Here is a 72,089-nt window from a genome sequence, read left to right as displayed (position 1 = left end):
GGAATTCTCCTCACGCAGGTCCTTTACCTGCTTCGTCAGACGGTCAATTTCCTGTTTTTGTCCTTCAATCGTTTGTCTTTGAGTTGAACTCATTTGAATTTCAGTTTCCAGCTCTTTTATGTTTTGTTGCTGCTGAAACACAATTTCTTTGTAGTGTGTGAGCTCTTTGTCCACCTTTTCTTTGTCTGCCAAAATCTGGACCAGCCTTTTCTTAACTACCTTGCGCTCCTTGTTGACACAGGCAAGTTGTTTGGCCTGTGCCGTCTGCGCTTCTGCCTGCTTTTGTTTGATGAGCTCCAGTTGATTTTTCACAGCAAAATACCTGGTCTGAGACTTGGATAGCTCTGCTTGAATCACTTCTCGTTCACTATTCTTTTGTTCTGTGTCTTTTGTCAGTGACTCTATGGTGTCCTTAAATTGACTGATCACGGTCTTAGCCTCAGATAACTCCTTATTAAGTTTTTCATTCCAAAACTCGTCGTGCGTCATCTGTATTTTTAGTCTGTGTTCTGTTTCTTTCAGAGCATTTCTCAGACTGACGATCTCATGATCTTGGGATGTCATTTTCTTGAAGGATTCCCGCCTCTCACTTTCAAGTTTGGCTATTTGTTCATTTTTCATCTGCAGGACTTTCTCCAGGTGTTGCGTGTTAGAAAGCTGCTTTGAGGCTTCCTTTGTCTGACTTTCTATTTCCTCTCGTTTTCCTTTTAACTCTTTTACTAGTTTGTTATTGTCCAAGTCCTTTCCCAAAAGCAAATCTGACAGTTCATTATTTTTCATTATCAATGCGCTTTTCTCCATAATGACCCTGTCCTTTTGCTCTTCAAAATCCTCTGCTTTTTTTTGCCATGTTTTAATTTCAGCTTTTAATTTCTCTTCTAGTGCCTCCACTGTTTTAAGTCTGTCTCTACATTGAAACAGCGTGCTAGCCTCTACAAGATATTCTGATGTCCTTTTTTCAAAGTTGACCCTCTCTTCTTTGAGCTGGTCCTGGACTCTAAGCTCATTTTTTATCTGTTTTTCTTTTTCCTTCAGTTCTTTTACTTTTAGGTTTTTTTCAGTGGTCACTTGCTTTAATTCTTGCTTCAAGGCCTCATTTTCTTTGCTCAGTCTATTGACTTTGCCTTGAAGACGAGACAGAAATTCCACATCTTTTTCTTTCTGCTCCCGTCTCTTTTTTTCAGTGGCATGTTTCCTTTCCAAGTCTTTGCATTTCTTTTGAAGGTCCAGGATTTTTTTCTCATATTTCTCTGATCCTGCAGCCTTCATCTCACATTGAGCCATACGTTTTCTTAGTTGGTCTACTTGTGAGAGATGGGCGCGGGCTTCCTGTTTAAGGCTCGAAATATCATCCACACGTTCTCTACACACCTTAACAAATTTTGATATTGTCTTCTGCTGTTCCTTGTTTAAAGCCATGAGGTGTTTTTCTCTTCTCCTTAATTTTTCAATTTTTTTATGCTGTAATTCTAGTGTGGCAGCTATTTTTAAATGAATGTATTTAATTTGTATTTATATTGTTTGCGCAAAGTTATCAAGTGCAACCAGTTATCTACTCAACTAGGTAATGTGGGTTCCAAATGGAAACTCAAACTTACAGTTTCTGTCAACATGGGGTGTATTTATAGGTTTTCTTGGAACCTGACTCCGCCCCCTACAGCTATCTTCAAAGGCAATTCTGTGATGTCACAAATGGCTTTGTGACACACACAAACACACATACACACATACACACACACACACACACACACATACACACACACATACACACACACACACACACACACACACACACACACATACACACACACAGGCAAGGTACTCTTTGTGTGTATGTAGACGTCATATGTTAATGAACCGATGCATATTCATGTAACCTCAATAAAAGAACAGTGTTACGGGAGAACGAAGAGAGCAACTGGGGTCAAGCGAAGGAACGGCGCCTGTCCGGTTCTCTCCCGTGCACGAGAAACACGAAGAACTTTGCCTACTTGTGTCTTGCTTTGCTGTGTAATTATATTGTCTTCAACGTTCCAGCGAATAGGTTCAAGCTACAAACCTATCACTCTGCTCTCTGCTAAGGTTTTAGAATCACAGTGGAAAGTTTAGAATTATTACTTCGTTTCAAGGAATGAATACAATGTATAGAAGTAGATCAAAAGTGCTAAAACACAACCACTCAGACTTAATAAACAAAAGGAAAATCAGTTCAGTCCAATAATTTTTTATTTGCATAGTGCCAGTTCACAAGAAGATGCTTCAAGGCACTTGATATTGTAAGGTAAAGACCCTACAATATTACAGAAACCCCAACAATCCGAGGACCCCCTATGAGCAAGCACTTGGCGACAGTGGGGAGGAAAAACTGCCTATTAACAGGCAGAGACCTCCGGCAGAACCAGGCTCAGAAAGGGGCAGTCATCTGCCACGACTGGTTGGGGGTGAGGTAGTGACACAGATGGAACCTGTTCATGTCACTTCCTCACAGCAAACAGATGTTATTATTTAGTGTTGTCTACTATTTTTGGTGTTAAGGGAAATACAGGTCCTCCTGGGTTAGAGAGGTAATTGCCTCAGTGTATTTTTAGCATTGTTTTTAACCATATCTCTTAGTGATTGAGTTTTAATTTTTTAAAAAGTCAGTTTGTGTTTGTTGACCAGTCTAAAAACTGATTATTTCTTTCAATGTATGAATGGGAATTATTGTTTAAAATTGTTCTTTCTGGTGTGGGAACAGGGCAGCAGGGTTCTTACTGGTGTGATGACCCGGCTGATGGGGTCTGTTACTTAATTATGGGGGTGTGTTGGTTAATCTGGAGGGTCTACTGCTTACATTCTGCAATGCCAACGTTTTGCCTACGAGAGGAGGGAGGAAATAAACCTTTTTTTCTGTCTTTTGAGGAATGCTTGAGATGAATCTGGTTGAGCGCCCAACCTCAGACTGCTGATATGATTTCGCCATAGAGTTTGACTTGGCCTTGGTGGAAATCTGAGGTAGCGGGGCGTGCTTTGCGCTGACCTCAAGTGTCAGTTGTTTATTTTCTTCTACAAGGCTGCTGTTCTTAGCCTCATATACAGAAAGGATTCGCTGTGTTGTTACTAACTGCTTTTTGAGGTCGCGATTTTCCCACTCACATCTGTGGAGTTTCTGTATGGCATCTTTGTTTTGAAGTGCAGCCTCCTGATTCAGCGTTGACCGCAGTTCTTTAATTTCTTTGTCCTTTTCTGTGACCAGTTGTTTATATTTGCATAACAGGCGGTCCCGGCGGCGCTGTTCAAATACTAATGCGTGACTGGACATGTGCATTTTTCTTTTAGCGTTAAGTCTGTTTGTTCGCCACTGCGAGAAGATTTTTTCCTGTGTTTTTGCAGCGTATTTGTGCAGCTCAATGGCAACCTTTAAGGAATTCTCCTCACGCAGGTCCTTTACCTGCTTCGTCAGACGGTCAATTTCCTGTTTTTGTCCTTCAATCGTTTGTCTTTGAGTTGAACTCATTTGAATTTCAGTTTCCAGCTCTTTTATGTTTTGTTGCTGCTGAAACACAATTTCTTTGTAGTGTGTGAGCTCTTTGTCCACCTTTTCTTTGTCTGCCAAAATCTGGACCAGCCTTTTCTTAACTACCTTGCGCTCCTTGTTGACACAGGCAAGTTGTTTGGCCTGTGCCGTCTGCGCTTCTGCCTGCTTTTGTTTGATGAGCTCCAGTTGATTTTTCACAGCAAAATACCTGGTCTGAGACTTGGATAGCTCTGCTTGAATCACTTCTCGTTCACTATTCTTTTGTTCTGTGTCTTTTGTCAGTGACTCTATGGTGTCCTTAAATTGACTGATCACGGTCTTAGCCTCAGATAACTCCTTATTAAGTTTTTCATTCCAAAACTCGTCGTGCGTCATCTGTATTTTTAGTCTGTGTTCTGTTTCTTTCAGAGCATTTCTCAGACTGACGATCTCATGATCTTGGGATGTCATTTTCTTGAAGGATTCCCGCCTCTCACTTTCAAGTTTGGCTATTTGTTCATTTTTCATCTGCAGGACTTTCTCCAGGTGTTGCGTGTTAGAAAGCTGCTTTGAGGCTTCCTTTGTCTGACTTTCTATTTCCTCTCGTTTTCCTTTTAACTCTTTTACTAGTTTGTTATTGTCCAAGTCCTTTCCCAAAAGCAAATCTGACAGTTCATTATTTTTCATTATCAATGCGCTTTTCTCCATAATGACCCTGTCCTTTTGCTCTTCAAAATCCTCTGCTTTTTTTTGCCATGTTTTAATTTCAGCTTTTAATTTCTCTTCTAGTGCCTCCACTGTTTTAAGTCTGTCTCTACATTGAAACAGCGTGCTAGCCTCTACAAGATATTCTGATGTCCTTCTTTCAAAGTTGACCCTCTCTTCTTTGAGCTGGTCCTGGACTCTAAGCTCATTTTTTATCTGTTTTTCTTTTTCCTTCAGTTCTTTTACTTTTAGGTTTTTTTCAGTGGTCACTTGCTTTAATTCTTGCTTCAAGGCCTCATTTTCTTTGCTCAGTCTATTGACTTTGCCTTGAAGACGAGACAGAAATTCCACATCTTTTTCTTTCTGCTCCCGTCTCTTTTTTTCAGTGGCATGTTTCCTTTCCAAGTCTTTGCATTTCTTTTGAAGGTCCAGGATTTTTTTCTCATATTTCTCTGATCCTGCAGCCTTCATCTCACATTGAGCCATACGTTTTCTTAGTTGGTCTACTTGTGAGAGATGGGCGCGGGCTTCCTGTTTAAGGCTCGAAATATCATCCACACGTTCTCTACACACCTTAACAAATTTTGATATTGTCTTCTGCTGTTCCTTGTTTAAAGCCATGAGGTGTTTTTCTCTTCTCCTTAATTTTTCAATTTTTTTATGCTGTAATTCTAGTGTGGCAGCTATTTTTAAATGAATGTATTTAATTTGTATTTATATTGTTTGCGCAAAGTTATCAAGTGCAACCAGTTATCTACTCAACTAGGTAATGTGGGTTCCAAATGGAAACTCAAACTTACAGTTTCTGTCAACATGGGGTGTATTTATAGGTTTTCTTGGAACCTGACTCCGCCCCCTACAGCTATCTTCAAAGGCAATTCTGTGATGTCACAAATGGCTTTGTGACACACACAAACACACATACATACACACACACACACACACACATACACACACACACACACACACACACACACACACACACACACACACACACACACACACACACACAGGCAAGGTACTCTTTGTGTGTATGTAGACGTCATATGTTAATGAACCGATGCATATTCATGTAACCTCAATAAAAGAACAGTGTTACGGGAGAACGAAGAGAGCAACTGGGGTCAAGCGAAGGAACGGCGCCTGTCCGGTTCTCTCCCGTGCACGAGAAACATGAAGAACTTTGCCTACTTGTGTCTTGCTTTGCTGTGTAATTATATTGTCTTCAACGTTCCAGCGAATAGGTTCAAGCTACAAACCTATCACTCTGCTCTCTGCTAAGGTTTTAGAATCACAGTGGAAAGTTTAGAATTATTACTTCGTTTCAAGGAATGAATACAATGTATAGAAGTAGATCAAAAGTGCTAAAACACAACCACTCAGACTTAATAAACAAAAGGAAAATCAGTTCAGTCCAATAATTTTTTATTTGCATAGTGCCAGTTCACAAGAAGATGCTTCAAGGCACTTGATATTGTAAGGTAAAGACCCTACAATATTACAGAAACCCCAACAATCCGAGGACCCCCTATGAGCAAGCACTTGGCGACAGTGGGGAGGAAAAACTGCCTATTAACAGGCAGAGACCTCCGGCAGAACCAGGCTCAGAAAGGGGCAGTCATCTGCCGCGACTGGTTGGGGGTGAGGTAGTGACACAGATGGAACGTGTTCATGTCACTTCCTCACAGCAAACAGATGTTATTATTTAGTGTTGTCTACTATTTTTGGTGTTAAGGGAAATACAGGTCCTCCTGGGTTAGAGAGGTAATTGCCTCAGTGTATTTTTAGCATTGTTTTTAACCATATCTCTTAGTGATTGAGTTTTAATTTTTTAAAAAGTCAGTTTGTGTTTGTTGACCAGTCTAAAAACTGATTATTTCTTTCAATGTATGAATGGGAATTATTGTTTAAAATTGTTCTTTCTGGTGTGGGAACAGGGCAGCAGGGTTCTTACTGGTGTGATGACCCGGCTGATGGGGTCTGTTACTTAATTATGGGGGTGTGTTGGTTAATCTGGAGGGTCTACTGCTTACATTCTGCAATGCCAACGTTTTGCCTACGAGAGGAGGGAGGAAATAAACCTTTTTTTCTGTCTTTTGAGGAATGCTTGAGATGAATCTGGTTGAGCGCCCAACCTCAGACTGCTGATATGATTTCGCCATAGAGTTTGACTTGGCCTTGGTGGAAATCTGAGGTAGCGGGGCGTGCTTTGCGCTGACCTCAAGTGTCAGTTGTTTATTTTCTTCTACAAGGCTGCTGTTCTTAGCCTCATATACAGAAAGGATTCGCTGTGTTGTTACTAACTGCTTTTTGAGGTCGCGATTTTCCCACTCACATCTGTGGAGTTTCTGTATGGCATCTTTGTTTTGAAGTGCAGCCTCCTGATTCAGCGTTGACCGCAGTTCTTTAATTTCTTTGTCCTTTTCTGTGACCAGTTGTTTATATTTGCATAACAGGCGGTCCCGGCGGCGCTGTTCAAATACTAATGCGTGACTGGACATGTGCATTTTTCTTTTAGCGTTAAGTCTGTTTGTTCGCCACTGCGAGAAGATTTTTTCCTGTGTTTTTGCAGCGTATTTGTGCAGCTCAATGGCAACCTTTAAGGAATTCTCCTCACGCAGGTCCTTTACCTGCTTCGTCAGACGGTCAATTTCCTGTTTTTGTCCTTCAATCGTTTGTCTTTGAGTTGAACTCATTTGAATTTCAGTTTCCAGCTCTTTTATGTTTTGTTGCTGCTGAAACACAATTTCTTTGTAGTGTGTGAGCTCTTTGTCCACCTTTTCTTTGTCTGCCAAAATCTGGACCAGCCTTTTCTTAACTACCTTGCGCTCCTTGTTGACACAGGCAAGTTGTTTGGCCTGTGCCGTCTGCGCTTCTGCCTGCTTTTGTTTGATGAGCTCCAGTTGATTTTTCACAGCAAAATACCTGGTCTGAGACTTGGATAGCTCTGCTTGAATCACTTCTCGTTCACTATTCTTTTGTTCTGTGTCTTTTGTCAGTGACTCTATGGTGTCCTTAAATTGACTGATCACGGTCTTAGCCTCAGATAACTCCTTATTAAGTTTTTCATTCCAAAACTCGTCGTGCGTCATCTGTATTTTTAGTCTGTGTTCTGTTTCTTTCAGAGCATTTCTCAGACTGACGATCTCATGATCTTGGGATGTCATTTTCTTGAAGGATTCCCGCCTCTCACTTTCAAGTTTGGCTATTTGTTCATTTTTCATCTGCAGGACTTTCTCCAGGTGTTGCGTGTTAGAAAGCTGCTTTGAGGCTTCCTTTGTCTGACTTTCTATTTCCTCTCGTTTTCCTTTTAACTCTTTTACTAGTTTGTTATTGTCCAAGTCCTTTCCCAAAAGCAAATCTGACAGTTCATTATTTTTCATTATCAATGCGCTTTTCTCCATAATGACCCTGTCCTTTTGCTCTTCAAAATCCTCTGCTTTTTTTTGCCATGTTTTAATTTCAGCTTTTAATTTCTCTTCTAGTGCCTCCACTGTTTTAAGTCTGTCTCTACATTGAAACAGCGTGCTAGCCTCTACAAGATATTCTGATGTCCTTTTTTCAAAGTTGACCCTCTCTTCTTTGAGCTGGTCCTGGACTCTAAGCTCATTTTTTATCTGTTTTTCTTTTTCCTTCAGTTCTTTTACTTTTAGGTTTTTTTCAGTGGTCACTTGCTTTAATTCTTGCTTCAAGGCCTCATTTTCTTTGCTCAGTCTATTGACTTTGCCTTGAAGACGAGACAGAAATTCCACATCTTTTTCTTTCTGCTCCCGTCTCTTTTTTTCAGTGGCATGTTTCCTTTCCAAGTCTTTGCATTTCTTTTGAAGGTCCAGGATTTTTTTCTCATATTTCTCTGATCCTGCAGCCTTCATCTCACATTGAGCCATATGTTTTCTTAGTTGGTCTACTTGTGAGAGATGGGCGCGGGCTTCCTGCACTCAAAAAAGTCAACTAAGGCAGTTGTTTGATTAATTCAATAGACATTTGTCTATTTAACATGAACATATTGAGTTTAGGTTTTTAAATCATTATCAGTTGTTGGTTTAACATAAAATAACAAAAAGTTTAATGAACTAGATTTGCATTCTTCAGTTCAATTAAATGTAATTATTTTAAATCAACAACTCTAAAACCGATGCCTAGTGCGCATGCTCAAACTTCCCAGACGTGAAGAGGCGGGAACGCGGACAAAGTTATATCTGTTCAGTGAACTGCCGTTTCTCTCTGCGGAATCTTCCACAATACAGGTAAGTGATAAATAACTGAAAATATCTTAGTCAAACGAAGTTGTTCCGTCCGTTAATTGTTTAACAATGTTTTTAATTCCAAATGTGTAAGTTGTCATTAGACAGCGGGAGTGGAGCAAATACTGTGAAAATCGGGTATTAGACGGTGCCAATCGGTACTGTCTAATACCTGATTTCTAATCCGCTCCGGCTATATTTATATTATTATTAGCATTTCCACTTAATTGCTTTTTTTTTGTTACCCGTTTTTGCAGTTTTATAGTGTTTTTAGCGGTTATTGATATGTTTAGTTCAATATTTAACACGTTTGTAATTCACTTTCAAAGTAAACGAAGTTAGCTAAAGCTAGGTAAAAGTTCAACGGTTGTCTCATTGAACTTTTACCTAGCTCTGTTAGCATTCACTTTGGTTTTAAATGACGGTTTAGAAGACATGGTCTTTCTTCACTTTTTTTTATTATTTGCATTTCTTCTTTCTTTCTCTCTCCTTTTTTTAAGCATTCGGCCTCTTGCGGTAATGCAAGTTAAACTAGCGCGGGAGTTGCTAAATATTAGCTGTGTCCAAATTCAGGGGCTGCATCCTTCGAATTGACTTGAATACTAGTGCATGGGAAAAAGAGCATGAACACGAGGTCAAAGGAAAAGGCAATGGCGGATAGTTATGAAAATTGCCTGTCGAACCTTTACCGCAACTACCAGCATCTTTATTGCATAGTGTGAAACACTGCTATTACATTTGGCAACAGATTGGATATTTATCTGTGAATTTTATATTGCAAGAGGTATTTATATGTATTTGTATTTTTTTTATACATTTCCAACAAAGTTAAAAAAAAAATCCACTGTGGAATTTTTATAAAATAATTGTATGTTTTCTTTACCATAGTAACACCACAAAGAAAGCTGCCCCCTTTTTCTGATTGTTTGTGCCTCCTCTTTAATACATGGTAAGTTTTTACCATCATACATTTTTTATGATACTTTTATGATTTAATCAAAGTAAATGTAAATGGTCTGTATTTATATAGCGCTTTACTAGTCCCTAAGGACCCCAAAGCGCTTTACATATCCAGTCATCCACCCATTCACACACTGGTGATGGCAAGCTACATTGTAGCCACAGCCACCCTGGGGCGCACTGACAGAGGCGAGGCTGCCGGACACTGGCGCCACCGGGCCCTCTGACCACCACCAGTAGGCAACAGGTGAAGTGTCTTGCCCAAGGACACAACGACCGAGACTGTCCGAGCCGGGGCTCGAACCGGCAACCTTCCAATTACAAGGCGAACTCCCAACTCTTGAGCCACAATCGCCCCACAGCCACAATCGCCCCAGTGAAAAAAAAGGTGACAATAAAACCATCCTTAAAACTGCTTCTCTTTTTTTCTTTCAGTGACTTGTATGTGGCAGTGCAAGCGTTGTTCCATCAGGGAGAGTAGTAGGTACAAATTATTGAAACACTGTAGATTACATCACCATTATGGACCCAGCCAGCGTTATCTTTGTATATATGTAAATTGTCCATGCACATTTAAGACTTGGTGTGGACTAAAAACACATGTTTACAGATGTCATTCTTCTCATTTTAAACAGACAGCTGTTAGTTCAGTCACTTTTAGGTGTGAGTTATGTGACTGCGGTGACCTTACCACAGAGAGAGATTATTTTAGACATATTGGATCACATTTACGAAATAGTGAGACAGTAACTTGTGTATTTTCAGGCTGCTCTTTCAAGACAAATATCTTTGGTACATTTTATTCACACAAAAAGAGGAAGCATCATTCAGATTCACTTAAAGATTTCAAGGTAGGTTTAGTGGTGTGTTTTGACCTAGCACAACATTCTGATGACCCTGAAGGTGTAGGTGCTAGTTGCTCTGATTTTTTAGATCCTGAAGTTGGAACTGAGTTTGTGTCAGGAAGTAATCATTCCACTGAAAATTTGACAGATCTTGTTGAACAGAAAATAGCTGGGATATTGTTAAAATTGGAACATATATTTCAAATTCCAGCTACAGCAGTAGATGGCTTGGTGGAGGAGTTGAGTTTTTTGTTAAGTTCTGCTTGTACTTCAATCACAAAACGAACTGTTGAAGAGGTATTCAAGAGCCATAACCTTCATATTGGTCAGGCTGTTGTTGAGGAGCTTGCCAATACAGTGTGCATTTCTAACCCTGTATCAAAAATTTTAGCTAAGTGTGGTCCTCTTGGAACTTCATTTAAAAGAAAACAATACTATAAGCATAACTTTAGGGTCGTAGAGCCTGTTGAGTACATTTTATCTGTTGATCAACGAAAGTCATTTCAGTACATTCCTTTATTAAAGTTATTGCAAGAATTATTGAGTCATAATCACATACTTGATAGAGTGATTGAGCAACATATAGGACAAGAAAAAAGTGAGGATTTGGCTAATGGTCTGAGTGTTTACAGGTCTTTCCGAGATGGCAAGCACTTTAGAACCAATAGTTTTTTAGCTGTTGACGTGTTGAGAATCTCCATTACACTTTACATTGATGATTTTGAGGTTTGCAATCCTCTTGGAACCTCACGCAAAAAACACAAGCTTTGTGGTATTTATTGGGTCTTGGATAATTTGCCTCCAGGCTCTCATTCAGCACTCTCCTCCATTTACCTAGCTGTTCTTTGTAAAAGTGACGATTTAAAGACATTTGGGTTTGAAAAGGTGTTGGAACCCCTGTTAAAAGATCTTGTGATCTTGGAACAACACGGTGTGTTTATTGCTCAGTTAAATGAGTTCGTTAAAGGCACTGTAAATTGTGTAATAGCTGATAACCTAGCTGCTCACGGGCTTGCAGGTTTTGTTGAAAATTTTTCTGGGGAACACATATGTAGATTCTGTGTCGCAAAGAAAACTGAAATTCAGTTTTTGACTGCAGACGTTTTTGAGTGTAGAACACGTGAACTCCATTTGGCTCACTTAAAATCTGCATTGGAAACCTCAAGCTTGTGTTGTGGGGTTAAACGTGACTGTGTTTTGACTAAAAGTCTCTCTCATTTTGATGTTATTTCAGGCTTTCCCCCGGATATAGTACATGATTTTTTTGAGGGCATTATACCTGTAGAACTAGCGGAATGCTTGGCTGTTTTGATCTCCAAAAAGTATTTCACCTTAGAAAAACTTAACAGTTCAATCCAAAGTTTTGACTACAAATGGGGTGATAAGACAAATCGTCCTCACGTCATACCACATACCTACTCAAGGAAAAAACATATAGGGGGGAATGCACACGAAAATTGGGCTCTGCTTCGCTTGTTGCCTTTTATTATTGGTCCCCTTGTTCCTGAAGATGAACAGGCCTGGCATGTTCTTTTGGATCTCAAGGATATAGTGGAACTTGTTGTTGCCCCTATCCACTGTGATGAGTCAATATCATATCTTGAGTTCAAAATCAGAGAGCATCGGCAGAGATACAAAGAACTTTTTCCAAACAGCCATATTCTTCCTAAACACCATTTTGTAGAGCACTATCCTGTCATGATACGTCTCTTTGGACCTCTCGTTCATAAGTGGACAATGAGGTTTGAGGCCAAGCATAGTTTTTTTAAACAGGTTGCTCGCCACACCAACTGTTTTAAAAACATACCTCTCACACTTGCCAGGAAACACCAGCTTGTCATTGCTCACCATTTGCATATGTCTGATGAGAAAAAACAGTTGGTGGTAACTAATGTTTCATCAGTGCCTATTGATGTGCTCCAAAGTGACATTGCAGCTGCTTTTAACCAAAGGCTTCCAGATGAAACTGATGTTCACATTGCGAAGAATGTGTCATACAATGGTATGAACTACAGCAAAGGAATGATTGTTATCCATGGAGAGTCATTTGGTCTGCCTGAGTTTGCTGAAATTTTGCAGCTCTGTGTTTTGGAAGGGAAGTTGCATTTTTTGGTGAGAAAGATATCTGCTTGGTATAGGGAGCACTTTAGAGCTTTTGAACTGAGCACGTCACATGTGAGGGAGGTGGCTGTCATTGCACATGAGGAACTGGTTGATGACTATCCCTTAGCTGCCTACTCTGGAAACTCCAGCAGAACAGCATGAGAGAGGTGTGGAGGGGCATGAAGACCATCACTGGATTCAGGCCAACCAACAGCAGGGGAGCTGAGGGAGGTGAGAATAGAGCCGACGAGTTGAATCTGTTTTTCAATAGATTCGACACCACAGTGTCTGCTCCCACCCCCACAACCTCACCTGCAGTCAGCCTGGAATCCAGAGCCACACCACTGTGCCAGCCTCTCTCTTCACATGTTTCCTCCTGTGAGATTCCTGACACCCCTCCCGCACCCATCACCTTCACTCAATACCAGGTTGAGATGCAAATGAGGAGACTTCACTCAGGCAAGTCTGCTGGACCAGACGGAGTGAGTCCCCTTGTCCTCAAGGCCTGTGCCCCCCAGCTGTGTGGAGTCTTTCATAAACTGTTTATGCTGAGTCTGAGTCTGCAGAGGGTCCCGGTGATGTGGAAGACATCATGCCTCGTCCCTGTACCAAAGACGCCTCGTCCCAGTGGCCCCCAGGATTACAGGCCCGTGGCACTGACCTCCCACATCATGAAGACCCTGGAAAAGCTCATCCTGGACCAGCTGCGACCCATAGTAAGACCACATCTGGATCCCCTTCAGTTCGCTTATCAGCCTCGTCTCGGAACAGAGGACGCCATCATCTACCTGCTCAATCGTGTCTACACCCATCTGGACCAGCCGGCGAGCACTGTGAGGGTCATGTTTTTTGACTTTTCCAGTGCTTTCAACACCATCAGGCCGACCCTCCTGGGTGATAAGTTAGCAGCGATGCAGGTGGATGCTTCTCTGGTGTCCTGGATTGTTGATTACCTGACAGGAAGACCACAATATGTACGTCTCCCACAGTGTGTGTCTGACAAGGTGATTAGCAACACAGGGGCACCACAGGGGACTGTCCTCTCCCCCTTCCTCTTCACCCTCTACACCACAGACTTCAGCCACTGCACAGAGACCTGCCATCTTCAGAAGTTTTCTGATGACTCTGCGGTGGTTGGATGCATCAGCAGGGATGATGAGACAGAGTACCGGGCTGTGGTCGACTCCTTTGTCACGTGGTGTGAGCAGAATCATCTGCAGCTCAACGTGGCAAAGACCAAGGAACTGATCGTGGACTTCAGGAAGACCAGGAAACACTTGACCCCTGTTTCAATCCAGGGGGTCAGTGTTGACATTGTGGAGGACTATAAATACCTTGGAGTACACATTGACAATAAACTGGACTGGGCTAAAAACACCACAGCACTTTACAGGAAGGGCCAGAGTCGTCTCTATTTTTTGAGGCGACTGAGGTCCTTCAACATCTGCCAGAAAATGCTGAGGATTTTCTATGAGTCTGTTGTGGCCAGTGCGATCCTCTATGCTGTTGCATGCTGGGGGAGCAGGCTGAGGGTCGCAGATGCCAACAGACTTAATAAACTGATCCGTAAGGCCAGCAATGTTGTGGGGATGGAGCTGGACTCCCTCAAGGTGGTGTCGGAGAGGCGGATGCTGTCCAAGATAAAGACAATGTTGGATAACACCTCCCACCCACTCCATGACATGTTGGTCAGTCACAGGAGCTCGTTCAGTGAGAGACTGAGATTACCGAAAAGCACCACTGAACGACACAGGAAATCATTCCTGCCTGTGGCCATCTCCCTGTACAACGCATCCACTTAACACACTGTTTGCTGCTACAACTACACATGTTTCTTTTCCAAATATTTATTTATAAGTGACTTATGTATGTATGTATGTATATATATGTATATATTGTACTATTCTTAGTTAGCGTATTGTCTGTCTTGTCTTAATGTTGGTTTAAAATGGAGCACTGTAACAAAAAATAATTTCCCCCAGGGATCAATAAAGTATTCTGATTCTGATTGATTCTGATTCTGATTCTGTTGGAGGACTGCATCTGGTTACTCTAAAGAGATCTGTGAGTTTTCTTGGAAAACAAAATTAATACTTGTAAGTATTTTTTATTATTTTTCTTACCCTATAGCATTTGTGAAATTGTCATGCTTTTGATTTGGTCTGTTAGCTGTTGAAAATAAAACTATTTTAAAATGAATTGTTTATGTATGCATTAGAAAACTAAGATTTTTATTTCAAAACACAACAAATCAAAACTAAAGATTTGTTGAAAATTACATTTTCTGAGTGAAACCTGTTATGATTTGGTTGATTAAAGTGTTACAGAATTTCTAATTCCACCATATTGTTTTCACTGTGAACTGATTTTCATAAACACAAGATGGTCTCCAGCAAATAATTCCTTCCCTACAACTTAGTTTGAGCCACCCAAATTTTACCAAATGATTTGTGCCCTTACCTCACCTTGTCACCAGACTTAAGACAGGTCCATATAATTATGAAAGTATATAATGTTTACACATAGCATGCATCGTCTCTCATTTGTACTTTACTGCAGGATGATGATATTAAGGATAGCCAGAATATATAATGGATGGACGGATGATGATGATATTCCTGTTGTTTCCAAAAATCTGCTTTTAAAGTACAGTGAATTTTTCAATATATTAAGTAATTACCTGCCAGCGTCTGTCATCCTCTACAGTATTGCAGCAGCATCATCATAACTTCTTTTGCTGTGGTTTTTTTTTTTTTGTTTTTAGTTAGAATTAAAGTATTCATTCTACTGCTTATGTCTCTGGGCTGACGTAGCCTCAGAAAGCTCTTTTTACATTCTAGTCTAAACAGATAAGAGAAATTGTGTTTTAACCTTTAATGTATTTCTTCTTTGTTTTCACAACAAAAAATTTTATTTTTAAAGTTGCACAGAAGTGCACAAGGGTCCCTAATTGTTGCTTGTTGATATGCCAAACGGTGACTTTTTCTAAAAGAATTGCTGATATTTTTCAGATCTTCAAAATGACGTCACCCCTAAGACTGCGGATAATCCTGGGTGAAGATGATGCCAGGAAGTTGATTCTTCCTGCAGGGACACCGGTCTCAATTGAAGATTTGTGCCACACAGTAAAGACAAGTTTTGGATTACAGCAAGATATTCGACTTCAATATCAAGATGAGGACTTTGGAAATGAGTTCATGAATATGTCAGATGTCTCAGAAGTAAAGGACAAAGGCACCCTTAAGGTGATATTTTTGCAAAGCCCACAGGAGGAAGATGCAAGAACTTCTCAAAGCCAAGCAACAGAGTCTGTATCCATCTCCTCTGCTGACACAGATGATACAGAGCCTATTTCATCTTCAGGTTCTTCACCATCCTCAAGGCACTGGGTTTGGCCAAGTGTCTTCACTGTACCTCAATTTAGCTATGAGGCAGAATTTGAACTCGAGAAGGCCAATACTGCCTGCGCCAATGGGGGAACTCTATTGAACCCTTCACCTAAACTGAAATCCCAAATTCTGGAACGACTGGCTGAAGAAATATACAAATTCAAAGCCTACCCAACAGACAATGATCTGACTGACGTTGCAGAAGCTCTTGTGAAAAAGCATCCTTGCCTTAGAGAGCAGGGGTCTTTCAATGGCTGTTATGGGTGGAAGATTAGCCTAAAATATAAAATGGCTAACCTCCGCACCAAACTGAGAGGCCTTGGATGTACAGAGGTGACCATAAACTCCATCAAAAACAAGTCTGGTGACAACCGTCAGGCAGCCTTCAATGTGAAGAAACCCAAAAGAGCTGAAGTTAACTATTGTCCACAGCATCCAAAAGGAGAGACATTAGAAAGTCTGGAACAGGAGAGAGTTGCAATTCTTTCTGAGTTGACTAAAAGAAATAATGACTCTGTTGTGAGTGTGAAAATGGAGAAGACTTTCTCATACAGAAGGCAAGAAGTTCTTCAGGGTCAGCCGATGGTTGCAGACTTCAAAAGCAGATGGCCAGCTCTGTTCACTGCGAGAGAGGCAAGTGTGGTTAAAATGCATTTGGATGTTGCATGTAATTTATGTTTTGTAGTCCAAAACTAAAAGTACTACCTGTTGTTGGTTCCTGTATCACTGAAAATAGTAATGTGAAAAAGTAAGTACCGTTTAATTTAGTAGGTTTTATGTATCAGGACATAAGAATGATCCGGATCCTTCCTCGTCATAAAATGTTGTAAATACAGCCTCAGATGGCATTCTGTTAACACTTAAACCAAAACCTCTACTGTTATACAGGTACTCTGGTCTGCTTTTTCACAGGTCTACATTGAAGAGACATTTGTGCATTTGTTTTTTAAGCCTCTTTTAGAAGACGCAATGTAGCGGCATATCAGAGTAATATTCCCGCAATGGTGTGTCTTCTAAATGTGCCACTATGCCTTGGCAAAACAAGATATTGCTGCATTCTGTGCCTGCAAGCTTCATTCTGATATACCGCAATTTTTCTTCAATGCTGAACTTCTGAATGAAGTCTTTGCGCTACAGAGGGAGGTCTTCTGATGACATATGGAATGTGTGCTGGCCTCGGCTGACCAGGACATTCTCAGCTTTACCCACAAACGTTTATCAACCAGTGATTATTTTATTTTATTTGTTTTTTTACCCAGAAGGGATCAGTCTAATTGAGTGCTATGACTTTTCCTGGGTTCAGTGAATGCAACAGAGGCATGACTGTATGACCAATCAGACAGGCGTTGTGCTAAAACGGAGAATCCTCCACACTTTATTGTCAGACAGCTGGAGTTTAATCTAAGCTACCATTATTTAGAGTGGTCCCGAAAGAAAAGAGGGACTATTCTCCGTCATGTTTTAAAGCAGGTGCTGCGTCCGTCTACCTCTTGCCTTTCTTACTGCAGCTCCTCGCCACAGACAGCTCATTGCACATTTTCTCCAGCTCGTAACTAACGGGTTAATTTGAGCAGCAGCATAAATTTCGAAAACACGCTCGATGGTTAAACATATGCGCAGCAGTATCGCAAACATGTGGATCGCATTCCTCTGAGGGTTTCTTAATATCTGTATTTATTGAAGTTTTTAAACCTAAAGTGATTTTAATTTAGTGCGTCATATTAGAAATGATTATAGGTTATTGCTTGAATGTTTATAGACCTGTTTACCGGTCTCTTCCGTCTGACGCTGTATACGCAACCCTGCACGTCACAGCCCGGGCGCCGCCCCTAGACCCCTCTTTATCCCGTCATGGCTTAATCTTTTGTGAAAAGCATCTGATGGCAGCATATTGCAGCCACAGCTAAGATCTTATAATTGACCAAAAGCTTCTCAGAAGCCGTCATCAATGACAGTACTGATGTCTGCATGGTCTTCTAAAGGCAGCTTTAGTCAGCTTGGATGTGAAGTGAGTGAAATATACAGTTGAGTTTTTAATCAATGTATTTGTTCTCTATTGCAGATTGACAAGGAGTTTCTGCGAATCACCACAAAGCCTCTGCTATCTACTTTCTTTGCCGAGCTTGACCAATATGCACCACGCTTAATGGAAATCTTTCTGAGCAAAGGAGGGACACCTGGAAAGAAAATAAGAGGTCTCATGCTTGCCATCTCCAAGGTTTGTATTAGGATTGAGTAGACTTTGTCATAGGCAGCAAAAATAACTTTTATTTGGAGGTGAAGTTTGTCAATTTTGTTTCGGCTTAACAAATGATACATGCCCGGTTCTAACCTAAAGAATAATTATGCAAGTTAACTGATTACCCTAGCTTTAAGAAAAACAGCCTGGTTTTGGCTCATATTATCTCCTCCTCTCCAGCATGACAACATCCATACCAGACGAGCATGCATCTTGAAGTCCTTGTGCATCTACCTAAACGAAGACTATGAGAAGTTACTAAAGGAGTACTTGGTGAGTCATTGTGACAGCATGTTGACTGTAACATTCTCATACAAATTGTGACGTTGCCTCAAATGCAAATCGTTAAAATTAAAATTTTGAGATTAGCAACAAGACACCTGGTATTGGGGAAAGGATGTCTTGAATACCAAACAGTATTAAGCTCTGCATTAAAGAATTTCTGAAATTTGGTATTGGAAGGAAAGAAATTTATGCATACCGTAGTTAAACTTGATACACAAACATACAATGTATTTTAACATGCATCAAGACAACATTGCTTTTGAATCTGTACTTGGATTAAAATAAGTCCTGTTGTTTTTTCATTGCTATGGTCATCAGTATTTGTAAATAGAAATGTCTATGAACTTTGAGCTGTTTAGTACTAACACTTCTATACCTGTTTTATTTTAGCAGCTGAATTAGCCTTTTCTCAAGTCCTGTCCCCCTAAGTTACTCTTGCTACGTCCGACAAACAAATGGTTTCCTCTGTGCACCAACGGGTACCCAAATGTGCAAGCAGACATGCTTCATAATGTTCGGTACATTTACCTGGGAGTGGGGCCATCCACACTGTTTAATCCATTCACGTTGTTTTTGACTTTGTGAATGGAAAGAACACAACTCCTCCAGACACAATCTCTCGGACTATCGGTGGGCACACCGCTTCTCCATCTTGCTTGAGGTTAATGTTTGTCAGACACAGTAACGGTTGCTATAATGTGTAATTGGACAATGGCCCTTTCGGGGGAGGGGCTGGTAAGAGGTAAATTATGCCACCTCTTTTGACATGAGAGGTGTATTTTATCATTTATGTATTGGAGTAATTATTAACAACTGCTTTAGTGGTGTGTAATTTTCTGTTTATTACTTTGACTACTTGGATTTTATGAACAGCATAGAAACAGTTGTTTAAACAATCTCTTAAATTTTACTTTGTTGTCTTATATTTTTGTCACGTAGGATACGGACAGTGAGGCAAAAAGCTGCATGGAGCAAACTGTGATGGGGGTGTACGTCATCTAGAAGGAGGGTGCTGAACCTGAAGATGACCCAGAGGACATTGGTGTCCTGATTGAGGGTGTGGAGGCTCTCACTGATTTGGGTAACATTGCACAAGCATGTGCTCTGTTGTTTGGACTCATATACTGTTTGAACCTGAGCTACCCACCAGAACTTAAATGCACCTTTGAAGTCCTCCAGAAGATACTTTTAAATCTTGATGGACAAAAGCTCTCTTCAAAGGCACAGTTTCTGAAAAACAAGCTTATGGAGTGAGAGCACTTGAAAATGACTGATGGGTCTTGAATGGTTCATTGGTGCAATGGTGATTTCCAATATATAATGTTAATATTTGAGTTGTTTATATTTCTTTCTTTCATTTAAATTTTTTGGATTCTCTCTGTTGGGCAATTCACCTTTTATACAGCACTGCAGATGATTTTTGTTTGTCCTTATATAGATGGCTCAAAATGGATCAGAAGTACTGTTCTGTTAATTATTTTTCATTTAATTCTGAGTTTGTAGTATAGGTACTAATTCACACATACCATAATGCTGTCATGTGTTGAATGAAGATATCATTGGAGTGCTTTAGTGCCCCCCTCTGTTTTTGTTTTTTTTCTCTCTCCTCTGTAGAACAAAGTCAACATTTTACAGAAACTGCATTGAGGGGTTTTCCCAAAGAAATGTTCATTGTTTTTAGCTGCACTGTTACTATGTTGTGTTTATGTGTCAAGGGCCTGTAAAGTTTAAGACCACTGCCACCTGTTAAGTTCACTGTATTATTGTGTCCATTTTGCTTGCTAGCATGTTTTAAGACACAGCAAAACTATATTGCTAGCTGTGGAGGACTGCAACCAAAATTAAAAAATAAATACAGAAATATAAAAATTGGTCAAACTAATAATTATTACAATGAGATAAACCAAACAAATATAGATTTTCATTTCAAGTAATTAATTACATTTGAAAAAAAAATTGTCATCTGTCATTTAATTTGATGTTAAGCCTTCTGTTTCTATTTTAGTTTTACTTCCTAAATTTTTTTTTAATCCTTATTTTTTTTTTTTTTTTTTGCCTATGGATTCTTTTGTTGTTGTATTGCTCCCAAATTATTTCTATTTTTTTTTTCCAAATTCACACAATAGTAATTCTATTTTGTTACATGTTTTAACTTGCCAAGTGGGAGATGTATTTTTATCTTTTAGTTTAATTTTTTAAAATACAGTTTATATATTGAGCAAATTTTGCATCTGTTTTTAGTTGTGGAAGCTTTGGTTCCAACATATTATCTATGTAAATAAGTATCCTAATGTTTTACCTTTTGAAGTGTCATAATGCTTGCAGGTGTACAAAAATGGTAAGCTTTTATATTGTCCACTAAATCCAGTTAATAAAGTTAATGTTATCATAATCTGATTGTGACTTTTTTTGTAAAGTAGTGGGTTTCTAAATGTGTAACAAATGTAAACAAATCTAATTGAAATAATTCGATTGAAATGAGTGAAATCATCAACCCCATATTGGTTTATTAAGCAAGACTTGCAGTAATTGCCTTGATTAACAAAGTAGTTGTTGAAACAACAAGATTTAATTGTGTTTTCCTAAACTTTTTAACTTGTGTAGAATGAATTAAAACAAATTTCACTCTACATACTTAAATAAATCACTTCAAATCAATATAAGTATACTATGTTGATCCAACGTAATCTGATTACATTAAACTACCAAATGCTAAATGTGTTGGTTTGACATGATCGAAAATGGTTTATTGTACTTGGTTAAATTGTGTGCAAAAAGGGTGCCATGATTAAATTGTGTTCATCCAACAACAGATTTTTTTGAGTGTGTTTAAGGCTCGAAATATCATCCACACGTTCTCTACACACCTTAACAAATTTTGATATTGTCTTCTGCTGTTCCTTGTTTAAAGCCATGAGGTGTTTTTCTCTTCTCCTTAATTTTTCAATTTTTTTATGCTGTAATTCTAGTGTGGCAGCTATTTTTAAATGAATGTATTTAATTTGTATTTATATTGTTTGCGCAAAGTTATCAAGTGCAACCAGTTATCTACTCAACTAGGTAATGTGGGTTCCAAATGGAAACTCAAACTTACAGTTTCTGTCAACATGGGGTGTATTTATAGGTTTTCTTGGAACCTGACTCCGCCCCCTACAGCTATCTTCAAAGGCAATTCTGTGATGTCACAAATGGCTTTGTGACATCACAGAAAAACGTTAATGCTGTTTGTCTTATGGTAAGTGTCCTTTTTGCTCTTCTGTTCTTAATTAGTGTGAATGCTGTAAAAGCATTCAAACACCGTTAGATTGCTCTTCTTTTAGACATGACTGCTTGTATTTTTCTCATTTTTAACATTTATATTTTTTAATTTATTCAACTTTATTCAACAAAAATTTCCCATGTATTTCAATGGGGAGACCCTTCAAATTCTCCTTCAACTCACTCCTCTTTCAACTCTAACTACTTCCACATACATTGACGTAGAGCCACCATTCAAACTTTCAAACGCAGACAAGACATTCAACTATTCAACTTGTATTTATCTTTTCAATATCTATTGTACTTTTTCTTCAGTTCCAGTTTAAGTTTCATCCTTTTTTTCAGCCGTTTATAATGGGTGTGTATGGGACGGAATGTTGGCGCTAGAGTGAGACAGCTCAACTGCTAGAGTGAGAGGAGGGTGGGAATTAATCTTAAAATCTTTTCTTAAAACTGCTGCTGTGTCTGCAGCGTTTGCTCTACAGGTATGATTTTACCCTCAAAACGTAGCCATCACTGTCCTCTTTCATCCAATGTGTTTATTATTGTAATAGGTGTTATGGTTCTGTCATAAATGTCACCAATGCACAGCCTCCTCCCTCCAACTCTTCCATAGACTCTAATGTTAAAATGGCTCAGAAGGTTCGTTTGAAAATCAGAAGAGCAGGCTGTCTTTACACTGTCACCACGTCCATATAATAAACTCCACAGGCATGAAAACTGAGAATTCAGTAGACTAGACATTGCTGCCACTCACGGTGAAAGAATTTTGTCAATACGACTTGTACTTTTCATTTCAATTTGATTTGTTTCAGGCTGACGTTTCTGTTCATTTTAAGCAGCAGAAGTGAGGTGCATGTCTGTGTCGTGTGTATGGAGCCATTGGATGCAGTCACTATAGCAACCAGGCTCACACCTGCCTGCTTAGCCCTCTCTCACTCTGCCAAGATTCATCATAAACACTTCTCTTTCAACTGCTGCTGTGTCCACAGTGTTTGCTCTACAGCCATCATTTTCCCCTCAAAACGTCGCCATCGTTGTTCTCTTTCCAACACAGTGAAAGCTCAGAGATGTAAACTTTGTGGATCCAAGTGGAGGGATCACAATTTAGTCATTCAGTGATTCAAAGAATATGAACTTTTAATATTCATTCAGATGTTTTCTGACTCTAAATTTTCTTTTCTCATTTCTTAGTTTTTTTAAATTTACATTTAAAACATTTTCAGCTATTTTCCAACTTCTTTTGTGCAAATGTCAGCTTTTAGCAGTTCAGCACTTTTGCTTTCAGGCGAAAATTTCTGTATTTTTCATCTAATTCGAAGTTTTTAACTTAAATTCAGCAATTAATTCATTTCACTGCATAGATTCAGGTATCACACATACACACACACATACATACACACACACACACACACATACACACACACATACACACACACACACACACACACACACACACACACACACACATACACACACACAGGCAAGGTACTCTTTGTGTGTATGTAGACGTCATATGTTAATGAACCGATGCATATTCATGTAACCTCAATAAAAGAACAGTGTTACGGGAGAACGAAGAGAGCAACTGGGGTCAAGCAAAGGAACGGCGCCTGTCCGGTTCTCTCCCGTGCACGAGAAACATGAAGAACTTTGCCTACTTGTGTCTTGCTTTGCTGTGTAATTATATTGTCTTCAACGTTCCAGCGAATAGGTTCAAGCTACAAACCTATCACTCTGCTCTCTGCTAAGGTTTTAGAATCACAGTGGAAAGTTTAGAATTATTACTTCGTTTCAAGGAATGAATACAATGTATAGAAGTAGATCAAAAGTGCTAAAACACAACCACTCAGACTTAATAAACAAAAGGAAAATCAGTTCAGTCCAATAATTTTTTATTTGCATAGTGCCAGTTCACAAGAAGATGCTTCAAGGCACTTGATATTGTAAGGTAAAGACCCTACAATATTACAGAAACCCCAACAATCCGAGGACCCCCTATGAGCAAGCACTTGGCGACAGTGGGGAGGAAAAACTGCCTATTAACAGGCAGAGACCTCCGGCAGAACCAGGCTCAGAAAGGGGCAGTCATCTGCCGCGACTGGTTGGGGGTGAGGTAGTGACACAGATGGAACGTGTTCATGTCACTTCCTCACAGCAAACAGATGTTATTATTTAGTGTTGTCTACTATTTTTGGTGTTAAGGGAAATACAGGTCCTCCTGGGTTAGAGAGGTAATTGCCTCAGTGTATTTTTAGCATTGTTTTTAACCATATCTCTTAGTGATTGAGTTTTAATTTTTTAAAAAGTCAGTTTGTGTTTGTTGACCAGTCTAAAAACTGATTATTTCTTTCAATGTATGAATGGGAATTATTGTTTAAAATTGTTCTTTCTGGTGTGGGAACAGGGCAGCAGGGTTCTTACTGGTGTGATGACCCGGCTGATGGGGTCTGTTACTTAATTATGGGGGTGTGTTGGTTAATCTGGAGGGTCTACTGCTTACATTCTGCAATGCCAACGTTTTGCCTACGAGAGGAGGGAGGAAATAAACCTTTTTTTCTGTCTTTTGAGGAATGCTTGAGATGAATCTGGTTGAGCGCCCAACCTCAGACTGCTGATATGATTTCGCCATAGAGTTTGACTTGGCCTTGGTGGAAATCTGAGGTAGCGGGGCGTGCTTTGCGCTGACCTCAAGTGTCAGTTGTTTATTTTCTTCTACAAGGCTGCTGTTCTTAGCCTCATATACAGAAAGGATTCGCTGTGTTGTTACTAACTGCTTTTTGAGGTCGCGATTTTCCCACTCACATCTGTGGAGTTTCTGTATGGCATCTTTGTTTTGAAGTGCAGCCTCCTGATTCAGCGTTGACCGCAGTTCTTTAATTTCTTTGTCCTTTTCTGTGACCAGTTGTTTATATTTGCATAACAGGCGGTCCCGGCGGCGCTGTTCAAATACTAATGCGTGACTGGACATGTGCATTTTTCTTTTAGCGTTAAGTCTGTTTGTTCGCCACTGCGAGAAGATTTTTTCCTGTGTTTTTGCAGCGTATTTGTGCAGCTCAATGGCAACCTTTAAGGAATTCTCCTCACGCAGGTCCTTTACCTGCTTCGTCAGACGGTCAATTTCCTGTTTTTGTCCTTCAATCGTTTGTCTTTGAATTGAACTCATTTGAATTTCAGTTTCCAGCTCTTTTATGTTTTGTTGCTGCTGAAACACAATTTCTTTGTAGTGTGTGAGCTCTTTGTCCACCTTTTCTTTGTCTGCCAAAATCTGGACCAGCCTTTTCTTAACTACCTTGCGCTCCTTGTTGACACAGGCAAGTTGTTTGGCCTGTGCCGTCTGCGCTTCTGCCTGCTTTTGTTTGATGAGCTCCAGTTGATTTTTCACAGCAAAATACCTGGTCTGAGACTTGGATAGCTCTGCTTGAATCATTTCTCGTTCACTATTCTTTTGTTCTGTGTCTTTTGTCAGTGACTCTATGGTGTCCTTAAATTGACTGATCACGGTCTTAGCCTCAGATAACTCCTTATTAAGTTTTTCATTCCAAAACTCGTCGTGCGTCATCTGTATTTTTAGTCTGTGTTCTGTTTCTTTCAGAGCATTTCTCAGACTGACGATCTCATGATCTTGGGATGTCATTTTCTTGAAGGATTCCCGCCTCTCACTTTCAAGTTTGGCTATTTGTTCATTTTTCATCTGCAGGACTTTCTCCAGGTGTTGCGTGTTAGAAAGCTGCTTTGAGGCTTCCTTTGTCTGACTTTCTATTTCCTCTCGTTTTCCTTTTAACTCTTTTACTAGTTTGTTATTGTCCAAGTCCTTTCCCAAAAGCAAATCTGACAGTTCATTATTTTTCATTATCAATGCGCTTTTCTCCATAATGACCCTGTCCTTTTGCTCTTCAAAGTCCTCTGCTTTTTTTTGCCATGTTTTAATTTCAGCTTTTAATTTCTCTTCTAGTGCCTCCACTGTTTTAAGTCTGTCTCTACATTGAAACAGCGTGCTAGCCTCTACAAGATATTCTGATGTCCTTTTTTCAAAGTTGACCCTCTCTTCTTTGAGCTGGTCCTGGACTCTAAGCTCATTTTTTATCTGTTTTTCTTTTTCCTTCAGTTCTTTTACTTTTAGGTTTTTTTCAGTGGTCACTTGCTTTAATTCTTGCTTCAAGGCCTCATTTTCTTTGCACAGTCTATTGACTTTGCCTTGAAGACGAGACAGAAATTCCACATCTTTTTCTTTCTGCTCCCGTCTCTTTTTTTCAGTGGCATGTTTCCTTTCCAAGTCTTTGCATTTCTTTTGAAGGTCCAGGATTTTTTTCTCATATTTCTCTGATCCTGCAGCCTTCATCTCACATTGAGCCATACGTTTTCTTAGTTGGTCTACTTGTGAGAGATGGGCGCGGGCTTCCTGTTTAAGGCTCGAAATATCATCCACACGTTCTCTACACACCTTAACAAATTTTGATATTGTCTTCTGCTGTTCCTTGTTTAAAGCCATGAGGTGTTTTTCTCTTCTCCTAAATTTTTCAATTTTTTTATGCTGTAATTCTAGTGTGGCAGCTATTTTTAAATGAATGTATTTAATTTGTATTTATATTGTTTGCGCAAAGTTATCAAGTGCAACCAGTTATCTACTCAACTAGGTAATGTGGGTTCCAAATGGAAACTCAAACTTACAGTTTCTGTCTACATGGGGTGTATTTATAGGTTTTCTTGAAACCTGACTCCGCCCCCTACAGCTATCTTCAAAGGCAATTCTGTGATGTCACAAATGGCTTTGTGACATCACAGAAAAACGTTAATGCTGTTTGTCTTATGGTAAGTGTCCTTTTTGCTCTTCTGTTCTTAATTAGTGTGAATGCTGTAAAAGCATTCAAACACCGTTAGATTGCTCTTCTTTTAGACATGACTGCTTGTATTTTTCTCATTTTTAACATTTATATTTTTTAATTTATTCAACTTTATTCAACAAAAATTTCCCATGTATTTCAATGGGGAGACCCTTCAAATTCTCCTTCAACTCACTCCTCTTTCAACTCTAACTACTTCCACATACATTGACGTAGAGCCACCATTCAAACTTTCAAACGCAGACAAGACATTCAACTATTCAACTTGTATTTATCTTTTCAATATCTATTGTACTTTTTCTTCAGTTCCAGTTTAAGTTTCATCCTTTTTTTCAGCCGTTTATAATGGGTGTGTATGGGACGGAATGTTGGCGCTAGAGTGAGACAGCTCAACTGCTAGAGTGAGAGGAGGGTGGGAATTAATCTTAAAATCTTTTCTTAAAACTGCTGCTGTGTCTGCAGCGTTTGCTCTACAGGTATGATTTTACCTTCAAAACGTAGCCATCACTGTCCTCTTTCATCCAATGTGTTTATTATTGTAATAGGTGTTATGGTTCTGTCATAAATGTCACCAATGCACAGCCTCCTCCCTCCAACTCTTCCATAGACTCTAATGTTAAAATGGCTCAGAAGGTTCGTTTGAAAATCAGAAGAGCAGGCTGTCTTTACACTGTCACCACGTCCATATAATAAACTCCACAGGCATGAAAACTGAGAATTCAGTAGACTAGACATTGCTGCCACTCACGGTGAAAGAATTTTGTCAATACGACTTGTACTTTTCATTTCAATTTGATTTGTTTCAGGCTGACGTTTCTGTTCATTTTAAGCAGCAGAAGTGAGGTGCATGTCTGTGTCGTGTGTATGGAGCCATTGGATGCAGTCACTATAGCAACCAGGCTCACACCTGCCTGCTTAGCCCTCTCTCACTCTGCCAAGATTCATCATAAACACTTCTCTTTCAACTGCTGCTGTGTCCACAGTGTTTGCTCTACAGCCATCATTTTCCCCTCAAAACGTCGCCATCGTTGTTCTCTTTCCAACACAGTGAAAGCTCAGAGATGTAAACTTTGTGGATCCAAGTGGAGGGATCACAATTTAGTCATTCAGTGATTCAAAGAATATGAACTTTTAATATTCATTCAGATGTTTTCTGACTCTAAATTTTCTTTTCTCATTTCTTAGTTTTTTTAAATTTACATTTAAAACATTTTCAGCTATTTTCCAACTTCTTTTGTGCAAATGTCAGCTTTTAGCAGTTCAGCACTTTTGCTTTCAGGCGAAAATTTCTGTATTTTTCATCTAATTCGAAGTTTTTAACTTAAATTCAGCAATTAATTCATTTCACTGCATAGATTCAGGTATCACACATACACACACACACACACACACACACACACACACACACACACACACATACACACACACACACACACACACACACACACACACACACATACACACACACATACATACACACACACACACACACACACACACACACACACACACACACACACACACATACACACACACATACATACACACACATACATACACACACACACACACACACACACACACACACACACACACACACACATACACACACACATACACACACACACACACACACACATACACACACACACACACACACACACACACACACACACACACACACACAGGCAAGGTACTCTTTGTGTGTATGTAGACGTCATATGTTAATGAACCGATGCATATTCATGTAACCTCAATAAAAGAACAGTGTTACGGGAGAACGAAGAGAGCAACTGGGGTCAAGCGAAGGAACGGCGCCTGTCCGGTTCTCTCCCGTGCACGAGAAACATGAAGAACTTTGCCTACTTGTGTCTTGCTTTGCTGTGTAATTATATTGTCTTCAACGTTCCAGCGAATAGGTTCAAGCTACAAACCTATCACTCTGCTCTCTGCTAAGGTTTTAGAATCACAGTGGAAAGTTTAGAATTATTACTTCGTTTCAAGGAATGAATACAATGTATAGAAGTAGATCAAAAGTGCTAAAACACAACCACTCAGACTTAATAAACAAAAGGAAAATCAGTTCAGTCCAATAATTTTTTATTTGCATAGTGCCAGTTCACAAGAAGATGCTTCAAGGCACTTGATATTGTAAGGTAAAGACCCTACAATATTACAGAAACCCCAACAATCCGAGGACCCCCTATGAGCAAGCACTTGGCGACAGTGGGGAGGAAAAACTGCCTATTAACAGGCAGAGACCTCCGGCAGAACCAGGCTCAGAAAGGGGCAGTCATCTGCCGCGACTGGTTGGGGGTGAGGTAGTGACACAGATGGAACGTGTTCATGTCACTTCCTCACAGCAAACAGATGTTATTATTTAGTGTTGTCTACTATTTTTGGTGTTAAGGGAAATACAGGTCCTCCTGGGTTAGAGAGGTAATTGCCTCAGTGTATTTTTAGCATTGTTTTTAACCATATCTCTTAGTGATTGAGTTTTAATTTTTTAAAAAGTCAGTTTGTGTTTGTTGACCAGTCTAAAAACTGATTATTTCTTTCAATGTATGAATGGGAATTATTGTTTAAAATTGTTCTTTCTGGTGTGGGAACAGGGCAGCAGGGTTCTTACTGGTGTGATGACCCGGCTGATGGGGTCTGTTACTTAATTATGGGGGTGTGTTGGTTAATCTGGAGGGTCTACTGCTTACATTCTGCAATGCCAACGTTTTGCCTACGAGAGGAGGGAGGAAATAAACCTTTTTTTCTGTCTTTTGAGGAATGCTTGAGATGAATCTGGTTGAGCGCCCAACCTCAGACTGCTGATATGATTTCGCCATAGAGTTTGACTTGGCCTTGGTGGAAATCTGAGGTAGCGGGGCGTGCTTTGCGCTGACCTCAAGTGTCAGTTGTTTATTTTCTTCTACAAGGCTGCTGTTCTTAGCCTCATATACAGAAAGGATTCGCTGTGTTGTTACTAACTGCTTTTTGAGGTCGCGATTTTCCCACTCACATCTGTGGAGTTTCTGTATGGCATCTTTGTTTTGAAGTGCAGCCTCCTGATTCAGCGTTGACCGCAGTTCTTTAATTTCTTTGTCCTTTTCTGTGACCAGTTGTTTATATTTGCATAACAGGCGGTCCCGGCGGCGCTGTTCAAATACTAATGCGTGACTGGACATGTGCATTTTTCTTTTAGCGTTAAGTCTGTTTGTTCGCCACTGCGAGAAGATTTTTTCCTGTGTTTTTGCAGCGTATTTGTGCAGCTCAATGGCAACCTTTAAGGAATTCTCCTCACGCAGGTCCTTTACCTGCTTCGTCAGACGGTCAATTTCCTGTTTTTGTCCTTCAATCGTTTGTCTTTGAATTGAACTCATTTGAATTTCAGTTTCCAGCTCTTTTATGTTTTGTTGCTGCTGAAACACAATTTCTTTGTAGTGTGTGAGCTCTTTGTCCACCTTTTCTTTGTCTGCCAAAATCTGGACCAGCCTTTTCTTAACTACCTTGCGCTCCTTGTTGACACAGGCAAGTTGTTTGGCCTGTGCCGTCTGCGCTTCTGCCTGCTTTTGTTTGATGAGCTCCAGTTGATTTTTCACAGCAAAATACCTGGTCTGAGACTTGGATAGCTCTGCTTGAATCACTTCTCGTTCACTATTCTTTTGTTCTGTGTCTTTTGTCAGTGACTCTATGGTGTCCTTAAATTGACTGATCACGGTCTTAGCCTCAGATAACTCCTTATTAAGTTTTTCATTCCAAAACTCGTCGTGCGTCATCTGTATTTTTAGTCTGTGTTCTGTTTCTTTCAGAGCATTTCTCAGACTGACGATCTCATGATCTTGGGATGTCATTTTCTTGAAGGATTCCCGCCTCTCACTTTCAAGTTTGGCTATTTGTTCATTTTTCATCTGCAGGACTTTCTCCAGGTGTTGCGTGTTAGAAAGCTGCTTTGAGGCTTCCTTTGTCTGACTTTCTATTTCCTCTCGTTTTCCTTTTAACTCTTTTACTAGTTTGTTATTGTCCAAGTCCTTTCCCAAAAGCAAATCTGACAGTTCATTATTTTTCATTATCAATGCGCTTTTCTCCATAATGACCCTGTCCTTTTGCTCTTCAAAGTCCTCTGCTTTTTTTTGCCATGTTTTAATTTCAGCTTTTAATTTCTCTTCTAGTGCCTCCACTGTTTTAAGTCTGTCTCTACATTGAAACAGCGTGCTAGCCTCTACAAGATATTCTGATGTCCTTTTTTCAAAGTTGACCCTCTCTTCTTTGAGCTGGTCCTGGACTCTAAGCTCATTTTTTATCTGTTTTTCTTTTTCCTTCAGTTCTTTTACTTTTAGGTTTTTTTCAGTGGTCACTTGCTTTAATTCTTGCTTCAAGGCCTCATTTTCTTTGCTCAGTCTATTGACTTTGCCTTGAAGACGAGACAGAAATTCCACATCTTTTTCTTTCTGCTCCCGTCTCTTTTTTTCAGTGGCATGTTTCCTTTCCAAGTCTTTGCATTTCTTTTGAAGGTCCAGGATTTTTTTCTCATATTTCTCTGATCCTGCAGCCTTCATCTCACATTGAGCCATACGTTTTCTTAGTTGGTCTACTTGTGAGAGATGGGCGCCGGCTTCCTGTTTAAGGCTCGAAATATCATCCACACGTTCTCTACACACCTTAACAAATTTTGATATTGTCTTCTGCTGTTCCTTGTTTAAAGCCATGAGGTGTTTTTCTCTTCTCCTTAATTTTTCAATTTTTTTATGCTGTAATTCTAGTGTGGCAGCTATTTTTAAATGAATGTATTTAATTTGTATTTATATTGTTTGCGCAAAGTTATCAAGTGCAACCAGTTATCTACTCAACTAGGTAATGTGGGTTCCAAATGGAAACTCAAACTTACAGTTTCTGTCTACATGGGGTGTATTTATAGGTTTTCTTGAAACCTGACTCCGCCCCCTACAGCTATCTTCAAAGGCAATTCTGTGATGTCACAAATGGCTTTGTGACATCACAGAAAAACGTTAATGCTGTTTGTCTTATGGTAAGTGTCCTTTTTGCTCTTCTGTTCTTAATTAGTGTGAATGCTGTAAAAGCATTCAAACACCGTTAGATTGCTCTTCTTTTAGACATGAATGCTTGTATTTTTCTCATTTTTAACATTTATATTTTTTAATTTATTCAACTTTATTCAACAAAAATTTCCCATGTATTTCAATGGGGAGACCCTTCAAATTCTCCTTCAACTCACTCCTCTTTCAACTCTAACTACTTCCACATACATTGACGTAGAGCCACCATTCAAACTTTCAAACGCAGACAAGACATTCAACTATTCAACTTGTATTTATCTTTTCAATATCTATTGTACTTTTTCTTCAGTTCCAGTTTAAGTTTCATCCTTTTTTTCAGCCGTTTATAATGGGTGTGTATGGGACGGAATGTTGGCGCTAGAGTGAGACAGCTCAACTGCTAGAGTGAGAGGAGGGTGGGAATTAATCTTAAAATCTTTTCTTAAAACTGCTGCTGTGTCTGCAGCGTTTGCTCTACAGGTATGATTTTACCCTCAAAACGTAGCCATCACTGTCCTCTTTCATCCAATGTGTTTATTATTGTAATAGGTGTTATGGTTCTGTCATAAATGTCACCAATGCACAGCCTCCTCCCTCCAACTCTTCCATAGACTCTAATGTTAAAATGGCTCAGAAGGTTCGTTTGAAAATCAGAAGAGCAGGCTGTCTTTACACTGTCACCACGTCCATATAATAAACTCCACAGGCATGAAAACTGAGAATTCAGTAGACTAGACATTGCTGCCACTCACGGTGAAAGAATTTTGTCAATACGACTTGTACTTTTCATTTCAATTTGATTTGTTTCAGGCTGACGTTTCTGTTCATTTTAAGCAGCAGAAGTGAGGTGCATGTCTGTGTCGTGTGTATGGAGCCATTGGATGCAGTCACTATAGCAACCAGGCTCACACCTGCCTGCTTAGCCCTCTCTCACTCTGCCAAGATTCATCATAAACACTTCTCTTTCAACTGCTGCTGTGTCCACAGTGTTTGCTCTACAGCCATCATTTTCCCCTCAAAACGTCGCCATCGTTGTTCTCTTTCCAACACAGTGAAAGCTCAGAGATGTAAACTTTGTGGATCCAAGTGGAGGGATCACAATTTAGTCATTCAGTGATTCAAAGAATATGAACTTTTAATATTCATTCAGATGTTTTCTGACTCTAAATTTTCTTTTCTCATTTCTTAGTTTTTTTAAATTTACATTTAAAACATTTTCAGCTATTTTCCAACTTCTTTTGTGCAAATGTCAGCTTTTAGCAGTTCAGCACTTTTGCTTTCAGGCGAAAATTTCTGTATTTTTCATCTAATTCGAAGTTTTTAACTTAAATTCAGCAATTAATTCATTTCACTGCATAGATTCAGGTATCACACATACACACACACATACATACACACACACACACACACATACACACACACATACACACACACACACACACACACACACACACACACACACACACACACACACACATACACACACACAGGCAAGGTACTCTTTGTGTGTATGTAGACGTCATATGTTAATGAACCGATGTATATTCATGTAACCTCAATAAAAGAACAGTGTTACGGGAGAACGAAGAGAGCAACTGGGGTCAAGCGAAGGAACGGCGCCTGTCCGGTTCTCTCCCGTGCACGAGAAACATGAAGAACTTTGCCTACTTGTGTCTTGCTTTGCTGTGTAATTATATTGTCTTCAACGTTCCAGCGAATAGGTTCAAGCTACAAACCTATCACTCTGCTCTCTGCTAAGGTTTTAGAATCACAGTGGAAAGTTTAGAATTATTACTTCGTTTCAAGGAATGAATACAATGTATAGAAGTAGATCAAAAGTGCTAAAACACAACCACTCAGACTTAATAAACAAAAGGAAAATCAGTTCAGTCCAATAATTTTTTATTTGCATAGTGCCAGTTCACAAGAAGATGCTTCAAGGCACTTGATATTGTAAGGTAAAGACCCTACAATATTACAGAAACCCCAACAATCCGAGGACCCCCTATGAGCAAGCACTTGGCGACAGTGGGGAGGAAAAACTGCCTATTAACAGGCAGAGACCTCCGGCAGAACCAGGCTCAGAAAGGGGCAGTCATCTGCCGCGACTGGTTGGGGGTGAGGTAGTGACACAGATGGAACGTGTTCATGTCACTTCCTCACAGCAAACAGATGTTATTATTTAGTGTTGTCTACTATTTTTGGTGTTAAGGGAAATACAGGTCCTCCTGGGTTAGAGAGGTAATTGCCTCAGTGTATTTTTAGCATTGTTTTTAACCATATCTCTTAGTGATTGAGTTTTAATTTTTTAAAAAGTCAGTTTGTGTTTGTTGACCAGTCTAAAAACTGATTATTTCTTTCAATGTATGAATGGGAATTATTGTTTAAAATTGTTCTTTCTGGTGTGGGAACAGGGCAGCAGGGTTCTTACTGGTGTGATGACCCGGCTGATGGGGTCTGTTACTTAATTATGGGGGTGTGTTGGTTAATCTGGAGGGTCTACTGCTTACATTCTGCAATGCCAACGTTTTGCCTACGAGAGGAGGGAGGAAATAAACCTTTTTTTCTGTCTTTTGAGGAATGCTTGAGATGAATCTGGTTGAGCGCCCAACCTCAGACTGCTGATATGATTTCGCCATAGAGTTTGACTTGGCCTTGGTGGAAATCTGAGGTAGCGGGGCGTGCTTTGCGCTGACCTCAAGTGTCAGTTGTTTATTTTCTTCTACAAGGCTGCTGTTCTTAGCCTCATATACAGAAAGGATTCGCTGTGTTGTTACTAACTGCTTTTTGAGGTCGCGATTTTCCCACTCACATCTGTGGAGTTTCTGTATGGCATCTTTGTTTTGAAGTGCAGCCTCCTGATTCAGCGTTGACCGCAGTTCTTTAATTTCTTTGTCCTTTTCTGTGACCAGTTGTTTATATTTGCATAACAGGCGGTCCCGGCGGCGCTGTTCAAATACTAATGCGTGACTGGACATGTGCATTTTTCTTTTAGCGTTAAGTCTGTTTGTTCGCCACTGCGAGAAGATTTTTTCCTGTGTTTTTGCAGCGTATTTGTGCAGCTCAATGGCAACCTTTAAGGAATTCTCCTCACGCAGGTCCTTTACCTGCTTCGTCAGACGGTCAATTTCCTGTTTTTGTCCTTCAATCGTTTGTCTTTGAGTTGAACTCATTTGAATTTCAGTTTCCAGCTCTTTTATGTTTTGTTGCTGCTGAAACACAATTTCTTTGTAGTGTGTGAGCTCTTTGTCCACCTTTTCTTTGTCTGCCAAAATCTGGACCAGCCTTTTCTTAACTACCTTGCGCTCCTTGTTGACACAGGCAAGTTGTTTGGCCTGTGCCGTCTGCGCTTCTGCCTGCTTTTGTTTGATGAGCTCCAGTTGATTTTTCACAGCAAAATACCTGGTCTGAGACTTGGATAGCTCTGCTTGAATCACTTCTCGTTCACTATTCTTTTGTTCTGTGTCTTTTGTCAGTGACTCTATGGTGTCCTTAAATTGACTGATCACGGTCTTAGCCTCAGATAACTCCTTATTAAGTTTTTCATTCCAAAACTCGTCGTGCGTCATCTGTATTTTTAGTCTGTGTTCTGTTTCTTTCAGAGCATTTCTCAGACTGACGATCTCATGATCTTGGGATGTCATTTTCTTGAAGGATTCCCGCCTCTCACTTTCAAGTTTGGCTATTTGTTCATTTTTCATCTGCAGGACTTTCTCCAGGTGTTGCGTGTTAGAAAGCTGCTTTGAGGCTTCCTTTGTCTGACTTTCTATTTCCTCTCGTTTTCCTTTTAACTCTTTTACTAGTTTGTTATTGTCCAAGTCCTTTCCCAAAAGCAAATCTGACAGTTCATTATTTTTCATTATCAATGCGCTTTTCTCCATAATGACCCTGTCCTTTTGCTCTTCAAAATCCTCTGCTTTTTTTTGCCATGTTTTAATTTCAGCTTTTAATTTCTCTTCTAGTGCCTCCACTGTTTTAAGTCTGTCTCTACATTGAAACAGCGTGCTAGCCTCTACAAGATATTCTGATGTCCTTTTTTCAAAGTTGACCCTCTCTTCTTTGAGCTGGTCCTGGACTCTAAGCTCATTTTTTATCTGTTTTTCTTTTTCCTTCAGTTCTTTTACTTTTAGGTTTTTTTCAGTGGTCACTTGCTTTAATTCTTGCTTCAAGGCCTCATTTTCTTTGCTCAGTCTATTGACTTTGCCTTGAAGACGAGACAGAAATTCCACATCTTTTTCTTTCTGCTCCCGTCTCTTTTTTTCAGTGGCATGTTTCCTTTCCAAGTCTTTGCATTTCTTTTGAAGGTCCAGGATTTTTTTCTCATATTTCTCTGATCCTGCAGCCTTCATCTCACATTGAGCCATACGTTTTCTTAGTTGGTCTACTTGTGAGAGATGGGCGCGGGCTTCCTGTTTAAGGCTCGAAATATCATCCACACGTTCTCTACACACCTTAACAAATTTTGATATTGTCTTCTGCTGTTCCTTGTTTAAAGCCATGAGGTGTTTTTCTCTTCTCCTTAATTTTTCAATTTTTTTATGCTGTAATTCTAGTGTGGCAGCTATTTTTAAATGAATGTATTTAATTTGTATTTATATTGTTTGCGCAAAGTTATCAAGTGCAACCAGTTATCTACTCAACTAGGTAATGTGGGTTCCAAATGGAAACTCAAACTTACAGTTTCTGTCAACATGGGGTGTATTTATAGGTTTTCTTGGAACCTGACTCCGCCCCCTACAGCTATCTTCAAAGGCAATTCTGTGATGTCACAAATGGCTTTGTGACACACACAAACACACATACACACACACATACACACACACATACATACACACACACACACACACACATACACACACACACACACACACACATACACACACACACACACACACACACACACACACACACACACACACACACACACAGGCAAGGTACTCTTTGTGTGTATGTAGACGTCATATGTTAATGAACCGATGCATATTCATGTAACCTCAATAAAAGAACAGTGTTACGGGAGAACGAAGAGAGCAACTGGGGTCAAGCGAAGGAACGGCGCCTGTCCGGTTCTCTCCCGTGCACGAGAAACATGAAGAACTTTGCCTACTTGTGTCTTGCTTTGCTGTGTAATTATATTGTCTTCAACGTTCCAGCGAATAGGTTCAAGCTACAAACCTATCACTCTGCTCTCTGCTAAGGTTTTAGAATCACAGTGGAAAGTTTAGAATTATTACTTCGTTTCAAGGAATGAATACAATGTATAGAAGTAGATCAAAAGTGCTAAAACACAACCACTCAGACTTAATAAACAAAAGGAAAATCAGTTCAGTCCAATAATTTTTTATTTGCATAGTGCCAGTTCACAAGAAGATGCTTCAAGGCACTTGATATTGTAAGGTAAAGACCCTACAATATTACAGAAACCCCAACAATCCGAGGACCCCCTATGAGCAAGCACTTGGCGACAGTGGGGAGGAAAAACTGCCTATTAACAGGCAGAGACCTCCGGCAGAACCAGGCTCAGAAAGGGGCAGTCATCTGCCGCGACTGGTTGGGGGTGAGGTAGTGACACAGATGGAACGTGTTCATGTCACTTCCTCACAGCAAACAGATGTTATTATTTAGTGTTGTCTACTATTTTTGGTGTTAAGGGAAATACAGGTCCTCCTGGGTTAGAGAGGTAATTGCCTCAGTGTATTTTTAGCATTGTTTTTAACCATATCTCTTAGTGATTGAGTTTTAATTTTTTAAAAAGTCAGTTTGTGTTTGTTGACCAGTCTAAAAACTGATTATTTCTTTCAATGTATGAATGGGAATTATTGTTTAAAATTGTTCTTTCTGGTGTGGGAACAGGGCAGCAGGGTTCTTACTGGTGTGATGACCCGGCTGATGGGGTCTGTTACTTAATTATGGGGGTGTGTTGGTTAATCTGGAGGGTCTACTGCTTACATTCTGCAATGCCAACGTTTTGCCTACGAGAGGAGGGAGGAAATAAACCTTTTTTTCTGTCTTTTGAGGAATGCTTGAGATGAATCTGGTTGAGCGCCCAACCTCAGACTGCTGATATGATTTCGCCATAGAGTTTGACTTGGCCTTGGTGGAAATCTGAGGTAGCGGGGCGTGCTTTGCGCTGACCTCAAGTGTCAGTTGTTTATTTTCTTCTACAAGGCTGCTGTTCTTAGCCTCATATACAGAAAGGATTCGCTGTGTTGTTACTAACTGCTTTTTGAGGTCGCGATTTTCCCACTCACATCTGTGGAGTTTCTGTATGGCATCTTTGTTTTGAAGTGCAGCCTCCTGATTCAGCGTTGACCGCAGTTCTTTAATTTCTTTGTCCTTTTCTGTGACCAGTTGTTTATATTTGCATAACAGGCGGTCCCGGCGGCGCTGTTCAAATACTAATGCGTGACTGGACATGTGCATTTTTCTTTTAGCGTTAAGTCTGTTTGTTCGCCACTGCGAGAAGATTTTTTCCTGTGTTTTTGCAGCGTATTTGTGCAGCTCAATGGCAACCTTTAAGGAATTCTCCTCACGCAGGTCCTTTACCTGCTTCGTCAGACGGTCAATTTCCTGTTTTTGTCCTTCAATCGTTTGTCTTTGAGTTGAACTCATTTGAATTTCAGTTTCCAGCTCTTTTATGTTTTGTTGCTGCTGAAACACAATTTCTTTGTAGTGTGTGAGCTCTTTGTCCACCTTTTCTTTGTCTGCCAAAATCTGGACCAGCCTTTTCTTAACTACCTTGCGCTCCTTGTTGACACAGGCAAGTTGTTTGGCCTGTGCCGTCTGCGCTTCTGCCTGCTTTTGTTTGATGAGCTCCAGTTGATTTTTCACAGCAAAATACCTGGTCTGAGACTTGGATAGCTCTGCTTGAATCACTTCTCGTTCACTATTCTTTTGTTCTGTGTCTTTTGTCAGTGACTCTATGGTGTCCTTAAATTGACTGATCACGGTCTTAGCCTCAGATAACTCCTTATTAAGTTTTTCATTCCAAAACTCGTCGTGCGTCATCTGTATTTTTAGTCTGTGTTCTGTTTCTTTCAGAGCATTTCTCAGACTGACGATCTCATGATCTTGGGATGTCATTTTCTTGAAGGATTCCCGCCTCTCACTTTCAAGTTTGGCTATTTGTTCATTTTTCATCTGCAGGACTTTCTCCAGGTGTTGCGTGTTAGAAAGCTGCTTTGAGGCTTCCTTTGTCTGACTTTCTATTTCCTCTCGTTTTCCTTTTAACTCTTTTACTAGTTTGTTATTGTCCAAGTCCTTTCCCAAAAGCAAATCTGACAGTTCATTATTTTTCATTATCAATGCGCTTTTCTCCATAATGACCCTGTCCTTTTGCTCTTCAAAATCCTCTGCTTTTTTTTGCCATGTTTTAATTTCAGCTTTTAATTTCTCTTCTAGTGCCTCCACTGTTTTAAGTCTGTCTCTACATTGAAACAGCGTGCTAGCCTCTACAAGATATTCTGATGTCCTTTTTTCAAAGTTGACCCTCTCTTCTTTGAGCTGGTCCTGGACTCTAAGCTCATTTTTTATCTGTTTTTCTTTTTCCTTCAGTTCTTTTACTTTTAGGTTTTTTTCAGTGGTCACTTGCTTTAATTCTTGCTTCAAGGCCTCATTTTCTTTGCTCAGTCTATTGACTTTGCCTTGAAGACGAGACAGAAATTCCACATCTTTTTCTTTCTGCTCCCGTCTCTTTTTTTCAGTGGCATGTTTCCTTTCCAAGTCTTTGCATTTCTTTTGAAGGTCCAGGATTTTTTTCTCATATTTCTCTGATCCTGCAGCCTTCATCTCACATTGAGCCATACGTTTTCTTAGTTGGTCTACTTGTGAGAGATGGGCGCGGGCTTCCTGTTTAAGGCTCGAAATATCATCCACACGTTCTCTACACACCTTAACAAATTTTGATATTGTCTTCTGCTGTTCCTTGTTTAAAGCCATGAGGTGTTTTTCTCTTCTCCTTAATTTTTCAATTTTTTTATGCTGTAATTCTAGTGTGGCAGCTATTTTTAAATGAATGTATTTAATTTGTATTTATATTGTTTGCGCAAAGTTATCAAGTGCAACCAGTTATCTACTCAACTAGGTAATGTGGGTTCCAAATGGAAACTCAAACTTACAGTTTCTGTCAACATGGGGTGTATTTATAGGTTTTCTTGGAACCTGACTCCGCCCCCTACAGCTATCTTCAAAGGCAATTCTGTGATGTCACAAATGGCTTTGTGACACACACAAACACACATACACACACACATACACACACACATACATACACACACACACACACACACATACACACACACACACACACACACACACACACACACACACACACACACACACACACACACACACAGGCAAGGTACTCTTTGTGTGTATGTAGACGTCATATGTTAATGAACCGATGCATATTCATGTAACCTCAATAAAAGAACAGTGTTACGGGAGAACGAAGAGAGCAACTGGGGTCAAGCGAAGGAACGGCGCCTGTCCGGTTCTCTCCCGTGCACGAGAAACATGAAGAACTTTGCCTACTTGTGTCTTGCTTTGCTGTGTAATTATATTGTCTTCAACGTTCCAGCGAATAGGTTCAAGCTACAAACCTATCACTCTGCTCTCTGCTAAGGTTTTAGAATCACAGTGGAAAGTTTAGAATTATTACTTCGTTTCAAGGAATGAATACAATGTATAGAAGTAGATCAAAAGTGCTAAAACACAACCACTCAGACTTAATAAACAAAAGGAAAATCAGTTCAGTCCAATAATTTTTTATTTGCATAGTGCCAGTTCACAAGAAGATGCTTCAAGGCACTTGATATTGTAAGGTAAAGACCCTACAATATTACAGAAACCCCAACAATCCGAGGACCCCCTATGAGCAAGCACTTGGCGACAGTGGGGAGGAAAAACTGCCTATTAACAGGCAGAGACCTCCGGCAGAACCAGGCTCAGAAAGGGGCAGTCATCTGCCGCGACTGGTTGGGGGTGAGGTAGTGACACAGATGGAACGTGTTCATGTCACTTCCTCACAGCAAACAGATGTTATTATTTAGTGTTGTCTACTATTTTTGGTGTTAAGGGAAATACAGGTCCTCCTGGGTTAGAGAGGTAATTGCCTCAGTGTATTTTTAGCATTGTTTTTAACCATATCTCTTAGTGATTGAGTTTTAATTTTTTAAAAAGTCAGTTTGTGTTTGTTGACCAGTCTAAAAACTGATTATTTCTTTCAATGTATGAATGGGAATTATTGTTTAAAATTGTTCTTTCTGGTGTGGGAACAGGGCAGCAGGGTTCTTACTGGTGTGATGACCCGGCTGATGGGGTCTGTTACTTAATTATGGGGGTGTGTTGGTTAATCTGGAGGGTCTACTGCTTACATTCTGCAATGCCAACGTTTTGCCTACGAGAGGAGGGAGGAAATAAACCTTTTTTTCTGTCTTTTGAGGAATGCTTGAGATGAATCTGGTTGAGCGCCCAACCTCAGACTGCTGATATGATTTCGCCATAGAGTTTGACTTGGCCTTGGTGGAAATCTGAGGTAGCGGGGCGTGCTTTGCGCTGACCTCAAGTGTCAGTTGTTTATTTTCTTCTACAAGGCTGCTGTTCTTAGCCTCATATACAGAAAGGATTCGCTGTGTTGTTACTAACTGCTTTTTGAGGTCGCGATTTTCCCACTCACATCTGTGGAGTTTCTGTATGGCATCTTTGTTTTGAAGTGCAGCCTCCTGATTCAGCGTTGACCGCAGTTCTTTAATTTCTTTGTCCTTTTCTGTGACCAGTTGTTTATATTTGCATAACAGGCGGTCCCGGCGGCGCTGTTCAAATACTAATGCGTGACTGGACATGTGCATTTTTCTTTTAGCGTTAAGTCTGTTTGTTCGCCACTGCGAGAAGATTTTTTCCTGTGTTTTTGCAGCGTATTTGTGCAGCTCAATGGCAACCTTTAAGGAATTCTCCTCACGCAGGTCCTTTACCTGCTTCGTCAGACGGTCAATTTCCTGTTTTTGTCCTTCAATCGTTTGTCTTTGAGTTGAACTCATTTGAATTTCAGTTTCCAGCTCTTTTATGTTTTGTTGCTGCTGAAACACAATTTCTTTGTAGTGTGTGAGCTCTTTGTCCACCTTTTCTTTGTCTGCCAAAATCTGGACCAGCCTTTTCTTAACTACCTTGCGCTCCTTGTTGACACAGGCAAGTTGTTTGGCCTGTGCCGTCTGCGCTTCTGCCTGCTTTTGTTTGATGAGCTCCAGTTGATTTTTCACAGCAAAATACCTGGTCTGAGACTTGGATAGCTCTGCTTGAATCACTTCTCGTTCACTATTCTTTTGTTCTGTGTCTTTTGTCAGTGACTCTATGGTGTCCTTAAATTGACTGATCACGGTCTTAGCCTCAGATAACTCCTTATTAAGTTTTTCATTCCAAAACTCGTCGTGCGTCATCTGTATTTTTAGTCTGTGTTCTGTTTCTTTCAGAGCATTTCTCAGACTGACGATCTCATGATCTTGGGATGTCATTTTCTTGAAGGATTCCCGCCTCTCACTTTCAAGTTTGGCTATTTGTTCATTTTTCATCTGCAGGACTTTCTCCAGGTGTTGCGTGTTAGAAAGCTGCTTTGAGGCTTCCTTTGTCTGACTTTCTATTTCCTCTCGTTTTCCTTTTAACTCTTTTACTAGTTTGTTATTGTCCAAGTCCTTTCCCAAAAGCAAATCTGACAGTTCATTATTTTTCATTATCAATGCGCTTTTCTCCATAATGACCCTGTCCTTTTGCTCTTCAAAATCCTCTGCTTTTTTTTGCCATGTTTTAATTTCAGCTTTTAATTTCTCTTCTAGTGCCTCCACTGTTTTAAGTCTGTCTCTACATTGAAACAGCGTGCTAGCCTCTACAAGATATTCTGATGTCCTTTTTTCAAAGTTGACCCTCTCTTCTTTGAGCTGGTCCTGGACTCTAAGCTCATTTTTTATCTGTTTTTCTTTTTCCTTCAGTTCTTTTACTTTTAGGTTTTTTTCAGTGGTCACTTGCTTTAATTCTTGCTTCAAGGCCTCATTTTCTTTGCTCAGTCTATTGACTTTGCCTTGAAGACGAGACAGAAATTCCACATCTTTTTCTTTCTGCTCCCGTCTCTTTTTTTCAGTGGCATGTTTCCTTTCCAAGTCTTTGCATTTCTTTTGAAGGTCCAGGATTTTTTTCTCATATTTCTCTGATCCTGCAGCCTTCATCTCACATTGAGCCATACGTTTTCTTAGTTGGTCTACTTGTGAGAGATGGGCGCGGGCTTCCTGTTTAAGGCTCGAAATATCATCCACACGTTCTCTACACACCTTAACAAATTTTGATATTGTCTTCTGCTGTTCCTTGTTTAAAGCCATGAGGTGTTTTTCTCTTCTCCTTAATTTTTCAATTTTTTTATGCTGTAATTCTAGTGTGGCAGCTATTTTTAAATGAATGTATTTAATTTGTATTTATATTGTTTGCGCAAAGTTATCAAGTGCAACCAGTTATCTACTCAACTAGGTAATGTGGGTTCCAAATGGAAACTCAAACTTACAGTTTCTGTCAACATGGGGTGTATTTATAGGTTTTCTTGGAACCTGACTCCGCCCCCTACAGCTATCTTCAAAGGCAATTCTGTGATGTCACAAATGGCTTTGTGACACACACAAACACACATACACACACACATACACACACACATACATACACACACACACACACACACATACACACACACACACACACACACACACACACACACACACACACACACACACACACACACACACACACACAGGCAAGGTACTCTTTGTGTGTATGTAGACGTCATATGTTAATGAACCGATGCATATTCATGTAACCTCAATAAAAGAACAGTGTTACGGGAGAACGAAGAGAGCAACTGGGGTCAAGCGAAGGAACGGCGCCTGTCCGGTTCTCTCCCGTGCACGAGAAACATGAAGAACTTTGCCTACTTGTGTCTTGCTTTGCTGTGTAATTATATTGTCTTCAACGTTCCAGCGAATAGGTTCAAGCTACAAACCTATCACTCTGCTCTCTGCTAAGGTTTTAGAATCACAGTGGAAAGTTTAGAATTATTACTTCGTTTCAAGGAATGAATACAATGTATAGAAGTAGATCAAAAGTGCTAAAACACAACCACTCAGACTTAATAAACAAAAGGAAAATCAGTTCAGTCCAATAATTTTTTATTTGCATAGTGCCAGTTCACAAGAAGATGCTTCAAGGCACTTGATATTGTAAGGTAAAGACCCTACAATATTACAGAAACCCCAACAATCCGAGGACCCCCTATGAGCAAGCACTTGGCGACAGTGGGGAGGAAAAACTGCCTATTAACAGGCAGAGACCTCCGGCAGAACCAGGCTCAGAAAGGGGCAGTCATCTGCCGCGACTGGTTGGGGGTGAGGTAGTGACACAGATGGAACGTGTTCATGTCACTTCCTCACAGCAAACAGATGTTATTATTTAGTGTTGTCTACTATTTTTGGTGTTAAGGGAAATACAGGTCCTCCTGGGTTAGAGAGGTAATTGCCTCAGTGTATTTTTAGCATTGTTTTTAACCATATCTCTTAGTGATTGAGTTTTAATTTTTTAAAAAGTCAGTTTGTGTTTGTTGACCAGTCTAAAAACTGATTATTTCTTTCAATGTATGAATGGGAATTATTGTTTAAAATTGTTCTTTCTGGTGTGGGAACAGGGCAGCAGGGTTCTTACTGGTGTGATGACCCGGCTGATGGGGTCTGTTACTTAATTATGGGGGTGTGTTGGTTAATCTGGAGGGTCTACTGCTTACATTCTGCAATGCCAACGTTTTGCCTACGAGAGGAGGGAGGAAATAAACCTTTTTTTCTGTCTTTTGAGGAATGCTTGAGATGAATCTGGTTGAGCGCCCAACCTCAGACTGCTGATATGATTTCGCCATAGAGTTTGACTTGGCCTTGGTGGAAATCTGAGGTAGCGGGGCGTGCTTTGCGCTGACCTCAAGTGTCAGTTGTTTATTTTCTTCTACAAGGCTGCTGTTCTTAGCCTCATATACAGAAAGGATTCGCTGTGTTGTTACTAACTGCTTTTTGAGGTCGCGATTTTCCCACTCACATCTGTGGAGTTTCTGTATGGCATCTTTGTTTTGAAGTGCAGCCTCCTGATTCAGCGTTGACCGCAGTTCTTTAATTTCTTTGTCCTTTTCTGTGACCAGTTGTTTATATTTGCATAACAGGCGGTCCCGGCGGCGCTGTTCAAATACTAATGCGTGACTGGACATGTGCATTTTTCTTTTAGCGTTAAGTCTGTTTGTTCGCCACTGCGAGAAGATTTTTTCCTGTGTTTTTGCAGCGTATTTGTGCAGCTCAATGGCAACCTTTAAGGAATTCTCCTCACGCAGGTCCTTTACCTGCTTCGTCAGACGGTCAATTTCCTGTTTTTGTCCTTCAATCGTTTGTCTTTGAGTTGAACTCATTTGAATTTCAGTTTCCAGCTCTTTTATGTTTTGTTGCTGCTGAAACACAATTTCTTTGTAGTGTGTGAGCTCTTTGTCCACCTTTTCTTTGTCTGCCAAAATCTGGACCAGCCTTTTCTTAACTACCTTGCGCTCCTTGTTGACACAGGCAAGTTGTTTGGCCTGTGCCGTCTGCGCTTCTGCCTGCTTTTGTTTGATGAGCTCCAGTTGATTTTTCACAGCAAAATACCTGGTCTGAGACTTGGATAGCTCTGCTTGAATCACTTCTCGTTCACTATTCTTTTGTTCTGTGTCTTTTGTCAGTGACTCTATGGTGTCCTTAAATTGACTGATCACGGTCTTAGCCTCAGATAACTCCTTATTAAGTTTTTCATTCCAAAACTCGTCGTGCGTCATCTGTATTTTTAGTCTGTGTTCTGTTTCTTTCAGAGCATTTCTCAGACTGACGATCTCATGATCTTGGGATGTCATTTTCTTGAAGGATTCCCGCCTCTCACTTTCAAGTTTGGCTATTTGTTCATTTTTCATCTGCAGGACTTTCTCCAGGTGTTGCGTGTTAGAAAGCTGCTTTGAGGCTTCCTTTGTCTGACTTTCTATTTCCTCTCGTTTTCCTTTTAACTCTTTTACTAGTTTGTTATTGTCCAAGTCCTTTCCCAAAAGCAAATCTGACAGTTCATTATTTTTCATTATCAATGCGCTTTTCTCCATAATGACCCTGTCCTTTTGCTCTTCAAAATCCTCTGCTTTTTTTTGCCATGTTTTAATTTCAGCTTTTAATTTCTCTTCTAGTGCCTCCACTGTTTTAAGTCTGTCTCTACATTGAAACAGCGTGCTAGCCTCTACAAGATATTCTGATGTCCTTTTTTCAAAGTTGACCCTCTCTTCTTTGAGCTGGTCCTGGACTCTAAGCTCATTTTTTATCTGTTTTTCTTTTTCCTTCAGTTCTTTTACTTTTAGGTTTTTTTCAGTGGTCACTTGCTTTAATTCTTGCTTCAAGGCCTCATTTTCTTTGCTCAGTCTATTGACTTTGCCTTGAAGACGAGACAGAAATTCCACATCTTTTTCTTTCTGCTCCCGTCTCTTTTTTTCAGTGGCATGTTTCCTTTCCAAGTCTTTGCATTTCTTTTGAAGGTCCAGGATTTTTTTCTCATATTTCTCTGATCCTGCAGCCTTCATCTCACATTGAGCCATACGTTTTCTTAGTTGGTCTACTTGTGAGAGATGGGCGCGGGCTTCCTGTTTAAGGCTCGAAATATCATCCACACGTTCTCTACACACCTTAACAAATTTTGATATTGTCTTCTGCTGTTCCTTGTTTAAAGCCATGAGGTGTTTTTCTCTTCTCCTTAATTTTTCAATTTTTTTATGCTGTAATTCTAGTGTGGCAGCTATTTTTAAATGAATGTATTTAATTTGTATTTATATTGTTTGCGCAAAGTTATCAAGTGCAACCAGTTATCTACTCAACTAGGTAATGTGGGTTCCAAATGGAAACTCAAACTTACAGTTTCTGTCAACATGGGGTGTATTTATAGGTTTTCTTGGAACCTGACTCCGCCCCCTACAGCTATCTTCAAAGGCAATTCTGTGATGTCACAAATGGCTTTGTGACACACACAAACACACATACACACACACATACACACACACATACATACACACACACACACACACACATACACACACACACACACACACACACACACACACACACACACACACAGGCAAGGTACTCTTTGTGTGTATGTAGACGTCATATGTTAATGAACCGATGCATATTCATGTAACCTCAATAAAAGAACAGTGTTACGGGAGAACGAAGAGAGCAACTGGGGTCAAGCGAAGGAACGGCGCCTGTCCGGTTCTCTCCCGTGCACGAGAAACATGAAGAACTTTGCCTACTTGTGTCTTGCTTTGCTGTGTAATTATATTGTCTTCAACGTTCCAGCGAATAGGTTCAAGCTACAAACCTATCACTCTGCTCTCTGCTAAGGTTTTAGAATCACAGTGGAAAGTTTAGAATTATTACTTCGTTTCAAGGAATGAATACAATGTATAGAAGTAGATCAAAAGTGCTAAAACACAACCACTCAGACTTAATAAACAAAAGGAAAATCAGTTCAGTCCAATAATTTTTTATTTGCATAGTGCCAGTTCACAAGAAGATGCTTCAAGGCACTTGATATTGTAAGGTAAAGACCCTACAATATTACAGAAACCCCAACAATCCGAGGACCCCCTATGAGCAAGCACTTGGCGACAGTGGGGAGGAAAAACTGCCTATTAACAGGCAGAGACCTCCGGCAGAACCAGGCTCAGAAAGGGGCAGTCATCTGCCGCGACTGGTTGGGGGTGAGGTAGTGACACAGATGGAACGTGTTCATGTCACTTCCTCACAGCAAACAGATGTTATTATTTAGTGTTGTCTACTATTTTTGGTGTTAAGGGAAATACAGGTCCTCCTGGGTTAGAGAGGTAATTGCCTCAGTGTATTTTTAGCATTGTTTTTAACCATATCTCTTAGTGATTGAGTTTTAATTTTTTAAAAAGTCAGTTTGTGTTTGTTGACCAGTCTAAAAACTGATTATTTCTTTCAATGTATGAATGGGAATTATTGTTTAAAATTGTTCTTTCTGGTGTGGGAACAGGGCAGCAGGGTTCTTACTGGTGTGATGACCCGGCTGATGGGGTCTGTTACTTAATTATGGGGGTGTGTTGGTTAATCTGGAGGGTCTACTGCTTACATTCTGCAATGCCAACGTTTTGCCTACGAGAGGAGGGAGGAAATAAACCTTTTTTTCTGTCTTTTGAGGAATGCTTGAGATGAATCTGGTTGAGCGCCCAACCTCAGACTGCTGATATGATTTCGCCATAGAGTTTGACTTGGCCTTGGTGGAAATCTGAGGTAGCGGGGCGTGCTTTGCGCTGACCTCAAGTGTCAGTTGTTTATTTTCTTCTACAAGGCTGCTGTTCTTAGCCTCATATACAGAAAGGATTCGCTGTGTTGTTACTAACTGCTTTTTGAGGTCGCGATTTTCCCACTCACATCTGTGGAGTTTCTGTATGGCATCTTTGTTTTGAAGTGCAGCCTCCTGATTCAGCGTTGACCGCAGTTCTTTAATTTCTTTGTCCTTTTCTGTGACCAGTTGTTTATATTTGCATAACAGGCGGTCCCGGCGGCGCTGTTCAAATACTAATGCGTGACTGGACATGTGCATTTTTCTTTTAGCGTTAAGTCTGTTTGTTCGCCACTGCGAGAAGATTTTTTCCTGTGTTTTTGCAGCGTATTTGTGCAGCTCAATGGCAACCTTTAAGGAATTCTCCTCACGCAGGTCCTTTACCTGCTTCGTCAGACGGTCAATTTCCTGTTTTTGTCCTTCAATCGTTTGTCTTTGAGTTGAACTCATTTGAATTTCAGTTTCCAGCTCTTTTATGTTTTGTTGCTGCTGAAACACAATTTCTTTGTAGTGTGTGAGCTCTTTGTCCACCTTTTCTTTGTCTGCCAAAATCTGGACCAGCCTTTTCTTAACTACCTTGCGCTCCTTGTTGACACAGGCAAGTTGTTTGGCCTGTGCCGTCTGCGCTTCTGCCTGCTTTTGTTTGATGAGCTCCAGTTGATTTTTCACAGCAAAATACCTGGTCTGAGACTTGGATAGCTCTGCTTGAATCACTTCTCGTTCACTATTCTTTTGTTCTGTGTCTTTTGTCAGTGACTCTATGGTGTCCTTAAATTGACTGATCACGGTCTTAGCCTCAGATAACTCCTTATTAAGTTTTTCATTCCAAAACTCGTCGTGCGTCATCTGTATTTTTAGTCTGTGTTCTGTTTCTTTCAGAGCATTTCTCAGACTGACGATCTCATGATCTTGGGATGTCATTTTCTTGAAGGATTCCCGCCTCTCACTTTCAAGTTTGGCTATTTGTTCATTTTTCATCTGCAGGACTTTCTCCAGGTGTTGCGTGTTAGAAAGCTGCTTTGAGGCTTCCTTTGTCTGACTTTCTATTTCCTCTCGTTTTCCTTTTAACTCTTTTACTAGTTTGTTATTGTCCAAGTCCTTTCCCAAAAGCAAATCTGACAGTTCATTATTTTTCATTATCAATGCGCTTTTCTCCATAATGACCCTGTCCTTTTGCTCTTCAAAATCCTCTGCTTTTTTTTGCCATGTTTTAATTTCAGCTTTTAATTTCTCTTCTAGTGCCTCCACTGTTTTAAGTCTGTCTCTACATTGAAACAGCGTGCTAGCCTCTACAAGATATTCTGATGTCCTTTTTTCAAAGTTGACCCTCTCTTCTTTGAGCTGGTCCTGGACTCTAAGCTCATTTTTTATCTGTTTTTCTTTTTCCTTCAGTTCTTTTACTTTTAGGTTTTTTTCAGTGGTCACTTGCTTTAATTCTTGCTTCAAGGCCTCATTTTCTTTGCTCAGTCTATTGACTTTGCCTTGAAGACGAGACAGAAATTCCACATCTTTTTCTTTCTGCTCCCGTCTCTTTTTTTCAGTGGCATGTTTCCTTTCCAAGTCTTTGCATTTCTTTTGAAGGTCCAGGATTTTTTTCTCATATTTCTCTGATCCTGCAGCCTTCATCTCACATTGAGCCATACGTTTTCTTAGTTGGTCTACTTGTGAGAGATGGGCGCGGGCTTCCTGTTTAAGGCTCGAAATATCATCCACACGTTCTCTACACACCTTAACAAATTTTGATATTGTCTTCTGCTGTTCCTTGTTTAAAGCCATGAGGTGTTTTTCTCTTCTCCTTAATTTTTCAATTTTTTTATGCTGTAATTCTAGTGTGGCAGCTATTTTTAAATGAATGTATTTAATTTGTATTTATATTGTTTGCGCAAAGTTATCAAGTGCAACCAGTTATCTACTCAACTAGGTAATGTGGGTTCCAAATGGAAACTCAAACTTACAGTTTCTGTCAACATGGGGTGTATTTATAGGTTTTCTTGGAACCTGACTCCGCCCCCTACAGCTATCTTCAAAGGCAATTCTGTGATGTCACAAATGGCTTTGTGACACACACAAACACACATACACACACACATACACACACACATACATACACACACATACACACACACATACACACACACACACACACACACACACATACATACACACACACACACACATACACACACACATACACACACACATACACACACACATACATACACACACACACACACACATACACACACACATACACACACACACACACACACACATACACACACACATACACACACACATACATACACACACACACACACACATACACACACACACACACACACACACACACATACACACACACAGGCAAGGTACTCTTTGTGTGTATGTAGACGTCATATGTTAATGAACCGATGCATATTCATGTAACCTCAATAAAAGAACAGTGTTACGGGAGAACGAAGAGAGCAACTGGGGTCAAGCGAAGGAACGGCGCCTGTCCGGTTCTCTCCCGTGCACGAGAAACATGAAGAACTTTGCCTACTTGTGTCTTGCTTTGCTGTGTAATTATATTGTCTTCAACGTTCCAGCGAATAGGTTCAAGCTACAAACCTATCACTCTGCTCTCTGCTAAGGTTTTAGAATCACAGTGGAAAGTTTAGAATTATTACTTCGTTTCAAGGAATGAATACAATGTATAGAAGTAGATCAAAAGTGCTAAAACACAACCACTCAGACTTAATAAACAAAAGGAAAATCAGTTCAGTCCAATAATTTTTTATTTGCATAGTGCCAGTTCACAAGAAGATGCTTCAAGGCACTTGATATTGTAAGGTAAAGACCCTACAATATTACAGAAACCCCAACAATCCGAGGACCCCCTATGAGCAAGCACTTGGCGACAGTGGGGAGGAAAAACTGCCTATTAACAGGCAGAGACCTCCGGCAGAACCAGGCTCAGAAAGGGGCAGTCATCTGCCGCGACTGGTTGGGGGTGAGGTAGTGACACAGATGGAACGTGTTCATGTCACTTCCTCACAGCAAACAGATGTTATTATTTAGTGTTGTCTACTATTTTTGGTGTTAAGGGAAATACAGGTCCTCCTGGGTTAGAGAGGTAATTGCCTCAGTGTATTTTTAGCATTGTTTTTAACCATATCTCTTAGTGATTGAGTTTTAATTTTTTAAAAAGTCAGTTTGTGTTTGTTGACCAGTCTAAAAACTGATTATTTCTTTCAATGTATGAATGGGAATTATTGTTTAAAATTGTTCTTTCTGGTGTGGGAACAGGGCAGCAGGGTTCTTACTGGTGTGATGACCCGGCTGATGGGGTCTGTTACTTAATTATGGGGGTGTGTTGGTTAATCTGGAGGGTCTACTGCTTACATTCTGCAATGCCAACGTTTTGCCTACGAGAGGAGGGAGGAAATAAACCTTTTTTTCTGTCTTTTGAGGAATGCTTGAGATGAATCTGGTTGAGCGCCCAACCTCAGACTGCTGATATGATTTCGCCATAGAGTTTGACTTGGCCTTGGTGGAAATCTGAGGTAGCGGGGCGTGCTTTGCGCTGACCTCAAGTGTCAGTTGTTTATTTTCTTCTACAAGGCTGCTGTTCTTAGCCTCATATACAGAAAGGATTCGCTGTGTTGTTACTAACTGCTTTTTGAGGTCGCGATTTTCCCACTCACATCTGTGGAGTTTCTGTATGGCATCTTTGTTTTGAAGTGCAGCCTCCTGATTCAGCGTTGACCGCAGTTCTTTAATTTCTTTGTCCTTTTCTGTGACCAGTTGTTTATATTTGCATAACAGGCGGTCCCGGCGGCGCTGTTCAAATACTAATGCGTGACTGGACATGTGCATTTTTCTTTTAGCGTTAAGTCTGTTTGTTCGCCACTGCGAGAAGATTTTTTCCTGTGTTTTTGCAGCGTATTTGTGCAGCTCAATGGCAACCTTTAAGGAATTCTCCTCACGCAGGTCCTTTACCTGCTTCGTCAGACGGTCAATTTCCTGTTTTTGTCCTTCAATCGTTTGTCTTTGAGTTGAACTCATTTGAATTTCAGTTTCCAGCTCTTTTATGTTTTGTTGCTGCTGAAACACAATTTCTTTGTAGTGTGTGAGCTCTTTGTCCACCTTTTCTTTGTCTGCCAAAATCTGGACCAGCCTTTTCTTAACTACCTTGCGCTCCTTGTTGACACAGGCAAGTTGTTTGGCCTGTGCCGTCTGCGCTTCTGCCTGCTTTTGTTTGATGAGCTCCAGTTGATTTTTCACAGCAAAATACCTGGTCTGAGACTTGGATAGCTCTGCTTGAATCACTTCTCGTTCACTATTCTTTTGTTCTGTGTCTTTTGTCAGTGACTCTATGGTGTCCTTAAATTGACTGATCACGGTCTTAGCCTCAGATAACTCCTTATTAAGTTTTTCATTCCAAAACTCGTCGTGCGTCATCTGTATTTTTAGTCTGTGTTCTGTTTCTTTCAGAGCATTTCTCAGACTGACGATCTCATGATCTTGGGATGTCATTTTCTTGAAGGATTCCCGCCTCTCACTTTCAAGTTTGGCTATTTGTTCATTTTTCATCTGCAGGACTTTCTCCAGGTGTTGCGTGTTAGAAAGCTGCTTTGAGGCTTCCTTTGTCTGACTTTCTATTTCCTCTCGTTTTCCTTTTAACTCTTTTACTAGTTTGTTATTGTCCAAGTCCTTTCCCAAAAGCAAATCTGACAGTTCATTATTTTTCATTATCAATGCGCTTTTCTCCATAATGACCCTGTCCTTTTGCTCTTCAAAATCCTCTGCTTTTTTTTGCCATGTTTTAATTTCAGCTTTTAATTTCTCTTCTAGTGCCTCCACTGTTTTAAGTCTGTCTCTACATTGAAACAGCGTGCTAGCCTCTACAAGATATTCTGATGTCCTTTTTTCAAAGTTGACCCTCTCTTCTTTGAGCTGGTCCTGGACTCTAAGCTCATTTTTTATCTGTTTTTCTTTTTCCTTCAGTTCTTTTACTTTTAGGTTTTTTTCAGTGGTCACTTGCTTTAATTCTTGCTTCAAGGCCTCATTTTCTTTGCTCAGTCTATTGACTTTGCCTTGAAGACGAGACAGAAATTCCACATCTTTTTCTTTCTGCTCCCGTCTCTTTTTTTCAGTGGCATGTTTCCTTTCCAAGTCTTTGCATTTCTTTTGAAGGTCCAGGATTTTTTTCTCATATTTCTCTGATCCTGCAGCCTTCATCTCACATTGAGCCATACGTTTTCTTAGTTGGTCTACTTGTGAGAGATGGGCGCGGGCTTCCTGTTTAAGGCTCGAAATATCATCCACACGTTCTCTACACACCTTAACAAATTTTGATATTGTCTTCTGCTGTTCCTTGTTTAAAGCCATGAGGTGTTTTTCTCTTCTCCTTAATTTTTCAATTTTTTTATGCTGTAATTCTAGTGTGGCAGCTATTTTTAAATGAATGTATTTAATTTGTATTTATATTGTTTGCGCAAAGTTATCAAGTGCAACCAGTTATCTACTCAACTAGGTAATGTGGGTTCCAAATGGAAACTCAAACTTACAGTTTCTGTCAACATGGGGTGTATTTATAGGTTTTCTTGGAACCTGACTCCGCCCCCTACAGCTATCTTCAAAGGCAATTCTGTGATGTCACAAATGGCTTTGTGACACACACAAACACACATACACACACACATACATACATACACACACACACACACACACATACACACACACACACACACACACACACACACATACACACACAGGCAAGGTACTCTTTGTGTGTATGTAGACGTCATATGTTAATGAACCGATGCATATTCATGTAGCCTCAATAAAAGAACAGTGTTACGGGAGAACGAAGAGAGCAACTGGGGTCAAGCGAAGGAACGGCGCCTGTCCGGTTCTCTCCCGTGCACGAGAAACATGAAGAACTTTGCCTACTTGTGTCTTGCTTTGCTGTGTAATTATATTGTCTTCAACGTTCCAGCGAATAGGTTCAAGCTACAAACCTATCACTCTGCTCTCTGCTAAGGTTTTAGAATCACAGTGGAAAGTTTAGAATTATTACTTCGTTTCAAGGAATGAATACAATGTATAGAAGTAGATCAAAAGTGCTAAAACACAACCACTCAGACTTAATAAACAAAAGGAAAATCAGTTCAGTCCAATAATTTTTTATTTGCATAGTGCCAGTTCACAAGAAGATGCTTCAAGGCACTTGATATTGTAAGGTAAAGACCCTACAATATTACAGAAACCCCAACAATCCGAGGACCCCCTATGAGCAAGCACTTGGCGACAGTGGGGAGGAAAAACTGCCTATTAACAGGCAGAGACCTCCGGCAGAACCAGGCTCAGAAAGGGGCAGTCATCTGTTGGGGGTGAGGTAGTGACACAGATGGAACGTGTTCATGTCACTTCCTCACAGCAAACAGATGTTATTATTTAGTGTTGTCTACTATTTTTGGTGTTAAGGGAAATACAGGTCCTCCTGGGTTAGAGAGGTAATTGCCTCAGTGTATTTTTAGCATTGTTTTTAACCATATCTCTTAGTGATTGAGTTTTAATTTTTTAAAAAGTCAGTTTGTGTTTGTTGACCAGTCTAAAAACTGATTATTTCTTTCAATGTATGAATGGGAATTATTGTTTAAAATTGTTCTTTCTGGTGTGGGAACAGGGCAGCAGGGTTCTTACTGGTGTGATGACCCGGCTGATGGGGTCTGTTACTTAATTATGGGGGTGTGTTGGTTAATCTGGAGGGTCTACTGCTTACATTCTGCAATGCCAACGTTTTGCCTACGAGAGGAGGGAGGAAATAAACCTTTTTTTCTGTCTTTTGAGGAATGCTTGAGATGAATCTGGTTGAGCGCCCAACCTCAGACTGCTGATATGATTTCGCCATAGAGTTTGACTTGGCCTTGGTGGAAATCTGAGGTAGCGGGGCGTGCTTTGCGCTGACCTCAAGTGTCAGTTGTTTATTTTCTTCTACAAGGCTGCTGTTCTTAGCCTCATATACAGAAAGGATTCGCTGTGTTGTTACTAACTGCTTTTTGAGGTCGCGATTTTCCCACTCACATCTGTGGAGTTTCTGTATGGCATCTTTGTTTTGAAGTGCAGCCTCCTGATTCAGCGTTGACCGCAGTTCTTTAATTTCTTTGTCCTTTTCTGTGACCAGTTGTTTATATTTGCATAACAGGCGGTCCCGGCGGCGCTGTTCAAATACTAATGCGTGACTGGACATGTGCATTTTTCTTTTAGCGTTAAGTCTGTTTGTTCGCCACTGCGAGAAGATTTTTTCCTGTGTTTTTGCAGCGTATTTGTGCAGCTCAATGGCAACCTTTAAGGAATTCTCCTCACGCAGGTCCTTTACCTGCTTCGTCAGACGGTCAATTTCCTGTTTTTGTCCTTCAATCGTTTGTCTTTGAGTTGAACTCATTTGAATTTCAGTTTCCAGCTCTTTTATGTTTTGTTGCTGCTGAAACACAATTTCTTTGTAGTGTGTGAGCTCTTTGTCCACCTTTTCTTTGTCTGCCAAAATCTGGACCAGCCTTTTCTTAACTACCTTGCGCTCCTTGTTGACACAGGCAAGTTGTTTGGCCTGTGCCGTCTGCGCTTCTGCCTGCTTTTGTTTGATGAGCTCCAGTTGATTTTTCACAGCAAAATACCTGGTCTGAGACTTGGATAGCTCTGCTTGAATCACTTCTCGTTCACTATTCTTTTGTTCTGTGTCTTTTGTCAGTGACTCTATGGTGTCCTTAAATTGACTGATCACGGTCTTAGCCTCAGATAACTCCTTATTAAGTTTTTCATTCCAAAACTCGTCGTGCGTCATCTGTATTTTTAGTCTGTGTTCTGTTTCTTTCAGAGCATTTCTCAGACTGACGATCTCATGATCTTGGGATGTCATTTTCTTGAAGGATTCCCGCCTCTCACTTTCAAGTTTGGCTATTTGTTCATTTTTCATCTGCAGGACTTTCTCCAGGTGTTGCGTGTTAGAAAGCTGCTTTGAGGCTTCCTTTGTCTGACTTTCTATTTCCTCTCGTTTTCCTTTTAACTCTTTTACTAGTTTGTTATTGTCCAAGTCCTTTCCCAAAAGCAAATCTGACAGTTCATTATTTTTCATTATCAATGCGCTTTTCTCCATAATGACCCTGTCCTTTTGCTCTTCAAAATCCTCTGCTTTTTTTTGCCATGTTTTAATTTCAGCTTTTAATTTCTCTTCTAGTGCCTCCACTGTTTTAAGTCTGTCTCTACATTGAAACAGCGTGCTAGCCTCTACAAGATATTCTGATGTCCTTTTTTCAAAGTTGACCCTCTCTTCTTTGAGCTGGTCCTGGACTCTAAGCTCATTTTTTATCTGTTTTTCTTTTTCCTTCAGTTCTTTTACTTTTAGGTTTTTTTCAGTGGTCACTTGCTTTAATTCTTGCTTCAAGGCCTCATTTTCTTTGCTCAGTCTATTGACTTTGCCTTGAAGACGAGACAGAAATTCCACATCTTTTTCTTTCTGCTCCCGTCTCTTTTTTTCAGTGGCATGTTTCCTTTCCAAGTCTTTGCATTTCTTTTGAAGGTCCAGGATTTTTTTCTCATATTTCTCTGATCCTGCAGCCTTCATCTCACATTGAGCCATACGTTTTCTTAGTTGGTCTACTTGTGAGAGATGGGCGCGGGCTTCCTGTTTAAGGCTCGAAATATCATCCACACGTTCTCTACACACCTTAACAAATTTTGATATTGTCTTCTGCTGTTCCTTGTTTAAAGCCATGAGGTGTTTTTCTCTTCTCCTTAATTTTTCAATTTTTTTATGCTGTAATTCTAGTGTGGCAGCTATTTTTAAATGAATGTATTTAATTTGTATTTATATTGTTTGCACAAAGTTATCAAGTGCAACCAGTTATCTACTCAACTAGGTAATGTGGGTTCCAAATGGAAACTCAAACTTACAGTTTCTGTCAACATGGGGTGTATTTATAGGTTTTCTTGGAACCTGACTCCGCCCCCTACAGCTATCTTCAAAGGCAATTCTGTGATGTCACAAATGGCTTTGTGACACACACAAACACACATACACACACACATACACACACACACACACACACACACATACACACACACACACACACACACACACACACACAGGCAAGGTACTCTTTGTGTGTATGTAGACGTCATATGTTAATGAACCGATGCATATTCATGTAACCTCAATAAAAGAACAGTGTTACGGGAGAACGAAGAGAGCAACTGGGGTCAAGCGAAGGAACGGCGCCTGTCCGGTTCTCTCCCGTGCACGAGAAACATGAAGAACTTTGCCTACTTGTGTCTTGCTTTGCTGTGTAATTATATTGTCTTCAACGTTCCAGCGAATAGGTTCAAGCTACAAACCTATCACTCTGCTCTCTGCTAAGGTTTTAGAATCACAGTGGAAAGTTTAGAATTATTACTTCGTTTCAAGGAATGAATACAATGTATAGAAGTAGATCAAAAGTGCTAAAACACAACCACTCAGACTTAATAAACAAAAGGAAAATCAGTTCAGTCCAATAATTTTTTATTTGCATAGTGCCAGTTCACAAGAAGATGCTTCAAGGCACTTGATATTGTAAGGTAAAGACCCTACAATATTACAGAAACCCCAACAATCCGAGGACCCCCTATGAGCAAGCACTTGGCGACAGTGGGGAGGAAAAACTGCCTATTAACAGGCAGAGACCTCCGGCAGAACCAGGCTCAGAAAGGGGCAGTCATCTGCCGCGACTGGTTGGGGGTGAGGTAGTGACACAGATGGAACGTGTTCATGTCACTTCCTCACAGCAAACAGATGTTATTATTTAGTGTTGTCTACTATTTTTGGTGTTAAGGGAAATACAGGTCCTCCTGGGTTAGAGAGGTAATTGCCTCAGTGTATTTTTAGCATTGTTTTTAACCATATCTCTTAGTAATTGAGTTTTAATTTTTTAAAAAGTCAGTTTGTGTTTGTTGACCAGTCTAAAAACTGATTATTTCTTTCAATGTATGAATGGGAATTATTGTTTAAAATTGTTCTTTCTGGTGTGGGAACAGGGCAGCAGGGTTCTTACTGGTGTGATGACCCGGCTGATGGGGTCTGTTACTTAATTATGGGGGTGTGTTGGTTAATCTGGAGGGTCTACTGCTTACATTCTGCAATGCCAACGTTTTGCCTACGAGAGGAGGGAGGAAATAAACCTTTTTTTCTGTCTTTTGAGGAATGCTTGAGATGAATCTGGTTGAGCGCCCAACCTCAGACTGCTGATATGATTTCGCCATAGAGTTTGACTTGGCCTTGGTGGAAATCTGAGGTAGCGGGGCGTGCTTTGCGCTGACCTCAAGTGTCAGTTGTTTATTTTCTTCTACAAGGCTGCTGTTCTTAGCCTCATATACAGAAAGGATTCGCTGTGTTGTTACTAACTGCTTTTTGAGGTCGCGATTTTCCCACTCACATCTGTGGAGTTTCTGTATGGCATCTTTGTTTTGAAGTGCAGCCTCCTGATTCAGCGTTGACCGCAGTTCTTTAATTTCTTTGTCCTTTTCTGTGACCAGTTGTTTATATTTGCATAACAGGCGGTCCCGGCGGCGCTGTTCAAATACTAATGCGTGACTGGACATGTGCATTTTTCTTTTAGCGTTAAGTCTGTTTGTTCGCCACTGCGAGAAGATTTTTTCCTGTGTTTTTGCAGCGTATTTGTGCAGCTCAATGGCAACCTTTAAGGAATTCTCCTCACGCAGGTCCTTTACCTGCTTCGTCAGACGGTCAATTTCCTGTTTTTGTCCTTCAATCGTTTGTCTTTGAGTTGAACTCATTTGAATTTCAGTTTCCAGCTCTTTTATGTTTTGTTGCTGCTGAAACACAATTTCTTTGTAGTGTGTGAGCTCTTTGTCCACCTTTTCTTTGTCTGCCAAAATCTGGACCAGCCTTTTCTTAACTACCTTGCGCTCCTTGTTGACACAGGCAAGTTGTTTGGCCTGTGCCGTCTGCGCTTCTGCCTGCTTTTGTTTGATGAGCTCCAGTTGATTTTTCACAGCAAAATACCTGGTCTGAGACTTGGATAGCTCTGCTTGAATCACTTCTCGTTCACTATTCTTTTGTTCTGTGTCTTTTGTCAGTGACTCTATGGTGTCCTTAAATTGACTGATCACGGTCTTAGCCTCACATAACTCCTTATTAAGTTTTTCATTCCAAAACTCGTCGTGCGTCATCTGTATTTTTAGTCTGTGTTCTGTTTCTTTCAGAGCATTTCTCAGACTGACGATCTCATGATCTTGGGATGTCATTTTCTTGAAGGATTCCCGCCTCTCACTTTCAAGTTTGGCTATTTGTTCATTTTTCATCTGCAGGACTTTCTCCAGGTGTTGCGTGTTAGAAAGCTGCTTTGAGGCTTCCTTTGTCTGACTTTCTATTTCCTCTCGTTTTCCTTTTAACTCTTTTACTAGTTTGTTATTGTCCAAGTCCTTTCCCAAAAGCAAATCTGACAGTTCATTATTTTTCATTATCAATGCGCTTTTCTCCATAATGACCCTGTCCTTTTGCTCTTCAAAATCCTCTGCTTTTTTTTGCCATGTTTTAATTTCAGCTTTTAATTTCTCTTCTAGTGCCTCCACTGTTTTAAGTCTGTCTCTACATTGAAACAGCGTGCTAGCCTCTACAAGATATTCTGATGTCCTTTTTTCAAAGTTGACCCTCTCTTCTTTGAGCTGGTCCTGGACTCTAAGCTCATTTTTTATCTGTTTTTCTTTTTCCTTCAGTTCTTTTACTTTTAGGTTTTTTTCAGTGGTCACTTGCTTTAATTCTTGCTTCAAGGCCTCATTTTCTTTGCTCAGTCTATTGACTTTGCCTTGAAGACGAGACAGAAATTCCACATCTTTTTCTTTCTGCTCCCGTCTCTTTTTTTCAGTGGCATGTTTCCTTTCCAAGTCTTTGCATTTCTTTTGAAGGTCCAGGATTTTTTTCTCATATTTCTCTGATCCTGCAGCCTTCATCTCACATTGAGCCATACGTTTTCTTAGTTGGTCTACTTGTGAGAGATGGGCGCGGGCTTCCTGTTTAAGGCTCGAAATATCATCCACACGTTCTCTACACACCTTAACAAATTTTGATATTGTCTTCTGCTGTTCCTTGTTTAAAGCCATGAGGTGTTTTTCTCTTCTCCTTAATTTTTCAATTTTTTTATGCTGTAATTCTAGTGTGGCAGCTATTTTTAAATGAATGTATTTAATTTGTATTTATATTGTTTGCGCAAAGTTATCAAGTGCAACCAGTTATCTACTCAACTAGGTAATGTGGGTTCCAAATGGAAACTCAAACTTACAGTTTCTGTCAACATGGGGTGTATTTATAGGTTTTCTTGGAACCTGACTCCGCCCCCTACAGCTATCTTCAAAGGCAATTCTGTGATGTCACAAATGGCTTTGTGACACACACAAACACACATACACACACACATACACACACACATACATACACACACACACACACACATACACATACACACACACACACACACACACACACACACAGGCAAGGTACTCTTTGTGTGTATGTAGACGTCATATGTTAATGAACCGATGCATATTCATGTAACCTCAATAAAAGAACAGTGTTACGGGAGAACGAAGAGAGCAACTGGGGTCAAGCGAAGGAACGGCGCCTGTCCGGTTCTCTCCCGTGCACGAGAAACATGAAGAACTTTGCCTACTTGTGTCTTGCTTTGCTGTGTAATTATATTGTCTTCAACGTTCCAGCGAATAGGTTCAAGCTACAAACCTATCACTCTGCTCTCTGCTAAGGTTTTAGAATCACAGTGGAAAGTTTAGAATTATTACTTCGTTTCAAGGAATGAATACAATGTATAGAAGTAGATCAAAAGTGCTAAAACACAACCACTCAGACTTAATAAACAAAAGGAAAATCAGTTCAGTCCAATAATTTTTTATTTGCATAGTGCCAGTTCACAAGAAGATGCTTCAAGGCACTTGATATTGTAAGGTAAAGACCCTACAATATTACAGAAACCCCAACAATCCGAGGACCCCCTATGAGCAAGCACTTGGCGACAGTGGGGAGGAAAAACTGCCTATTAACAGGCAGAGACCTCCGGCAGAACCAGGCTCAGAAAGGGGCAGTCATCTGCCGCGACTGGTTGGGGGTGAGGTAGTGACACAGATGGAACGTGTTCATGTCACTTCCTCACAGCAAACAGATGTTATTATTTAGTGTTGTCTACTATTTTTGGTGTTAAGGGAAATACAGGTCCTCCTGGGTTAGAGAGGTAATTGCCTCAGTGTATTTTTAGCATTGTTTTTAACCATATCTCTTAGTAATTGAGTTTTAATTTTTTAAAAAGTCAGTTTGTGTTTGTTGACCAGTCTAAAAACTGATTATTTCTTTCAATGTATGAATGGGAATTATTGTTTAAAATTGTTCTTTCTGGTGTGGGAACAGGGCAGCAGGGTTCTTACTGGTGTGATGACCCGGCTGATGGGGTCTGTTACTTAATTATGGGGGTGTGTTGGTTAATCTGGAGGGTCTACTGCTTACATTCTGCAATGCCAACGTTTTGCCTACGAGAGGAGGGAGGAAATAAACCTTTTTTTCTGTCTTTTGAGGAATGCTTGAGATGAATCTGGTTGAGCGCCCAACCTCAGACTGCTGATATGATTTCGCCATAGAGTTTGACTTGGCCTTGGTGGAAATCTGAGGTAGCGGGGCGTGCTTTGCGCTGACCTCAAGTGTCAGTTGTTTATTTTCTTCTACAAGGCTGCTGTTCTTAGCCTCATATACAGAAAGGATTCGCTGTGTTGTTACTAACTGCTTTTTGAGGTCGCGATTTTCCCACTCACATCTGTGGAGTTTCTGTATGGCATCTTTGTTTTGAAGTGCAGCCTCCTGATTCAGCGTTGACCGCAGTTCTTTAATTTCTTTGTCCTTTTCTGTGACCAGTTGTTTATATTTGCATAACAGGCGGTCCCGGCGGCGCTGTTCAAATACTAATGCGTGACTGGACATGTGCATTTTTCTTTTAGCGTTAAGTCTGTTTGTTCGCCACTGCGAGAAGATTTTTTCCTGTGTTTTTGCAGCGTATTTGTGCAGCTCAATGGCAACCTTTAAGGAATTCTCCTCACGCAGGTCCTTTACCTGCTTCGTCAGACGGTCAATTTCCTGTTTTTGTCCTTCAATCGTTTGTCTTTGAGTTGAACTCATTTGAATTTCAGTTTCCAGCTCTTTTATGTTTTGTTGCTGCTGAAACACAATTTCTTTGTAGTGTGTGAGCTCTTTGTCCACCTTTTCTTTGTCTGCCAAAATCTGGACCAGCCTTTTCTTAACTACCTTGCGCTCCTTGTTGACACAGGCAAGTTGTTTGGCCTGTGCCGTCTGCGCTTCTGCCTGCTTTTGTTTGATGAGCTCCAGTTGATTTTTCACAGCAAAATACCTGGTCTGAGACTTGGATAGCTCTGCTTGAATCACTTCTCGTTCACTATTCTTTTGTTCTGTGTCTTTTGTCAGTGACTCTATGGTGTCCTTAAATTGACTGATCACGGTCTTAGCCTCAGATAACTCCTTATTAAGTTTTTCATTCCAAAACTCGTCGTGCGTCATCTGTATTTTTAGTCTGTGTTCTGTTTCTTTCAGAGCATTTCTCAGACTGACGATCTCATGATCTTGGGATGTCATTTTCTTGAAGGATTCCCGCCTCTCACTTTCAAGTTTGGCTATTTGTTCATTTTTCATCTGCAGGACTTTCTCCAGGTGTTGCGTGTTAGAAAGCTGCTTTGAGGCTTCCTTTGTCTGACTTTCTATTTCCTCTCGTTTTCCTTTTAACTCTTTTACTAGTTTGTTATTGTCCAAGTCCTTTCCCAAAAGCAAATCTGACAGTTCATTATTTTTCATTATCAATGCGCTTTTCTCCATAATGACCCTGTCCTTTTGCTCTTCAAAATCCTCTGCTTTTTTTTGCCATGTTTTAATTTCAGCTTTTAATTTCTCTTCTAGTGCCTCCACTGTTTTAAGTCTGTCTCTACATTGAAACAGCGTGCTAGCCTCTACAAGATATTCTGATGTCCTTTTTTCAAAGTTGACCCTCTCTTCTTTGAGCTGGTCCTGGACTCTAAGCTCATTTTTTATCTGTTTTTCTTTTTCCTTCAGTTCTTTTACTTTTAGGTTTTTTTCAGTGGTCACTTGCTTTAATTCTTGCTTCAAGGCCTCATTTTCTTTGCTCAGTCTATTGACTTTGCCTTGAAGACGAGACAGAAATTCCACATCTTTTTCTTTCTGCTCCCGTCTCTTTTTTTCAGTGGCATGTTTCCTTTCCAAGTCTTTGCATTTCTTTTGAAGGTCCAGGATTTTTTTCTCATATTTCTCTGATCCTGCAGCCTTCATCTCACATTGAGCCATACGTTTTCTTAGTTGGTCTACTTGTGAGAGATGGGCGCGGGCTTCCTGTTTAAGGCTCGAAATATCATCCACACGTTCTCTACACACCTTAACAAATTTTGATATTGTCTTCTGCTGTTCCTTGTTTAAAGCCATGAGGTGTTTTTCTCTTCTCCTTAATTTTTCAATTTTTTTATGCTGTAATTCTAGTGTGGCAGCTATTTTTAAATGAATGTATTTAATTTGTATTTATATTGTTTGCGCAAAGTTATCAAGTGCAACCAGTTATCTACTCAACTAGGTAATGTGGGTTCCAAATGGAAACTCAAACTTACAGTTTCTGTCACACTGTAAAAAAATATTCCGTAGAAAAACGGAAAATGTCCTGGTAATTTTCTGCCAGTACATTTTCTGTTTTTTTACGGCAGTTTGACGGACTTTTCTGTAAACGATAAAACGGAAAATTCTGTAGATTTACAGTATACTCTCTGTACTATTTACGGACATTTCCTTCAGCTATAAAACGGAAGATTCCTTTTATTCACAGTATATTTTCTGTATCATTAACTGATATTTTCCGTAAATAGAAAATTTGAAATTTCTGTTTATATTACTATTTCCAAGCACTTCTTTTCACTGTAACTCATTAAATATAGTTCTTTATATCCTTAAACGTACATTTCTATGCAATTACAACCTAGTACACCATGTACTCAAAAATTCATAAATTAAAACTTAAATTAATTTGTGCTTCGTACACAACAACATTGGTACAATTAATGTTAAATATTCTTTTATTCTCCTCAACTCTAAAACTATACTAAAATATAATGACAGCATCCATCTTGTCATAAAACTACTAAACAGCTGATACATGAACAAAATAACTCACAAGCTTTCAAATTTGAGCATTTTTATTTCCTTAAAATCAGGTTGCCCTCATGTAAATGTGTTTATTTACATTCATTCAAGTGGCTACCAAGTGTTTTCTTCAAACAGGACACCTGGCAAACAAAAAATGTCATATTTAACTATATGTTCACATTTAATAATATCCATAGTACCTTTTAGTTAGAATCACTGCCTTGTGGTAGTTTTGCCTCAGCCAAATGGTTAAGGTGTGGCTTACATCCATGTCTGTCCACTTATGATACAGTATACACATGTAGTCAGTTATAGCCAAACACCTTTGATTACTGAATTACATTCACTTCATTAATGAAGTGAATGTCATTCACATTTGTGTGAACATTTGTCTGAGAACAACTCTTTACCTTAAAATATAACATACTTGAGTCAAAATTTGTTGACTGTTTAAGTGGTGCCACATGAATAAAACTGAACAGATCTAAAGAAGATGTTCCTGAACTTTGGGTTTATTCGAACAGGACGGATGGATAACCACAGGACTTTTCACCATATGATAACTAAAACACAAAATAAATTAAGACAGATCACTGTCCCAAACTTAAAGATAAAAGTGTATTTACTGGACTTGTTTTGTCAGTGAGGAGCAAAGTACAATTAGAAGTGCTTGTTCTGATGAAAAGTTAAACTGTAAACAGCAGCGTAGTGAATAAGGATCTGTGTCATCCTCAGCAGTGACAACACTTAAACATCATAGTTCAAAATCCTTAATGCACACCTTTTTATCCATGGTGTTCAAATGCTCTTAGCTGTTTAAGTAGAGGAAAAAGTCTGACATATTTCATGACCATTAAATGTTAGACAAGGCTCTGAAAACAAGGTTACGGTTACAAACAAAAACCTCTGCTTGTGCGCACAGACCCTAAATCACAACAAATAAGACAATAGTAAGGCAAATTACTACAAAGTCTTGTTACCACTCTTCATATACCAGTGTGACAAAGTCCTGAATGCAGCCTGCATGTTAGTCCATCAAGGTCCATCTGAGCTTTAAGTAAAATACACTCAGCTTTTCCTTGGATTTTCAGAGTTGCTCAGTTCATACAGGAACTGCAGCAGTCGGGATTAACGTGTCGCTGTGTTGCTCCTCCAAGTCAGCCATTGAGACTAGTCGCAATTTATTCTGAGAAAAAAAAGAGAAACAACAAGTCATTTTTAAAAAGTTTGTATTTTTATTTTATTTTTTACCTAGAACATAAACAACATAAACAAAAAAGGATTAGGGCTGTGCGATATGACAATTTATATCAGATGACAATATAAAAATGTGTATGTTTCATATTATACACTATTGTTTGTTATGTGGTGTTGCAAAATAAACTGTTTATGGCAATATATTTTTCATGATTTTGATGGTCACTGTAGTGGCTATATTAATTTCTTAAAGTTCTCTCTTTCTCTTATACTTAAAATAACCACACTATGGACGGACAAGTGACTGTTTTTACGTGTACTTTCGTTACCAACAATGACGGTAAAACCATTGCGTGGCTCCGCCGTCCGCTTGTTTATTTTCCACATAAACCTTTCACAATAAAGCTCAAATGATGTACATTATTCCCAAACATCAAATTTCAGAATATGCATCAAACAAATGACCTCAAATAAAAACATGAAGTGACTATAAATGGCGCTTACAGTCACCACGCAGATGAAGGCACAGAGAATACCAGCATGACCAGCGAGGATGAGGCAGAACCAGCTAGCTCCATCAGAAGGACCAGACAAAAGAAATCGAGGACCTTATTGTTAAACAAGGGGCTACCTCTGTAGCATGGACATGGTTTGGTTATGAAAAGTCTGACACGCCCCAGAAAGCTATACTATGCAAATTATGCCACAAACTGGTCCCCGCCACCACTCAAACACGACAAACCTCTTTAACCACCTACACAAGAATCACATGAAAGAGTATGGAGAGAGTTTACGAGTGAAAAGCAAAAAAGAGCCGTCAGGTGCTCAAAATAATCCTTAGACTCAAACGTTAGAACAGGCTTTTCCTCGCAGCACGCCGTGAAATAAATACTCAGAAAGAAAATGGCAGCTGTTTAAACTCATGTCTAAAAATGTATAGTTTCATGCATCGGTCAAAACACTCGACTCCAGGTACACGACGCCCAACTGAAAACACTTCACATAAGTCGAGTTGCCCGAGAATCACAGAATTTACAGAAAATGCACTATTTTGTGATATATATCGTTATCAGGAGAGAAATGTCTTATATTGGGATGTGAGATTTTGGTCATATCACACAGCCCTACAAAGGATTATAATTCACGTAGAGTTGCATACACATAACACCATTCTGTTGCAACAAAAGCAGTTTATAATTAAAGTAACATACATACCTTGAAAAACGAAATCAACCACAACATTAAACTCACCTTGTGTTTGTAGAGAAGGTGGTCAGGGTTTTTCTTCATTTCCTGAGACCAGCTGCTCTGGATTATTACCAGCTTGTATCTTCATCTTTTTTTTCACTTGGTGAAGTCTTTCATTGCTCTGCACTGGAAAATAGTGATGGGATTTCCGGCTCTTTTTAGAGATCCGGCTCTTTCGGTTCGGCTCACTAAAAAGAGCCGGCTCTTTCGGCTCCGAACCGGCTCTTCAGGTTGTTTTGTTGCTTTAATTAATTTATTATTAACAATAATATAAAATTATGCACAAAAGGAATTACTAACGTAAAAACAAGTGGTTTTATTTATATATGTTTATATATAAATATATGCGGTGGCCCCTAGAGACAAAACACGTATAAACTCCAAAACACATTTCTAGCATGAACTGAACTTCCAAAGCAGAGCTACTAGATCACTTAAATCACACAATTGAAAGCATGTGTGTATTGTTTGTGTATTTATACACAGGCACTCATATATATATTCAAATAATTTAAAAAAAAGTTCATTTACCTGTTATTACCACACACCAAATCCGGTCGTTGGTACTTGCTGGCTTGTGTAGCCACAAGATAACAAAGGCTCAACACTGTGCCCAGCATCCTGGAGCACTTCTGTTGTCTTTTGTACGTGTTTTGAGTTTTTATGTGCTTCTGAGCTTTTATATGCTTCTGAGTTTTTACGTGCTTCGGAGTTTGTACGTGTTTTTACGTGTTTTGGAGTTTTTACGTGTTTTGGAGTTTGTACGTGTTTTTACTAGTGATGGGTCGTTCGCGAACGAAATGGCTCTTAGAGCCGGCTCTTTGACGTGAACGACGCGAGCCGGCTCCTTATCGCGAGCCGTCACGTGGGTTTTTTTTTTTCTTTCTCTCAGCCTCTCTCTCGCACTTTTTTTCCGCTTCACTCTGCACGCGAGCCTTGTGCTTTACGCTGGGCAGAGGGGGGAGGGGCGGTAGTTACACTCAGTAGCACAGGAACAGAGCCAGAGAGAGAGAAAGAGAGGCAGGGACAACAACATTAGAAAGGTATAGTAATCATCCACAACTATTTTCGGTTGCAGATGATAAAGGATTGAGAAAGTTTATTCATGCAGGTCCATATGACAGAGAATATGCATGTTCTTTTAGTTTTCATATTATAATTTATATTTAATTGTGTTGTGGTTTGCAGTGTTTTGTGTTCTTTTCACTTTAAATTTGTGAAAGGAAAAAGCTGAAAATTTAAATAGTTAAAACTTGAAATGTGAATAGTTGATTTTTGTATTAGATGATTTATTTATTACATTTTATGTGGAGTGAATAAATAAAAGTATATTTACGGTGGCCCCTAGAGACAAAGCACATACAAACTTCAAATCACGTACGAACTCTGAAGCATGTACAAACTCCAAAACACGTAAAAACACGTACAAACTCCAAAACACGTAAAAACTCCAAAACACGTAAAAACACGTACAAACTCCGAAGCACGTAAAAACTCAGAAGCATATAAAAGCTCAGAAGCACATAAAAACTCAAAACACGTACAAAAGACAACAGAAGTGCTCCAGGATGCTGGGCACAGTGTTGAGCCTTTGTTATCTTGTGGCTACACAAGCCAGCAAGTACCAACGACCGGATTTGGTGTGTGGTAATAACAGGTAAATGAACTTTTTTTTAAATTATTTGAATATATATATGAGTGCCTGTGTATAAATACACAAACAATACACACATGCTTTCAATTGTGTGATTTAAGTGATCTAGTAGCTCTGCTTTGGAAGTTCAGTTCATGCTAGAAATGTGTTTTGGAGTTTATACGTGTTTTGTCTCTAGGGGCCACCGCATATATTTATATATAAACATATATAAATAAAACCACTTGTTTTTACGTTAGTAATTCCTTTTGTGCATAATTTTATATTATTGTTAATAATAAATTAATTAAAGCAACAAAACAACCTGAAGAGCCGGTTCGGAGCCGAAAGAGCCGGCTCTTTTTAGTGAGCCGAACCGAAAGAGCCGGATCTCTAAAAAGAGCCGGAAATCCCATCACTAGTTTTTACGTGTTTTGGAGTTTGTACATGCTTCAGAGTTCGTACGTGATTTGAAGTTTGTATGTGCTTTGTCTCTAGGGGCCACCGTAAATATACTTTTATTTATTCACTCCACATAAAATGTAATAAATAAATCATCTAATACAAAAATCAACTATTCACATTTCAAGTTTTAACTATTTAAATTTTCAGCTTTTTCCTTTCACAAATTTAAAGTGAAAAGAACACAAAACACTGCAAACCACAACACAATTAAATATAAATTATAATATGAAAACTAAAAGAACATGCATATTCTCTGTCATATGGACCTGCATGAATAAACTTTCTCAATCCTTTATCATCTGCAACCGAAAATAGTTGTGGATGATTACTATACCTTTCTAATGTTGTTGTCCCTGCCTCTCTTTCTCTCTCTCTGGCTCTGTTCCTGTGCTACTGAGTGTAACTACCGCCCCTCCCCCCTCTGCCCAGCGTAAAGCACAAGGCTCGCGTGCAGAGTGAAGCGGAAAAAAAGTGCGAGAGAGAGGCTGAGAGAAAGAAAAAAAAAAACCCACGTGACGGCTCGCGATAAGGAGCCGGCTCGCGTCGTTCACGTCAAAGAGCCGGCTCTAAGAGCCATTTCGTTCGCGAACGACCCATCACTACTGGAAAACCAAAGTGTGTGATCAAAGGTGAAATAAGGGATATTTTTCCACTGCAGGACTTAGAGTCAAGTAGTGATAGCTGTTGAACCATTTCTCAAATAATCTGTAAGGATCTGGATTTTTAAGAAAGATACAAATATCTCTGCTTATATTTGGCTAAAAGCTTGATATAGACAAGGCATATAAAGCCCCTGCACACCAGCACTGCGCTTACATTATAGTTCAATCAAGAAATAGTTATTATTGATTTATTATTGAATTTTTTTTAGTAATAATTATTAGTATTTAATCATATTTGCACAGTGGGGTGACAAAAATATTCCACATACTAGAAATGCTGCTCAACATTTCATAAATTACATTTTCAACAAATGCTGGAGTAAAAACACAGTTACAGGGAAAATGTGTCTGTCTATAAATATTAACTAAACATTTCTATGTGCTACAAAATAGACATGTGGTGAGGTGAAACTATACTTTCAATAATATTACCACTACAGTCTGTTAACCACCGAAATAATCTATGCTGGTCAGCTAGCTAAAAGTATTTACTTTAGCAGCCCAAATCAGAGTGCTGCTAAAGTATCATCAGCAAAAGCTAATGCTACATTAGCATTTGCTAGCGTCAGCCGGGAAGGTCTGAGGGTTAAACTAGGGTTAGTGTAACTTTGCCCGAAACCCTTTAAAGTGTACAGTAGAGCCAACTGTAAAACACGGGTATTGATACAGTACTTATGAGAGTCCTAGAATAATTTCTAGGACCATAAGTTCTCACTTTCCCCAGTTATCCACATCGCTGACTTTCGCTAATTAGCTAGTTAGCAGTCACAGCTGTGTAATACCCAGAGAGACACAGACAGCTAACTATAATATTTATGAAAACTGGTTCAGCCACTGAAGGGCAAAACTGGTGGTATCACAGTAAAAATTATTTTAACATTAACTAAAATAAAGCTTAAGTCATGTTAAACCTAAATAACAATTATTTTTTTAAAAATGAGTCAGCAAAATATTCCTGACTTGTCTGGAGACAGCCGAAACCAGTTAACAAATAAATTAACAATTCTTTCTAAATAAAAACGCAGAGTCTTTTGAAAATTATTATTTTGATAAAAGGAAACATGAGTTTTAATACTTACCACAGAAATTTGAAGGCAGTTTCTCCAACTTCAGAGTCCAAAATCCAGATGAAGCCTGAAAGAAGCCTAATGGCTGCTCTTGCGCTTACTTTTCCCTCCTTTTTGGGTTCTTTTTCCCACAATGCATTGCAGTAGTTGAGAAATACAGAAAAATACCTGTAAATGACTAATACGGAAAATTCCTTCACGTTTATACAGTAGATAGTACTGTATTTTTACGGATTTTTTTTACAGTGCAACATGGGGTGTATTTATAGGTTTTCTTGGAACCTGACTCCGCCCCCTACAGCTATCTTCAAAGGCAATTCTGTGATGTCACAAATGGCTTTGTGACACACACAAACACACATACACACACACATACATACACACACACACACATACACACACACATACACACACACACACACACATACACACACACAGGCAAGGTACTCTTTGTGTGTATGTAGACGTCATATGTTAATGAACCGATGCATATTCATGTAACCTCAATAAAAGAACAGTGTTACGGGAGAACGAAGAGAGCAACTGGGGTCAAGCGAAGGAACGGCGCCTGTCCGGTTCTCTCCCGTGCACGAGAAACATGAAGAACTTTGCCTACTTGTGTCTTGCTTTGCTGTGTAATTATATTGTCTTCAACGTTCCAGCGAATAGGTTCAAGCTACAAACCTATCACTCTGCTCTCTGCTAAGGTTTTAGAATCACAGTGGAAAGTTTAGAATTATTACTTCGTTTCAAGGAATGAATACAATGTATAGAAGTAGATCAAAAGTGCTAAAACACAACCACTCAGACTTAATAAACAAAAGGAAAATCAGTTCAGTCCAATAATTTTTTATTTGCATAGTGCCAGTTCACAAGAAGATGCTTCAAGGCACTTGATATTGTAAGGTAAAGACCCTACAATATTACAGAAACCCCAACAATCCGAGGACCCCCTATGAGCAAGCACTTGGCGACAGTGGGGAGGAAAAACTGCCTATTAACAGGCAGAGACCTCCGGCAGAACCAGGCTCAGAAAGGGGCAGTCATCTGCCGCGACTGGTTGGGGGTGAGGTAGTGACACAGATGGAACGTGTTCATGTCACTTCCTCACAGCAAACAGATGTTATTATTTAGTGTTGTCTACTATTTTTGGTGTTAAGGGAAATACAGGTCCTCCTGGGTTAGAGAGGTAATTGCCTCAGTGTATTTTTAGCATTGTTTTTAACCATATCTCTTAGTGATTGAGTTTTAATTTTTTAAAAAGTCAGTTTGTGTTTGTTGACCAGTCTAAAAACTGATTATTTCTTTCAATGTATGAATGGGAATTATTGTTTAAAATTGTTCTTTCTGGTGTGGGAACAGGGCAGCAGGGTTCTTACTGGTGTGATGACCCGGCTGATGGGGTCTGTTACTTAATTATGGGGGTGTGTTGGTTAATCTGGAGGGTCTACTGCTTACATTCTGCAATGCCAACGTTTTGCCTACGAGAGGAGGGAGGAAATAAACCTTTTTTTCTGTCTTTTGAGGAATGCTTGAGATGAATCTGGTTGAGCGCCCAACCTCAGACTGCTGATATGATTTCGCCATAGAGTTTGACTTGGCCTTGGTGGAAATCTGAGGTAGCGGGGCGTGCTTTGCGCTGACCTCAAGTATCAGTTGTTTATTTTCTTCTACAAGGCTGCTGTTCTTAGCCTCATATACAGAAAGGATTCGCTGTGTTGTTACTAACTGCT

At 39.8% G+C, this 72,089-nt stretch overlaps 2 long non-coding RNA genes across 2 annotated transcripts; one reads left to right on the top strand and one right to left on the bottom strand.

Annotated features, from left to right (window-relative positions):
• The first annotated feature begins 8,367 nt into the window (after positions 1-8,367).
• LOC146653496 (uncharacterized) lies at positions 8,368-16,181 on the top strand. The gene is made up of 3 exons (XR_014907374.1): positions 8,368-8,448; positions 9,334-9,793; positions 15,365-16,181. It is a non-coding gene; the product is annotated as an uncharacterized LOC146653496 (long non-coding RNA).
• A 48,100-nt stretch (positions 16,182-64,281) lies between these two features.
• Positions 64,282-70,530, bottom strand: LOC146653495 (uncharacterized). Its single transcript, XR_014907373.1, has 3 exons — positions 70,369-70,530; positions 66,533-66,655; positions 64,282-65,270 (listed from the first exon to the last, which is right to left on the bottom strand). It is a non-coding gene; the product is annotated as an uncharacterized LOC146653495 (long non-coding RNA).
• Positions 70,531-72,089: the final 1,559 nt, after the last annotated feature.

Source organism: Rhamphochromis longiceps, linkage group LG14 (genome assembly GCF_057381845.1).
Source record: "Rhamphochromis longiceps isolate RC_006_pf linkage group LG14, R_longiceps_female_GT1.1, whole genome shotgun sequence".
Lineage (NCBI taxonomy): Eukaryota > Metazoa > Chordata > Actinopteri > Cichliformes > Cichlidae > Rhamphochromis > Rhamphochromis longiceps.
This window is presented reverse-complemented; position numbering and strand designations above follow the sequence as displayed.